Source organism: Uranotaenia lowii, chromosome 3, assembly GCF_029784155.1.
Source record: "Uranotaenia lowii strain MFRU-FL chromosome 3, ASM2978415v1, whole genome shotgun sequence".
NCBI lineage: Eukaryota > Metazoa > Arthropoda > Insecta > Diptera > Culicidae > Uranotaenia > Uranotaenia lowii.
The window spans coordinates 224,610,896-224,682,246 of NC_073693.1; the positions used below are offsets into that span (position 1 = coordinate 224,610,896).

General features: G+C 36.9%; 2 protein-coding genes and 1 long non-coding RNA gene across 3 annotated transcripts; 2 read left to right on the top strand and 1 right to left on the bottom strand.

Annotated features, from left to right (window-relative positions):
• Positions 1–1,979: 1,979 nt before the first annotated feature.
• LOC129753127 (uncharacterized) lies at positions 1,980–2,424 on the bottom strand. The gene is made up of 2 exons (XM_055748926.1): positions 2,320–2,424; positions 1,980–2,252 (listed from the first exon to the last, which is right to left on the bottom strand). Exons 1-2 carry the CDS (start codon positions 2,422–2,424, stop codon positions 2,049–2,051), a joined length of 309 nt encoding a protein of 102 aa, XP_055604901.1. The 3' UTR covers positions 1,980–2,048.
• Positions 2,425–11,962: 9,538 nt separating this feature from the next.
• Positions 11,963–35,174, top strand: LOC129751157 (uncharacterized). The gene is made up of 4 exons (XM_055746501.1): positions 11,963–12,047; positions 12,346–12,547; positions 30,196–34,156; positions 34,224–35,174. The coding sequence occupies exons 1-4, from the start codon at positions 12,000–12,002 to the stop codon at positions 34,816–34,818; spliced, it is 4,806 nt and encodes a 1,601-aa protein (XP_055602476.1). The 5' UTR covers positions 11,963–11,999; the 3' UTR covers positions 34,819–35,174.
• Positions 18,981–20,213, top strand: LOC129751160 (uncharacterized). The gene is made up of 3 exons (XR_008738624.1): positions 18,981–19,218; positions 19,289–19,776; positions 19,842–20,213. It is a non-coding gene; the product is annotated as an uncharacterized LOC129751160 (long non-coding RNA).
• Positions 35,175–71,351: the final 36,177 nt, after the last annotated feature.

Below are 71,351 nucleotides of genomic sequence, written 5' to 3' on the forward strand. Positions count from 1 at the left end.
AGGAGGAGATAAAGGCCTATAACTTCTACAGTTTTGCTTCAATTGACTTGAAAATTTGACACAACATTCTTGAAATGTTTTACAATAAGAAAATAAAAAAATAAAAAAATCGATTTTTTGAAAGTGTTAGACCCTACCCCCCCCTTAAGAGAAGGCAGAAAAGTTTTTGACTTGACAAATGTACGGTGTAGATTGTATGTATGTATGTATGTGTATTTAAGATACAACATCATACATGTGTAGATTGTACACATATTCGAAAACCGGCCTGCTTAGATTTCTGCTGACTCAACACGCGTCATCATCATCATCATCGTCATCATCAATAAAGCAATAGCATGGCTAAAAAAAAAAGATTTTGATGTATTCTAACATTGCTTTTAAAAATAAGAATTCAGTTGAAAACCAAAAGTCAGTTAATTGTGTCGTTTTCTGACACTAAATAAAGTTAATTTTGATGGTGAGGTTGAGTGAGCAACCTGCAAAATAAGTGATATGAATAAAAAAAAACAAAAAAAACCTTTTTTTGTTCTGCTCAATCAGAAGCTGAATCCACAGTGATCGCAAGCAATCAATCAATAATTTTATAATTGCTTTAAAACATATTTCCATATATTATTAAATAAAGTCAATGAATATATGCGAGTTGTATGTACACATGATTTTACTCATCATACTTCATACTACATTTCAGGATATATTTAAAACATTTTACTTTCTTGGGTGTGATTGATCGTAGTTTTACCTTTAATTCTAGTTACAAAAAAGGTCGATAAACGGGGTTGAGCGTTCAACTATAGGTAAAACTTGAGTTCAATGGAGTGGTAAGATTTTGATTATGGTATGGTTTGGTAAGATTATTTCACTATATATCGATTTTTGAATGTCTATATAAATATTAGAATGATCAATCAGGTGCCAGCTGGGCAGGTATATACACGTATGCGGAATACCTGTTGAATATTCATAACATGCTCAATGTTATGAATTTTAAAACGGCTGTGTAGGTGATTGACTCATTCTCTCAAATAACACTATCATACACACGAAATACATTCACGCCACAACAGTTCATACGAAGCCATGGTGTCGGGTATGCGGTGATTTGCATTAAAGATTTGCCGAAATTTTAATCTAAAGGATGCAATTTAGCGCATGCGTTGGCGAAACTGTGGTGAATCCGTGCACCCATGGTGGATTATCTACATACATACATACATACATACAGAAGGCAGAAAAGTTTTTGACTTTGGAAGATTTATATTTCCTGCAGCCGAATTCCAGTACTTGAAGAAAATCACCAAAAATCTCTCCTAGAAAAGAAATTCTAAAATCATCGTTCTCTTCATAAAAATGCCTTTCCTTCTTGGCTGATTGCGAAAAAGTAAAGAGAAATAAAAAAAAAAACAAAAGTAAGATAAGAAAAAAGTATAGTTCACCTATTCACCGCTAGACGTCTTTGACGTTTTTTCAACCATTTGAACTTCAAAATTAATTCATAGAATACTGATAATTAACAACATTTCTTCTTCTTCTTCTTCTTTCTGGTTTCAGCAGGGGTCACAACACAAGATGGTAGCCATGTGACAGGTGTTGAACAGTCATAATAGTCAAAAGATTTAGCTAAATAAAAACAAAATTATAGTATCGATGATTTAATAACTACCCGCATGAATCAGTATCATAAAACGACCGTAACTGTAATCTTTCTCCTGAGACACCCAAAAGATTACCCTAATGGTTATCAGATTATTCAAGTATGATTATATGAATCGTTTTGGGTATCGTTTGGACACACTTTACGATACAGTGAACGGGTTGTTAAGTAGAGTTACGATTCAACAACGATTCAAATGCAACGAACCGGTTGGATCATACATGTTATCTTTTGTTAATGATCTACCCATAAAATAAGGATGATACGATGTATCTTCAATTATTAATAATAAGATCAATAAAATAAATAAAAGTTCGTGGTACTCGAGTTTGTTTATTCAACATTTAATTACAATATTTTTTAAAAATCACACTACACCAAAAACGTGCACTTAATAAGCGGTTCTATTGAGGCAGTATGTTCCCGAGATGCTGAGATGGTGCCGAGGATATAGACCGGTAGGGTTGATGTTACCTATAGTGGCCACAGTGTTGCTACCGTTTCCATCATTATTTTTCTGCGCTTCGTTTATCGCAGCTCCGCAGCTTCGATTTTGCGCCCTCGTCTGAAGCTGCCAAAAATTGCCATACAGCTTCTGGAAGAAAAAATATTTTTAATAGGCATCTTTTTTTGGTTACAATTACTTTAAGTAAGGTACTCACCATTACCATCAGAGCAGGTGCCATCTCCGAACGTTCCGACGAGTCCCGAGGAGTCCCGGGAGATTTTTTCAAAACCCGGGCCAACTCAGCCACGTGTTTTGACATGACAGCAGAAAAATTGATGGCGTGTTGCAAAAAAACTCAATTTGTTTTCAGAACCATTTATTGAATCTTTCAAAAATAATTCGTTATCGTTTTATCGCGTTGCTAAAATTATCTTTTTGGGTTTTAGAATATCAATCGTATCTTTCGAAAATAATTTTTTTGCGTTCTAGCAAAGACGCATTGAGCCAAGATGCCATTTGACACGTTACTATTAATGTAATCAGAATGGAATAATACGGACGTTTAAGTGTATCTTACTTTACTATGCGGGTAATCACTTTGATTGAAATAAAAGAGTAAATGTCATTCCAAATTTTATGCTGATATGAAATATTCCTCCAGCAACCGATTTCGTACAATACAAACATTTGTATTTTGCGTTTCTCATTCATCTGAATCCTTAACTCCATATCCAAAAAGGTTTTGAATAATTACTCAAGGCCTCAAATTTCACATTTTTCCTAGGTGCAATGAATTTAAGAGAGAATTTTGAATAATATGGGTGCATTGCATTGCATTGGGACATTGGAGAAGAATGTAGAAGCCAAAGGACGTGCCTGGAAGTTATACAACAAGGTTCTGACGAAGTACGACGGATGCATCCTCATGGATGACGGAACGTACGTGAAGATGGATTTTGGGCGTCTTCCTGGCCAAAAAATTTACAAAGCCACTAGTCGGGGTGATATCCCCGCCAAGTTTAAATTCGTTTTTGCCGATAAGTTTGCAAGAAAGTGCTTGATCTGACCAGGTATTTGCAGCTGCGGACGAAAAACCCTGATTTTTGTGAAAAAACAAGACCATGGACTCCGAAATGTACAACGAGGAGTGCCTGAAAAACTTTCTCACAATGGACCAGTAAAGTTTCCGCTAGATTAGGCAAGCTGTCACAACAGCAAAGAAGTACTACAGTAGACTGGGTCGATTTGGGGTCATTTTTGAATTTTTCAAACCCTGGGGTCTTAAAAGCTTCATCTTGGTCCAAAACTCATCCATGATTTTTTGCAGAATTTTTAAGTAACGTTTACATGAGTAAATTTGAACTTTTAGGTTTGTATGGGAAAATTGAATATTTTGTACTGAAAAATCATCATCATTTTTGTATCTTCTGTGGAACCGAGCCAGCTGATGGTTTTTGTGCCAATTTATAAATTTCTTAAGGGAAATTTTCCGCTGAACAACTTTGTTGAAGACCGTAACTTCGTATCTTATTAGGAAAAAAAGTTATTAGCGGTTTAACAGGGGTATGTCTTTCCGCATTGATAAACAATAAAGTCAATTGACATCACTGCTGGGTACCTAGCGAGAATTGCATGACAACTTTTCCTGCAATACTTCACGGAGCTTAAGCAGTGATGTTAATTGAATTTCTTGTTTATCAATGCGGAAAGACATACCCCTGTTAAACAGCTAATAACTTTTTTTCCTAATAAGATACGAAGTTACGGTCTTCAACAAAGTTGTTCAGCGGAAAATTTCCCTTAAGAAATTTATAAATTGGCACAAAAACCATCAGCTGGCTCGGTTCCACAGAAGATACAAAAATGATGATGATTTTTCAGTACAAAATATTCAATTTTCCCATACAAACATAAAAGTTCAAATTTACTCATGTAAACGTTACTTAAAAATTCTGCAAAAAATCATGGATGAGTTTTGGACCAATATGAAGCTTTTAAGACCCCAGGGTTTGAGAAATTCAAAAATGACCCCAAATCGACTCAGTCTAGTACTACAGTGGTATCGGGTCAACGGGTAGATTTTGTCGAAAAGGACATCAACCCACCAAACTGCCCTCAATTCCACTCTATCGAAAAATTTTCTGCAATTGTCAAGCAGAAGATGAATAAGAATGGTAGGACGACTCGGGATGCAACAGAGATGAAGAGATTGTGGAACAAAATGGCCGCTGAGGTCAGCGAATAGGGTGTCCAAACTATGATGAATGGTACTCGACGAAAAGTTTGAAATTCCATCAAAACAACATCTGAATATTTTTTATTGTTTCCCTATAAAGTGCAATGAAAACCCTACATTTTGAGTAAAAAAACATTTTTATTTCGTTAACAGAGCTCCGATATAGACCCTTTTTAATGCTTCCAGATTTTGGGTGATCCATGCTTTATAACTTCCGGGCACATTCTTTGGCTACTACATTTTGCTTCAATGCCCGTTTTGGTTGCTTACTAGCCCGATAAGATTGAAAAAAAAAATTTTAAAAATTTAAAAAAAATTTCACAGTTTCCAAGAATTTCATTAAGAACAGTTGATTGAAAACTGGTAGAATATGAATTATTGGTATTACTTTCAATTAAACGTTGGTCAAACTTTCCTTTTAGCTGTTTGCTAAAAAGAAAAAAACCATACAAAGATATTGGTAGGCACACAAACACATTTGTTTATGCATAAATTTGTAGAAAAAAATCTGTTTTAGGATTTTAAAAACACCACACTCCCAACTCGCACCATTTATTGCGAAAAGAGTTCCGATTCAATGAGCACATCGGCTAACACCGACTGGCAGCCAAACAAAGGAGGAGCAGCAACGATAACACAGAATCGATCGGCAAAAATAGTTTTCAATGACCCTTTATGGGTAGGATCGTGTGAGTGGAGTGTACCTTACTATTTCCACGGGCAGACACAGACACGTTCGTTTTCGGATTCGGAAGAAAGGCTTTCGCCATGAATTAATTCCAATCCGAGGCATTTCTTATGACAATTCATAATTCTGTTCAACAGTGAACTGATCATTTTTGTTCAAGAACATCTATGATCTCTTTAAGGCTACCTGCACTTTGAGAAAATTTTGTTTTAAATAATATCAAAAATCTCCACCGGTGTATGGACCCCGCTGTGTAACAATAATCATTGATCAGCCCTCCCTTCATTTCGACTTTGTTGGAATCAGGTCTGTACGCAAACATCGGCCAACAAAAAGGTACAAACGGTTTTTTTTTGTTTGCCCAGCTGCATTTTGTATTGACGTCTGTAACTTTTGCTTAATTTGAAAACTACTTTCCATGGAAATTGAATGGCATGTTGCAGGTAGTTGGTCCTTTTTGAGTTACCGGTCAGTTTAACGCGACCGTACAGTTACTGTTATCATTACCGATGAGTTTGTTTAATTCATGTGCCGTGTGGATTGGGTAGAAAACGAAACCGAAGACAAATCTACCGCTAATGAGAAATTGTTTATTTGCTTGTAATTTGTTGAGAAGGTTTTTTTTAATACGTAATTTGTTGACGTGTTTCACGTAAGCAAGGTCATTACATCCCAATACTTGTTAATTTTAGCGGTATTTATGAGGATTTAAAAAAAAAATGTTGAACAATGTCTATAAACGACTAGTGAACTTCGTTTTACCATAACATTAACGAAATGTCGAGGTCCTTTATTTTTGCTTCGTTGCACAACCTTGAAAAATTATTTAATTTTAAAAAGTTTCAAAAAAGTCTCGTCACAACCCACTATCAACAGAAAACACCCCTGACTACGAGTATTCATAAACTCGTAGATATTGTTTATACGAAAGATTTTTTTTTCGTTTTGAATTTTCGGCGTTTGGTTTTAGATAATCTTGTAATGTCAAAATACATGGGAAATAAAGAAAAAATTTAAATGGTTCGAGTGGTATCGTCATTTAAATATTTGTTGTTCTTGTTCTTTTCGTCTATATCGAATCCTGGGTAAAACGGGCTAACCCTTTTCAGAAACCGTTTTGACACATTTCACGCACTCGAGTCCTGAGAAAGGTAATTAAAATACATGGTTATCTGACTTTTACAGTAAGTAGGCGAGGAGGCTGGCAAATGGTTGATAAAGTGCAACACGAGGCCCCATAGTGTTCATATCACCTCTCTTATTCACAACTCCTATCTCAACCTCCCCGTGGTACCGGCTGGGATGCGAGTAACCTAAGCATAGTACGGGTATATATCCAACCCCGGCATGCACACTAAGAAGGTGGCCGCACGCGTCTGTTCCCCAGGTCAGGGGCGGCGTGCAACAACAACCGAGCGTCTGTTCTCCGATTGGCTCCGATAATCAGGACTTTGAGCGCATCATGGGGCGCTATGGTCTAGGACAGATGAGCTAAAACGGAGTGCTGTTTGTAGAATTTTGTGGCAACAACAACATGGTGATCGGTTGATCGCTCTTCCCCTATCGACCAGCACATAAGGTCACTTGGGTAAATATCACGAGATGGCCGAACAGAAAATCAAATTGACCACATCTGCATCAGCCGAAAATGGAGAAGGAGCCTTCTTGATGTATTTACGCAACAAACGATGCACAGACATGGCGTCTGACTATTTAGGGCACGAACTGACGTATGGATGTATCGACAGATTCTCCCAGAGCAACGCGCTCAGTCATCACTTGGCATCCTAGGCGAGATATGACTGAGAGCTGCGCGTATCCAACGGCGCGAGGAGAAAGTCGGGTGTCGATACGACGTCCGCCAGTTAGAGAATCCAGAACGTTGAACAGCTTGAATCCCGAGCCTCGTAACTGCCGACAGACGGAACAGTCGAAGAACAGTGGTGTGGAATCAATAATGCCTTTATCACGACGAGCCATGGTACTCTCGGTAAAGTTTATGGAAGAAGAAGTGAATGGATGTCGGATAAAACTTGGAGGATGATCTATGATCAGAGAAAAGCGAAAGTCGGAATTGAGCAGGCATGTACCGGGTCAGCCAAAGCAGCCGCCTGCTTACGATATGCGGAGCTGGAAAAGGCAGTTAAACGAGCTTGTAGACGAGATCAGAGATCTTGGACAAACTCCCTAGCCGAAGAGGGAGAAACAGTCGCCGCCAATGGAGATATCCGGCTACATCACACACGTGCGAGAACGCAGCCTCAAAGCTTGCGCTGCCGAAAATGTTGTGCTTTAAGCTGTAGCGAACCCAACCGACAGTTCGGTTTTCATCCCTTCAGGCTTCCTGTTTCTAAAATAATTTCATCTAACTGTCGGCTGCAGCGCGTGACAGTTTGGGCAGGACTGTCACGGTTGACTGTCGTGCCCATACCGTACACATGCCCGGCTGTATGCGCTGCTGCTCGGTTCGAATAGATCGAACGAGCCATCGAGCAGGAGCATACGACCGAGGCGAAACGCGATGTGTGGTGCCGGTGCGGGTTCGGCGATATGATTACCTTCTATCCTATGGGATCCTATGAGGAGGGTGATCGGGGTGATCACCACCCCCCCCCCCCCCCTTAAGCGAGAAAGAAATTGATACCTACGCTCTTTCGAAATTAACTCGGCCCGAGCGTGGATGATAATTCCAAGCGAATCTCGGCTACAGTCGGACGGAGTAGGTAATACTGTCATGCGAAATTCAACGCATTGAAAACTGACACGAAGATTTCTCCAAAACTGTCACGAAGCTTAAAAAACTTTCATACCCACGAACAAACTTTCGCATGAGGTTAAACGAGGCCTCGCTGTACATCGCACGACCGCTCCTTTTAGAACTGTCGGGGAAGAAATATTCGGAAAGCTTTCATCAAGGTGCACGTGCGACGTTCTCAAGAATACTGTCGTTCGCCAGTACTTTTCGGAAGCCTGCTCCCGAGTCCCGAATAGCGATGGCCAAAAGAACTCGCGGCTCGGCTCGAAGCGCCAACAGTACCTAAGTCGCATTAAGGGCGTCAACTCGGAAACGCCCTCGCTGGAATAGAAGCGGCAATCAAAGACATGAAATCCAACAAAACACCTGGGATCGATTGCATCTCTGCTGAAATACTGAAAGCCGACCCTGCCCTGTCAGCACAAATGTTGCACCGTCTTTTCGCTGACGACTAGATGAAGGGTATCCTAGTAGAGGTCCCGAAGAAAGGAGACCTGGCAGAGTGCGGTAACTGGCGAGGCATAACGTTGATCTGTACAACTCAGCCACATCACAACACTACGAATCATACTGGATCAAATCAACGAATTCCAGGACTCTCTTCTGCTGGTGTTCGTTGATTTCTAAAAAACATTCAACCGACTTAACCTCGAAAACATCTGGGTGGCTCTAAGACTACGAAGAGTCTCAACTGGTCCATCTTATCGAAACACAGTACGAGGTATGTTTGGGAAAGGTCTTGTATGACGGTGTCTTGTCCGATCAAATCCCGGTAACTGCTAGAGTGATACAGGGGTGAATCTTATCACCGCTACTTTTTCTAATTGTAATGGGTGAGATTCTGACTGAATTGATCGACTGTGCACCGAATCGAGAATTGCCGTGGAATCCTTCTACAATGGAGCAACTGAACGACCTTGACCTGGCAGACGATATTGTTTTGCACGCCCAAAGACAACAAGGCATGCAGAGCAAACTCAACGACCTCACCGAAAGCTCCATGGCAGCAGGTCTCAAAGTCAATGTCGGAAAGACCAAGTCGATGGAAATCAACACAGTATCTTGGTAGCCAGATAACGCCTGATGGTGATACTAAGAAAGACATCGAATCCCGGATCAGAAAAGCCCGATTAGCAGTTGCGATTCTCCGGAACACCTGGCGCTCACCGTCAGATATCTCTACTAACGAAAATTCAAATCTTTAACTCAAATGTCAAATCTGTATTTCTGTACAGGTGCGAAACTTGGTGCACATATGCGGTAATTTGTAAACCACTGCCTGTGGAATATCATCCGCGCTTGGTGGCGTGGCAACTGGATCTTAAATGAGGAACTATATCGCCGGTGTTTTTAAAAGGGCGCTAGAGATCGAGATTCGGGAACGTAAGTGGAGATGGTTTGAGCACACGCTGCGAAAAGATGAGAACGAGATTTGCAGAGAGGCGCTTGAATGGAATCCAGAAGGACATCGAAGAAGAGGCAGACCCAGAAGCCTAGCCGCCGAAATACGAACTGTCGACGAAAGTCTTGACTGGGCGAGTGAAGACGCTGGCTCCGGATCGTCAAGGTAGAGGTTTTTTTACAACGGCCCTATGCACCGGAGAATCAAAATGAAATCTCGCGTGAGCTTTCATTACGTCGAATGAAACAAAATTTGAAAAACTGAGATATTCACTAAAAAGCTTCATTATAACATTATCTACCTATGTGATTGATAAAACAATCAACTTAAACCCTTTTAATATATAAAATTTAAGACTTCCAAAATGACGAATGAAACAAAATCTTGATTGCCAATTTCAATGTTGCTTACGTCCCTTCTTCCAAACGGTGAATGTGCAGAGGAAGAAAAACCTAGCACATTCGCTATGGATTCCATGAGCAAACAAGTGTATACAGGTAGAGGTTTTCAGAATATCAACCTGGCAATGAATATTATTTCAGATTCTTCTTTTCAAACGTTCTTAAATCGATTCTCAAGCAGGCTTTCGAACGCTGTAAAATAATGCAGCAAGGAAAAGAAACCGAACAGCAGCAGTAGCAGCAAACCTAACAACTAACTGCATCAGGCTGAGTGGCAGCAGCCTGCTGCTGTTAGTCACCCAATCACCCGATTCACACTTTTATTACGCATTCACTAATAAATTTACCGCTGCACTCGACAACTCAATAAGTTAACATTCACTATGCGAAGAAAATTGAAAATTTACCGGTAATTGCCTCAGAAACATTTGGGCGTAAGTGCAAGTTGAACGAATCAAAGGACGAATGAGACAAATTTCCCCTCCAGCTGATCGGCAACAGAAAGCTGATCAGCAGCAGCGAGCTGGTTTGACCAATGGCGCACCCGATTCACACATTTCATTATGCATTTACTCACCAATTTACCGCTACACTAGATATTTCACTTATTAAACAGCCACTACGCCGAGAAAATTGAAAACTTCCCATAGTATTTGCATCAGAAACATTTGGGCGTAAGTGCAAGTTGAACGAATCAAAGGACGAAAGAAAAGAGACGAATGAAGCAAATTTCCCCTCCAAACGACGAACGTGTTCAGACGTATGAACGATTTATGTTTGAATATGTCGTATGTTCCTATATGATTAAAAAATAGCTCTAAAAATTGCAAAAAATTAATTTCATAATGTGGAATATCTGACACAATTAGTTTCCATGAATATTGCGTATTTTTTTAAGGTTTATCGGCGAAGGAATGAAAATAGGATTTGAAATACACTCTTCAAATTTCAGACGCGTTTTTCTCGGTTCGGTGTTTCTGTTTCATTCGACGTAATGAAAGCTCACGCGAGAAATGATGTTGGTCAAAACAGATCGCTAAAATTATGAATTAAACTATGAACTATAGTTCGTCAAAATTATTACTTAGTTTGAAGTTTCGTGTATCGTATCTGTGTAGGAAGTATGTTTTAATTTGAGCTTCAGAACAACTAATTGCAAATCTTAAATATTCAAAAGAGCTTAAGCTCAGCAATCTGCTTTTCATGTTCTTTACTTTTTTTTGTTTCGATTATAGTCGTTTTACCATCTTTATGGCATTCGCGACTTTATCAACGTTACAGTTGGCGGATCGTTATTGAAAAACTAATCCGGTACAACTGTATTCGATGTTTACTCTTGGGCTCGAACTCGTGGACAATGTTCTTTACGAAAAACGCATATTGAAATCATTAGTCAAATGCAAGGTTCGTGTAATTATCTAGCAAGTCACAGACAAAAGACTTCGATAAAAAGCAACGAACCCGATTTTAGGAGTTCATCATTAAAATAAGGTAAATGGGGAAAGTTTTCCGACCATTTTTGTGATGTTTCTGCCAAATTCAGCTTATACAGCCCACTTTTGGCTTCAGAAGCTGTATTTAGTATACTTAAGCCAAACTCAATAAAAGAAAAAGGACATACAAGGTTTTTCTTACTATCAATTCTTAGCAGGGGGCATATTTTTTGAAAAATTCGCACGCTTATAAACTAACCAAAACTGCTCTCTTTCAAGCATTTTCCGAACGTAAATCAGTACTTCGTTTTTTTTTTTTTTCAATCACCTTTTTTATCAGCCGCGCTTATATGTATTCAATGAAGTGTTAACTCCAATTGTCGAAGAAATTTTAAAAAAAACTTTTTTCCAGGAAACTCTGAGATTTTCTAGAATCATCTATAAAGAATATTTTCGTAAATTGTTATGAATCTCAAAAATTTCCATTAAGATATAACCCTGTTTAATTCTGATTTTAAATTTCTCAATTGATGAGCTAAGTTTGTTTATTAATTTTTGCAATAATTCCGATTAGCAACCATCATGTGGGATGAAGTGCAAACATGTTCACATCGATGATCAGCACCCATTTTTATGATTTCATTGATTAGCCAGAGGAGTCGGCGTTAAGGCATGATAAAGAGAAAAAAAAACGCCCACAACTAAGCTCAAGTTCAATGTTATCGTTTTTCTTTAATATATTTTTTTCGGTTTGCTCTTCCAAAAGGCACGCTTTTCTCGACGATAAGAAAAGGGAGCCCCATCATAATCGTCGGCCTGGCTAGACACGCAGGGCCCCACGATTGCGATTCGAATCCGACAGCCGAACGGCGCCACACTTGACGGATTCCATTCGATAAGTCTATATATAAAAGCCGTCCCCGGCCAATCTTCCTACCAGTCCGTTTGAATCCGGTAGCCCGACTGGGTTTTTCGCACGATGAAATTCGTAGTCGCTGAGCGCGTCGTGCTATTGTTAAGCCTTACTGTAAGTGTGTGTGTGTCATCCTTATTCTAGAAAATGTTTAGAATGCGTCCTTTTTTCGTGATTGTGTGGGTTGAATGGGTTTTGTGAGAATCGATCCTAAAGACTGCTGAATACTAGAAGATTTTCATTTGGGACAACAAAAACTAGTGTTTTAAGGACTGTAATCAAAGGACTTTGTTGAGTGATGATCAAGTGCAAGTTTTTAGACTGTGTTTGTGTGATGATTTCTAATTGTGATTTTACGTTTGTTCTTTCCCTGTCTCCTGTATAAAAAAAAAAATCCCGCGTTCTCCTCTAGTACTTAGTGTGTGAAATTGCCGCCGAGAGCAGCGACAGCAAAAGTGGCCACCACAAACATCTCCATCATCAGCATCCGCAGCATAAAGGAAAAAGGCACGATGAGGAAAATCCAACAGAACAGGTTTACTATGTTGACCAAATAGCATCTGATTCTGAGATAACTCCCTGGACCTCGAATAGGATATTCGCCAAAACCACCGGTAAGTTTTTTTTCACGGACGGATGTTCTTTGTGGTCTCCGGAAGAAACAGTCACGCAATCTCGTGATGGGAATGGGAATGGGAAAAGCATTCTTTCGGGTACCTATACATAATTCGCAATCAACATGAACGATAAGTGACAATAAGTGTCTTTGTTTATTTTATGAACTAATTGAAAAACAGTGTTAAATTGTACACACGTAACATAGAAAACAAAGTATGAGTGTTTTTATGTGCTTTTCATAAATGAGTGAATTGAGATTAAAGACTGTTCTGAAAATTATTAAGACACTGTGTTTCTTAAATAAAAGAAACAATGTTTTTTAAATACTTTTATGCTCAAACTACTGCAAAACAGTGCTTTCTTTTAATCTGTAATTAATTCAGTATTAGTTTTTGTAGGGTAGGCGAGTTCTCTTACTTATCTCCTCACACTTCCCATCAGCTTCTACACAGTGCTTTCTCCGACTATTTATACCACTTTCGGTTAATCTTTCTTGAATTTTTCAAACACTGTCAACTTGTTTCATGTATTTCCTCAGATTTGATTTGATCAAAGCCTAACAATTTCGATTGGACGAATCTCTGGACAGTATGATGGGTTCATGTATTTCAATAAACAATTGACCTTTTTGACTTCATACCATTTTAATGCATCCTTAGAGTCGTAGCAGGAAGCGAGGTCAGACCAAAAGATTGTAGGATTGTTATGTTGTTTGATTAAGAGTAGCAACCTTGCATGCAGAAACATCCTTTCCCTTCGATGTGGTATAAAATTGTGGTTCAGGCAGAGTTTTATAGTTGAGTTTAATGTAGGTTTCATCAACCATGATAACACAGTCCGTTATCTTGGTCAGAAGTTTGTCGTAGAGTTTCCGAGCCCTGAGTTTCACGGATTTAGCCTGTTTGTTACTCCTTTTTGGCTGTTTTTGCTTCCGCCAATTCTCTCATTGGCACGCATAACGCAATTAGCGGCTTCCGCTTAGGTTCAAAATGCTTTAAATCACAGCAAATCCAATGAAAGCGTCACAATATGAGCTTCGGATGAAGAAGTAGAATTTGGTATTCCGACGCTATCTTGAAAAACAAGATGGCGGCTTCCACTGCACTTTAAAATGCCGTAAATCTCTGAAAATTGTATGAAACTCCCACAATATGGGTATTGGGTGAAAGGGCTAAACGGGAAGAAGATGAATTTTGCTTTCTGACGCCATCTTGAAATCAAAGATGGCAGTTCCCGCTTAACTTGAACATGCTGTAAATCACTAAAAATCGCATGAAATTTTAATGAGATTTTCAATCATTTACAGCATTTGAAAGATCAGTCACAATCTTGGGTGTCGTCAGATAGTGAAATTTGACTTCTACTAGTTTAGCCCTTTCACACAATACCTATACTGTGGAGGTTTCATGTGATTTTTAGTCGTTAACAGGATTTCAGAGTTAACACGTTCGTCGCCACGTCACCCATATTTGGCAGACGGGTGTATTTCCTGGGGGGCCCCGTCACATCAAAAAGCAGGTGACGCTATCTTACTGGAGTTTACCGCTCAGCTCCGCCACACGTTTCAAATATGGGAGTTCTCCCTCTTTGATTTCTCTCTCTGAAAATTTCTTTGGGCCCGGCTAGCAAAACTACCAAAATGAGCGTGGCGACGAACGTGTTAATTGGGAGCTGCCATCTTGGATTTCATGATAGCGTCAGAAAGTGACATTCGACTTCTAGTTTAGCCCTTTCACCCAATAACCATGTGGGAGTTTAATGTGATTTTCAGTGATAAACAGCGTTTTAAACTTAAGCGGAAGCTGCTTTTTGGATTTGAAGATTCCAAAATTCGACATCTTCTCTCGAGCCCTTTCACCTACTGACAATATTGTAAAAGTTTCATATGGTTTTCAGTCATTTACAACATTTTGAAATTCAGTAGAAGCCGCCATCTTGGATTTCAAGAAGTCGCGAAATTCGACTTCTTCTAGTTTAGCCCTTTTATCCACTATCCATATTGAACTGGTTTCATAAGATTTTCAGTGGTTAACAGCATTTCAAACTTAAGCGGAAGGCACCATCTTGGATTTCAAGATGACGGCAGAAAGGGAAGCTCGACATATTCTAGTTTATCCCTTGCTTTCACCTAATATCCATATTTTGAGGATTTCATACGATTTTTATCCATTTACAGCAGTTTAAAGTTCAGCGGAGGCTTCCATCTTGGAAATAAATAAGGGATTGGACTTTCACATCTAATCCCTTTTTTATTTCATTTGAAAAGTCTGTCCTCATTTACTGTTCTAATTATGGCTTGCGAGAGAAACGTCAAATTTTAAGCAATCGAAAGATTCCTTTTAATTCAACCACGGTAAATGAAAAATTAAATGAATTAAAAGGAATCTTTCGATTGCTTTGATTCAGTTGAATCATTCAACCAAGTAGGCTCATACCACAACAGAGTCAAATTTTAGCTAATTATCCGTTAGAAAACTAACGCCATGATGGTTGCAAAATTGAAGGGCACAAAATAACGCCAAGTTAATGGATCACAATGTCAAGTATTTGAAAGTATTTTTTCATTCCTATTTTCAATTAATTCTTCTTAATGCCATGTTTTATAAAAGCTTTGGTGATAAAAATTTTACAGCATAATGATTCTGTTGAAGATTCTATACTTCACTAGAACTCTAATAAAGCTAAAATCTGGGTAATTGACTAACATGATGACGTTTCTAGAACAGGGCCAATTAGCCAGACTTTAGCTTTATTAGAGTTCTGGTGAAGTATAGAATGCGCTTTAGCTTTTTATGAAGAATAATGCTATAGCTCTAACGAAGTTGTATCGACCATAATAAAACTAAAGTTGTTACTTGAGGAGTAAGTTGATTCTTCACTTTTTAAATGACGGTTATTTTATTGTGAATTTATAATTTTCGGAACAGTTTTTCACTTTTTCTCATAAGGCAGTAAAATTAACATTGCTAGTTTTTCCAACTTTTTAGTAATCCATGAAGGATTTAATAAATGATTTACTATTGTTTAATGTGTTAATCTGTCTTTCAGTTATCACAGAAATCTGTTTCATTTTTCAAAATGATGTTTTAAAGGAAATAAAGGATTCGATAAATATGTTTATTAAAAGCCTGCCGTTCCAAGCACTGTCCCAGATTGGAAAACGTATCATCAAGAAAAATGTATCATCAAGAAAAATGTTAATGAAATCTCGAGCAGACTTTCACGGTAAAATTTTCCATCATTTTGCCCAAATAAAGGCGATACGAAGCCAAAACTTGGGTCTCACTTTTCATATATGGATACCACATTCATGCTAAGTGTTGGTTTCAGTGAAGCCTTAATTATTACAAGTTCAGCCACCCTTTAAAAAGTTGTTTAAGAGCATAACGATGCCACTTTTTTGTCACTCTAATACATCCAAAATCTGATATCATTTTACTCTCAAAAGTATTTTGTAAAAACTATCTAAATAACCGCAATTCCAAACGCATAGAAAAAAGATCGTTTAAAATGTCGTCTGAAGTCAGTTTAGATCGGATATGATAGAAAGTCCGCCATGTTTGTAAATTTTGAAATGATTTTTGCTCTCGCGCGAGCTTCAAGTGAGAAAATCATCGTCATGTTCTCTCCATCTATGCATCCAGATCAGCAATGCCACAGAAAGAGAAGCAATTAACAATTAATGTGAATTAATAGTTATAATTGACTGTTTTTTATATGGAACTTTTGAAAAAATAGCGAACTTTGAATATTCTTTCAAAAACTTTGTTTAAAGCTTCGAAAAAAATCGGTATTTATACCGATTTTTGAAATTGTATACCGAATACCGATTTTTTCGAGCTTGAAAATACCGTTTTAATGTGGCATCGCTGATCCAGATGGCTTAAAATCAGTTGGGAATTGAGTGATATTGACCAATAAGAGAATTGGAAAATATTATTGCTGACTACGTCTGACTCTATGAGAGCAAAATCTTGCGCTCTCTTAAATTCTTCCGATAGGTACGAATAATGTGTCGGATAGCGATAGCGGCCAATTGGTGTAGTTTTCGTCGTTTTAGAAAGAAATGAAATTTAATACAACTTTGGTAGATAAATGCCGTGTCTTTTTAACTTTCATACGATTATTCTATAATGTAAACTGAGCGAAATAAGAATAGTACCACTTTGTGTTTTGCTTGTTAAAATATGATTGACTGAAAATCACGAGAATTTTCTTCTACAGTTTGATCTGAATTGTTTAACGGATGAATCAAGCATACGTTTTTTGGACGTAGCAATTTGCGTTGAGGACCAAAATGCATTTTTTGATCGTTCCACTCTTTATAAAATTTGCAAAAATCACTGCTTCGGCTTTAACTTGAGTTATTGAAGGCCATTTGATAAAAGTCTCCTTTAAATGCTCTGTAAATCACAAGTTGCTATGCTACCAAAAAAGTAATAAGGTGCTAAAATGAGATTTCAAAAGGGAAATTTTTAACTAAATTTTTAGAACAATCGGTTTCCAATTGTTCAAGATAGATAAGATAGAAACAGTATTTTCGCAGATTTGCTAGAACAAGTACAGGTCAACCGACCTCTTGAAGCCTCTTGACCAATTAAACTTAAACTTTGTTAGAGACCTTGAGGCCAAAACAACTCCATAACCTTTTTGCCTTTCTTACAGAAAGGTATAGTTATCGGTCGATTTGGGAAATCCTTAATTATGGGTCTTAGATATACCTTTATAGGTACCTATCGAATCAGCTCGACGAGTTCAGACGATGTCAGTGTATTTGTATGTATTGGTGTGATTTTTTTATAAACTTTGTCACTACGTTTTTGCGAAACTGGGAAGTACAATAAAAATGATTTTTGTCTTAAAAAATTTGATTTTTTTCCCTCTTCAATGTATAAAAGAAAGAAAAAAAAACAAAATAGTTTGAAAAATAAATTTTCATAGTAATTATCATCAAATCATCACTCCAAAAAACGTGTCAATTCGGCTTGCTAGCCACAACCAGCAATCACTAAAATCAAGATTATCGTATATATGACGTCAAATTATACGTGACGTCATAGATACGCGCTTGCTATCTAAAAGTATGAACCTGTCGATGTGTGGAAGGGAGAACAGACAGGCTTCGCTCCCACTCAGGTTTGATGTCATCGTGACAGAAACCGTGTGGGAGAAAGACGACAGTTCAAAATTTCCCGGCCAAAGGTTGTATATAATTTTTTCATTTAAATGGTTCAGTTTGAAACCGAACCATTTCAAAAAATTTCGGAACCGAAGCTCCGAAATATTTAACATAAAAATGGTTTTCACCAAGGGGTACGACCCCAAAATTAATGAAGTCGTTGATGAGTACGTCGTGCCCACACTGCATGGTACGAATGTGATTGATACTTCAGGTTGCTCTGTGAAGGACAAAACGACGAAGGGGCGCGTGTGGGAGAACGAAGCACACCATATTAATTTCTTCACACGCTCATTTTCATTAACCATTTTATATGGTTACTTAATTAATTTTTTAATATTGTTGCTTTTGAATGAATTTTTGGAAAAACTGCAATCATGATGGTAGTTCTCATGTAAAAAATATTAAAAGGTTAAAAAAGTTGACATTGAGATATTTTTCCATTCGTTGCCATTTTCAAAGTGAAGAGCACGCACGTTGCCATTTTGAAGAAGCACGCATTTTATCGAGGAGTGAAAAAACATCGTTTTCGAAGCTCATTGAAGAGAAAACATTTTAACCAAGTTGGGCCATAGTGGTCTTAGGCATAAGTCGTGTCGTGTAATATATGCACGCTCCTTTATTTTAACTCAAAATTAAGTACGACCGATGTTCAAAACATTGTTCGATTTTATGAACTTAAAGTTAAGCACTCTTTTTCCTCCTTGTGATGGTTTAAAACGGAATTCGAACTGCGAATTCAAAATTCATCCTTTTTTTTCCTTCGGCGAGGGAGCAAAGCTGAGTTCGACCTTATGAACTAAAAATTGAACTCTCTTTGTTGGACTGAAAACACTTAGCGAGTTCAGTTTGAACCGGAACAGAAACCAACGAACACGTCGCAAAATTTTGTCGTTCCGGAACAATTACCGGAAGACTATGAAGGAACTTCATAACGGAATGCATGCTCACCGTGTCAGCGTAAAATTCTGTCCGTCATTGTTATCATACGGTGAGCGGCTTGGAATGTCCGGAAACTTCCGGATGTTGTGTACTTCCCGTAGGAAGTAACATCCGGAAGTTTTCTTTGACCGGGAGTGTCAAAACTTTTCACCGCTCCGTAATTGTACCGGATGCAATGCAATGTACCGGAACAGCAACATCTGGGTACAATAAATTTTTTTCATCCTTTAATTCCCTGAAAAAAAAGCTACCCTCGAAAAAAAGGATAAATTCGAGTGAGGCTGCCGAACTTAGTATTGAGTATGCCTATCAGAACTTAGTTTTGCTATTGCCCAGTTGAACTCAAAGTTGAGGGCTGCCACCGAAGTGCTGTTTTGAACCAAAACTACTTAATTTTGAGTTTAAAAAAAGGAGCGTGAGTGCAAACAAAATAAAAATAACACTTTCTACGACAATACGACGGGTCGAATCCTTCAGGCATCTGGATGAAAAACATCATTTTCGGCAATCTAGTCTGCTGTCTGGATGTCTTCACCGAAATCGAACGTAAGTACATCAAATATTTATTAATGGTTCACATTCATGGTTTACAACACATTCCTTTTTCTATTTGTAGGATTATCTTGTTCGCTTTCAGCCAAGAAACAATCATTATCAGCTGCAAGCCTCTCCGGCACAGTCTAGTGAAGCCTCCCTGAAAGAGGCTCGATCTACCTTCATTCAACATCGCTCGCAGGCTTCCGAACAGGCACAGGACAAGAAATGCAGACTGGGTTGCAACATACAACACGGTGGCGAAGTGGTGCTAGAATTTATCGATTACAAGGCCCACTAGCGAGAGGATTGTGTTCGTTAGGTTCCATCCGAATGATGGGGAAAAGCTGTACCAGTAAAGGACGAATCACTCGATCTACTCCCGGGCGAAGCGGACAGTATCTTCAGCTACGAAAGCCTGCCGAAGAAGCACTAGTAAAAGTACATGTACGCAGCTCGATTTGTACAGATAGTCCGGGTGATGACCCCGAACGACTACAGCGATCGGGCCAAGTTCCAGCTGATGGAAGCACACAAAAATTCGAAGCATGTTTTCGTAGTGGTAAAAATGTATTGAAAAATTAAATGAAAATTTAATTCTAAATTAATTTGATTTTTGATTTTGATTTTTACAGGGACAAAAATTGTAATATCCAATCATGAAAGAACGAACAGATAGCAACGGATCTACATTGAAATCTCCGGAATGAGCTCTGCTTGCGAACGGCCGTACCAGTGACGTGCTGTATTCAAAATAATCATGACAGCGCCAATTTTCTCGACATTCAGTTCTCTTTTAGTGGCTCCGGAGGATCAGCCTTTGAAGTTGAACCGGTTCTTGATATTGTATTCGTTATTTTATATTCGCCTTGATAATTGATTCTGACCATTACACCTATGCGTGTAGACCAGGCCGACATTTCATTTACTAAACTAAAAATTGTAAAAATGAACATAGATACAAATTTAAAAATATATTTAACCGATCATTGGACTCTATGTTAGAATCATTGATACTCTATTCTCGCTGTCTTTACTTCATAGGTTACCAAGAGCAATCGTTGAATTATTTGAAACATATGGTTGGGAACCTATTTTTATATAGTAATCATTAATTATAAATTCATGTTCTCAATTGATTTTGAAAATATATTTAACCCATCTTTGGACTCTATACTGGAATCGTTGATACTCTATTCTCGCCGTCTTCACTCAATAGGTTACCCAGAGCAATCGTTGAATTTTTGAAACATATGTTTGGGGACCTTTTTTTATATTGTAATTTTTAATTATAAATTCATGTTCCTAATTGATTTTGAAAATATATTTTACTGGTCATTGGACTGTTCCCAGAGTAAACGTTGAGTTATTTGAAAGAATGGTTGGGGACCTTTTTTTTATATTGTAATCTTTAATTTTGATTTTGAAAATATATTTTACCCATCATTGGACTCTATGTTAGAATCATTGATATTCTCGCTGTCTGCAATCCATTGGTTACCAAGAGCAATCGTTGAATTATTTGAAACATATGGTTGGGGACCTTTTTTTTTATATAGTAATCTTTAATTATAAATTCATATTCCTAATTGATTTTGAAAATATATTTAACCCATCTTTGGACTCTTTTTTTATATTGTAATCTTTAATTTTGATTTTGAAAATATATTTTACCCATCATTGGACTCTATGTTAGAATCATTGATATTCTCGCTGTCTGCAATCCATTGGTTACCAAGAGCAATCGTTGAATTATTTGAAACATATGGTTGGGGACCTTTTTTTTTATATAGTAATCTTTAATTATAAATTCATATTCCTAATTGATTTTGAAAATATATTTAACCCATCTTTGGACTCTATATTGGAATCGTTGATACTCTATTCTCGCCGTCTTCACTCAATAGGTTACCCAGAGCAATCGTTGAATTTTTGAAACATATAGTTGGGGACCTTTTTTTATTTTATATTGTAATTTTTAATTATAAATTCATGTTCCTAATTGATTTTGAAAATATATTTTACTGGTCATTGGACTGTTCCCAGAGTAAACGTTGAGTTTTTTGAAAGAATGGTTGGGGACCTTTTTTTTGCCTTTCTTACAGAAAGGTATAGTTATCGGTCGATTTGGGAGATCCTTAATTATGGGTCTTAGATATACCTTTATAGGTACCTATCGAATCAGCTCGACGAGTTCAGACGATGTCAGTGTATTTGTGTGTGCTGGTGTGATTTTTTGTTAACATTGTCCACACGTTTTTGCGAAACTGGGAAGTACAATAAAAATGATTTTTGTCTTAAAAAATTTGATTTTTTTCCCTCTTCAATGTATAAAAGAAAGAAAAAAAAACAAAATAGTTTGAAAAAAAAAATTTCATAGCAATTATCATCAAATCATCACTCCAAAAACGTGTCAATTTGGCTGGCTAGCCACAACCAGCAATCACTAAAATCAAGATTATCGTATATATGACGTCATATTTTACATGACGTCATTTACACGATGGGCGCGCTCACTACCTTACCCAATCGATGCGTTCAAGTGAGGAACGACACCTTTCACTCCCACTCAGAATTGCTACCTTCAAAATAACCTTGTAGAAGGAAGAAACCCTTTAGGAAGTCATTTTATTTTATATATAGTTTCTGGTTCAGCTTTACGCCGAACCATTTCAAAACATTTGAAGTCAAGCTCCAAATAATTATATTTGTCTATGGTTTTACCAAGGGGTACAATCCCGAATTAATAAGAATCAGTCATGAGTACTTCTGGCCAACATCGCATGGTACGAAAGCGATTGTTGGCCATCGATGTTTCGCTCAACGCTATATTCGCAAGCAAAGGTTGCTCTGTGAAGAAGATAACGACGAAGGGACGCGTGCGGGCGGACGAAGCAAACCATCTCAATTTCTCTCACACGCTTATTTTTTATTAACCATTTTATATGCTTTTTTAATTTATAATCTAAAATGTTTTGATATGGTTACTTTTGAACGATTTTTTCTCGTATAAATTTCAACCATGATGGTAATTCTCATGTTAAAATTTAAAAAAAAAGTTTAATATTGTATTCTTTTAATTTATATTCATGTTCTGATTGATTTTGGTCGGTATGTTTTTTTAAAGATCAATAATTAAGAAAGTGTACAGACCAGCCAGATATACCACCACAACATAGTATTGGGTAGGAAGAGTGAAATTCACTGCATCAATTTTACATCAAATTTATTACCTTTCCGCAGAAAACAGCCATTTTTGAAAATAATTGTAACCTTTTAAATAAAAACTTTCAAGAATAAATTTCATGTAACTATATAGTCAGTTTATTAGAAGATAAATTTAAGTTTTCTAAGTTAGTGGCACCATATTGAAAAGCATAAGCTTGGTTACCTTATGCCAGTCCACCAATATTTGTAAAAATAACGTCTTGAATTATATAAAAATGTAATTCCATGAGAACTATAACATATTTGATTCTGTCATTTTGACTATTTGAAAGTTTCCAACTAGTTCCACATGTAGGGTGAATTGGTGAACGATGGCTCTTTAGAGGTTACACAAAGCAAACGTTGAATTATTATTAACACATTGTTGGAGACCTTTGAGATATTCAAGCTTTGTTTCACGCGCAAAAATGCATTGTAATTATAACCAAATTTTGACCAACAACAAACCAAATTTTGGCTTATGAAAGACAACAAAATGTTTGGATGATTTGCACAAGTATTATTTTTATTTTCACATATCGGTTTAGTTAATCAAATTAAGTTAATTCATCAAACACCCATTTTTAAATGAATCGTAGTTGTTAGAATTTGGGTAAGATTAAATTATCAAAATTTGGTTCAAAATAAGAAAATGATTGTGGTTATAACGAGTTTGTAATGATATGATGGGTAATGATATATATGCCTTGAACGTCAGTATGATAGTGAATACCAGAAAGACCAACAGATTGATCCACATTTCAAACTGCGTTATTCAGATCTATCTGACCACAACGACCAGCTTGAAGGAGGTCTTAATTTCTTCATTATCGGACATTTTGCGTCTGCTGTTAGCCAACTTGTTAGCCCCCTCAATCGGGCTACTGCTACTGGTCACTTCATTTTAAAGGCCTTCCTGCTCGATGATCGTATCCGACATCCGTTCATTTGCTTCCGTTTTCCTAAAGTCTTCGACATCTTTGGTTGGAGATCGTCTGGAAAAGGGGTATCAAATGTTTTTCGACTAATTTCAAGCAAAAAAGTTTCAAACTTCTTACCGCTAACTGTTATGGTAAAAGTGTTTCGAATTCTAACGCACCCAGGTATTCCGCCTCTACCATGGTCGTCTGTTAACATCGTCGTCTGTCATTTTGTCGCTCAGAGAAAAAATGAACCTCTGTGACTTGCAAGTACATCTGGAAAGTCACTTCAGGTTTGGCTCCCACCTGTCATGCTGGGATTTCTTTCCGGTACAATATTCAAACTTTAGTAGTATCAAAAACTTAAGAAATTCTTGCTGAAAAAATAATTATCATACATGGTGCTGGTTGTGGATGAAATAGCCTACCAACATTTTTCTACCGGATTCAAATCAGTCGTCCCCGTTTGGTAATCTGCATTGGGCTGTTTTGTATATTCTGCCAACTGCTTAATAGGTTTTAGTTTTTACTTGGCTTTTGACGATACTTTTCTAGCCACAGAAATAAGCTCTTTGCTTTTTTTATTTGCGTGCTCACAAATTTGCGTTGTTGCCAAAAAATTTTATACTGCCAATCGTGTTACTCGTTCATTGTTAACTTTTTTTGATCGTGCATATTCGAGAGTAACGTTTAGCATTAATTTGTTTATTTTTAATGTTCACTTGGCTGAGCGTGCATATTCGAGAGTAACGCATGTAACGTGTTTACGTTTTGAAGAAAACATCAAAGTCCTGCATCACTAAACAGATTCATCTTTCGTCAAAATTGTCCGCGTTTGCCACAACAACCAGCAACCGGGAGAGCCACAGGAACAACTGAACTGAATGCCGACAAGATACTTGAAACTTTTGGGACAACGATCAATCAGAAGGCCCCCAACGAGCCCTGCAAAGCACTCACCGATCTATGGTTCCAGCAGCTCAGCAACTTCTGCCGTTAACGATCCAGTGGTCCTTCCCCTTGTGGGCGCAATAACAATCAACCGTGCATCACACTGGACTGCCGCTCCTCGCTCACACAGCACCTCAGGCATGTCACACACAGCGCGGAGTATGTCCAGTTTCTCCACAAAATCAGCAGACCTCTGTTCATCTGTACGCCAAACAACCACAAGGCGGCTGCACCGCACCTGTGCGAAGTATGACCAGGAAACTGAACTCAGCTGCACCACAATGTTTTTCCAATACGCAACCACTGTCGGTTCGTTCAGTATCCACATATTGGCATGCCCCAATCCAACAAAAAAACTTAACGGTCCCTGTAGTAAATTCCCAAGCACTCAACCCTCCAAGTTTACAACATCATTCCGTGCAGCACTGGATCACAAGGAGGCATGATAAACCAAGGTTCCCCCTGCTATTCCTGAATCGAAAAGGAATGCTCAATTCTGCGCTCGAAGGACTCGGCTGTAACAACTCTTCGAACTGCGCCATTCCGTGATGACAAGTGTAACAAACCCAGTTCTGCTATACACTTAACCTTCAACAGAACCAGATCAAGCTGCACTTGACTCCCAGTCATACCATGAAATTACAATGACATTTTTGGACAAAAGATACCACTGGTCAAATGATGAGCTCGAACTATCTATTCTTGAGTTAATTAATTGATGTTTTTATATTGTAATCTTTAATTTTATACTCATGTTCCTAATTGATTTTTAAAATATATTTTACTGATCATTGGACTCTATGCTAGAATTATTGATACTCTATTCTCGCTGTCTTCACTCCAACGTTTGTTCCCAGAGCAAACGTAAAATTATTTGAAACACATGGTTGGAGACCTTTTTTATACTGTAATCTTTAATTTTATATTCATGTTCTTAATCGATTTGAAAATATATTTGATCGATTTTTGTACTCTGTTAAAATCATTGATACTCTATTCTCGCTGTCTTCACTCCAAAGAGAAATCGTTTAATTATTTGAAACATATGGTTTGGGACCTTTTTTATACTGTAATCTTTAATAAAAAATTCATGTTTCTAATTGATTTTGAAAATATACAATATACGGCTGGGGCTGAGTAAATGGCCTGAGCTTTGTACAAACAGCACCATACACCATGCCGCAGAGGGTGGTTTGCACAAAATATTTCGATCTGGACGATTTTACTCAAACCGTTTGCGCGCTCATTCAAGCAGTGCCATACCTCCTGCTAGTCAGTTAATGGTCCTAGTAAATCATTTGCAGTGTTTCATGGTAAATTTATTTGTTCAAAAACGTTTTTGAGTATGTTGACACTAATCACCAAGCAACGAGTAATTTCAAGTAAACATATTTAGTTTCAATTACTCATACCAATACATTCGATTACCATTCGAATTTTGATTTCTCCAATTGTTCGCTTAATTTAACATTGTGAAACGAATTCAAATCCATACGCAGAATACAAATTCAATTTACATTTTATAATTCATAATTTGGATTCAAAAACCAGCATCTAAATAGAATTCAAATTTGAATGCAGACTCACAATTCAGAATCACAGTTCAATTTAAAAAAATCATCATTCAGTTCAAAATAATATTAATATAATAATATCAGATTCAAATCTGTTTTTGGAATTGTAATTCACAGTTGTGAATTCAAGTTCTGGTTTAGGATTCAAATTGTACATATTTCTGATAACAAATAGAATAATTGAGGCCCTCAGGATCAGAGGGGTGCAAGTGCCAAAAAAATCAGTTTTGAGTTGAGTATACCTAACGATTCCTTATGTTGCAATGTCCATCCGGTGCAAAACTCAGATTTTTTATAATTTTTTTAACACTTGTTTGATTGAATTAAAACTGCTCGAATTCGAAAAATATATGAAAACTCGAGCAACTTCACAACTTTGAAGCGCGTTTTCTCGAAACTTTCATTTAGGCACTTGTACCCCTCTGATCCCAAGCGCCTTAATTTGAATTTAGAATTTACCTCTACATATTATAATATCATGGGGCTAATTCATGAGATTTTATGATTTTATATTAAAATGAACGGGTTTCAAATTACATTTTCTGTTTTTAGAATTATATATTTGATTCCTATCTTTTCATGTTGTAGCTGCAGAAACAGATTCAAATGATTTTTAAATTGTGTAATCTAATCGAATCCGTTGATAATTTCAAAAGATCACTTGTTTTAATTTTGTGTCAATATCAGTTGCCCGACCTATAACGGGTTTCGACGAACGGAGCTTTAAGCTCGCGAGAATAAAGAGGCTACTTTGTACGTCCCGCAAGTCCAAATCAAGCTTTTCAGTCCGGATTTATAATGTTTCGGACAGATATCACATACTCGCGTATGTCGGCAAAGTTGCGGGCAGTAAACTGACACTGTACAGCTATCACTTATGCAACATGTTGTCATATTGTCTGTACATCTGTAAATCTCATGTCTCGTCGGGGTGAATGATGCTCGTTTGCCCCTGGTCCGCTGTATGGCCGTAAATTGCCACTGCTACCCCTTTCCCTGGTCAATATTTACTAGGCTTCGGGTGGCTGGTGGCAATGGTAGTTACAGTTGAGGCTCATTTTTGGTGCGGCTGACGACTGCGCAGTCAGAACAGGTGTGTCTGACTGTGTTGTTGTGGCTTGCTAATAACTCCTAACGGAGGCAAAATTAGAAAGAATTAGAATATTGTAACTGAATGAAGTTCTGGTGAATGCTCAATGGTGCCGTGAAGACGATTGATGGGTGATCACGTTGCCAGGGATCCTCAGGTTAATGAAAGTTCAGGATGCCGCGTCACGATTTGGCGTGGCTAGGCTGTCTGCTGGCAGTAAAGAAACGACTACATCTCTGATGAAATGCTGGACGACCAGTGTGTGGCGGGAGTTTGATATCATATCATGAGAGAATTATTCTCTAACATTATTACAACAAAAACAACTTTCTAAAAGCGCAATTTCAATTCAAAGTAACATTTCCATTAGTCGTTGAAATCGTATGTTTTTATAAACTGTTTTATATTTACATATACTTTAAAAATTTCTGTGTAGATTTCATACATCATAGAATTGGAAATTCAAAACCGTTTTGTTTATATAACCTTTCGAATTTTTTTCTGCGTGAACATAATTTTTTATCGGCAGTATGATAAGAGGGTTTGTAATCAGGAACAAAGATTCAGGTTCAAAATTTAAATTCAGATAACAGATTCAGGATTCAGATTTAGAATTCATGTTCAGAATCTAGATTCAGAATAAAATCGAACTTGGTTCCTGCAACTGTTTGCTTCTTACTCTGTTAAAGAATTTAATTCATATTTACAATTTAGAATCGGGATACAAAATTCAGAATTACCATTAGATGCAGACGCATAATTCAGAGTCACAGTCAAAATTCAAAAATCATCATCAATCCCGAATTTATATAAAAATGCATGAATTGAAATCCAAATGCATTTTAGTCATTTAGCATCAAAACTAAAATTTCGATTATCCAAATTTCCCCCCTATGGTAATATTTAAAATTTTAAAGTCGATTTTTGACAAAAACAGTTTTCGAAACAACATCACTTTGGTTGAATTTCATGAGCAAAAAGTGGTTTCTCGTATTTCTCGTTTCGAATCAACTACTAGATTTGCCATTTGGAAATGTTACGCGAGATTTGCAAACATATCAATCGCCCACTCTTTCAAGCAAAAGCATGAATACACGCTAGAGCGAAAGCTATTTTATTTGGGAAGCAAGAAGGAGAGAACACCGAAACAAACCAAGTTATAGAAAATCGTATCGACTTTGAGAAAACGAAGTCTGGCGTGCGGAAAGGAAAATAAAAACAACGAAACAAATCTGGTTAAGTTGGCAGCTTCACCTGCATAACCTAATTAAACAGTTGGTATTTTCTAGCCGTGCTCCACCGATTGGCCACCAGCAACGAGCTGTTCGAAATTGGAAAAAACATCAAAAAAGGGGTTGAAACCGTGAGTATTTATTGGAACCAAATTTATATTTATTCCTGAACGGAAACTCTTTCTCTGACAGGACCCCTTCTTTTGATCGGTCTATTTTGAGCTCTCGAGATTCACCTTGTGCACTTTCGGTTCCGATATCCAAGAGGGCAACTCGCCACTTCCCTGTTGACTGAAAGCACATTCAGACGCCGCTACCAAGGAAAGCAAGTTTCGGCGCCCTCTTCCGGAGCACCCATAGATCGGAACGCCAGCAGGACCCTGGTGCTTACATGTTTGTGCCGATCTAAAGGAGTGAGCCATTCGAAAACCTTCCAAGTCACCGGCCACCGCCTTTCATTCGCTGAGGGCACAACTGCCGGTTTTTTCGTATCTACTGGTGGTGGAACACGTTTTTTGAAGTCCCGTTTGTGGGATTAGCAAACTGCAGGAGGACAGTTTCGTTTCCCTAGGATCGATGCGGTGGTTCGAAGTACGAGAAGGGGTCACCGGTGCGGAAATACCCTCTCAATCGCTTGGCCAACAGATGACAAGGGAATGGAACACCAGAGATAGTCCACAGAATGGACAGGAACATCGAACGTCCTTCGGGCGCGCTGAAGTGCGCGGTATTGCAGCTGTTGTCAGCTGTATCACGCGTGCTAAAAGTGAATTGTGGTGTCCAATGTCAATGCCTGAAAGCAGTGTGGAGGACTGGATAGATCTGTCGTACTCAACGGCGGAAGTAACAGCCCACCCGATGTGGGGAGATGATACGGTGCGGCGAAGGGATTGGGCGAGACTCAAACAAGGTCTGCCAGCGCCTAATAAACGCCTGGAAGGTATGCAACCGGAGAACCGAAGCATCTAAGCAGAACCAACCGTAAGTCGTCGTAACTTTTATCAATATTTGGGGAAGAAATGAATGGGTTTGTTTCGCAGTTCGGAACCTATCGATTGAAGTTAATCAACACTTCTGCTCGCAAAAGTTTGTAGATATTTTTCTGTGGCACCGACCAAACCAACCGTTGTTACACATCATTTCTAATTTTTTCAACGTGAACATATATTTATGTCAGCAGTAAAATAAGATGATTTAAAATCGGAAGAAAAACATGAACTTAACATTTCATGTAATATTTAATTTGATGTAACACTCGGTATGATACATTGTAAAAGAATTTAGATTTGGGTTGTTAATAACATGAAACCATTTAACATTACATTACCATAACATCTTACCATAATGGCTTAAAATGGGTAATCACAAGAATTGTACACCGCATTCAATTTATTATTTATAAAAACAAAAATGTTCTGAATCTGTAAGAAAGGCTCTAATCCACTGTTAAGTGTATTAAATCGGGTTTTTTTGAGTGACTTGGAAAATTAAGGAACGTAGGGTGAAGCATCCTAGAACTCCAATATGTGCGATATCTCCAACAATTGCTATTCTAGTTCAGAGAAAAGTTTTCATATTATTTATAGAATTTTTACTTAAGCAAAGCATTCATAAACAGTTATTGTTTTATTCCAAGCAAAAATATTGAATTTCTTAGCGATATGCGAATTTCAATTCACAAATGGCCAGTGATAAATTTAAACTTCCAAGGTCCTGATTACGAAATATATTAGTTCTTATCGGACTAATGAATGTGCAGGTTGTGTTAATAAAGTTTCAATTCTTCTGAGAAAGGGAATCAACGTTTGAATTCAAAAAAAAATCATCACGTTAGGAATTAAGAATTATTCAGCATTTGATTGTTGTCTTTGGTTAAAATTTTTCTCATACACTCATCAAACATATTTCGCACACATGTCTGTGACTGATATCCAATGCAAACAACATTGCCTGTAATAACGTAATATTTTTAATACTAACTTTTATAACTCCCTGTAACATCTCACGAATACCAGAAAATGGTAGACCATCCCACTACATTATCAATGTCTCTCCGGATGACGAGGTCATCATCCATGAGACAGGTGCAACGGCTCGTAAATCCGATCACGAGCCGGAACGAGATCAATCACCGCAGGACTTCGTACAGCAAGCGCTGCGCCTTCGTGAACAGTATATCAAGGGAAATAACGCAAAATCTTCCGCCAACCTTCCGGCAAGTTCGTTCGTCGAGTATACAACCGTAAAGTACGATCACGGACCAAGCAGAACACCCACGTCCGCTGCACCTGCTCATCATGGCAAACCTGTTCAGTCCAAAGTCTCCCATCTTCCGCCGCAGGCAGCGGCAGCTCACCAGATTGCTCCTGTTACTCACAGGCCGAAGCATATAAAAGCGAAGCCGACGAGACTTCCCGGCCACTCCGTTACACCTTACAGTGAAATCGAGCTGCCTGAGGCGGAAACCACCAGTGCCTATCGGAAGGAAGGGCCCAAGGAAGCATCGAAATCACCGAAACACACCATTATCAAACAGCAAGATACCTCCGCATCATCACTCTACATTCAAAAGGTTAAAGGACCAGTAGATCCAGTTTTCTCCAGCTACAACACTCACCACGATACGGGAAGCAGTTTTAAGGAATACCAGCAACTTCCAGTCAACGATAACGCCGAGTCTAGTTCTGTGTTGAATGTTCACAAAGTTAAAGCCCCAACAGATGTGTTTAACAAACACAAACACGCCGTTCATTTCGAAGATGTGGACGAATACTTCGAAAAGAAACACAAGAAACATTCACCACAAGGGGAAACTCGTCACAGACCGAAGCATATAAAAATGCACCATGATCGACCAAAGGCTGAGCAAAACGAAAATTATCCGGAAAAGATTCGGCATACTGTTGAACGTCCTCATCCCTTCGATCGTCAGCCAACTCCAGAGTCATTCCACAAGCATTATCACCCGAAGTCACATGAAACGAAGCCCGAATCAACGTTAGAACCTTATGGCAGGCACCAACATCCAAAACCTCATGAACCGAACAAAGGATCGTTTATTTATGAGTCTCAACCCAGTCCATCGATTGAAACGTACCATTACCAGCCTCCTAAAAGTTATCCACCCGAAGAAGCTATCAAATACAAAGCCCCAAAATATACAACTACTACTCCAGAACCCTACCAGCCATACCAACACATCAAAACAATAACCGGTGACAAATCTAAGCTAACGGATCCCATATTCAAAGATGATCCTTTCCGTCATACTCCGTTACAAAAACCTCATCATATAGAATACACCAGTGAAAAATCTATCGAATACAATCCAGAGCAATTCAAAGATTCTCGTCACATACCATCGAAGTTACACAACGTCGAGATGTTCAAAACCACCAGCCAATCATTTGTTGATTTCGGTGATGCTCATGATTTCTTCAAAGCCGGCCCAACTCGACCGCCCAAATATTACGAAGAACCTTCGAAAGCTCCCAGCTATGCAAAGGTGACAACGTATCCAACCCAAGGCTCTTCCAATTTGCACTCAATGAGTCCTACCGTTGACCCTTACAAAATAAAACCAAGCCCACATCCAGAAATATCAATCAACAGCCATGGCTTCACGAAACCGTTTTCCGCCAGCTTCCCTAAGTTCATCCCAACCAAGATGCCTGAACTCGATGAACCTTCCATGAGTTTCAACAGCATGTTCCCTTCATCGGACCCGATATCCAACTATGTCCCTTCATCCACGCAAGAATCATTCAGTGCTTCTCCTGAGTATCCCAAGTTGTTCTCATTTCCTCCAACCACCTATACTCCGAAGTACGCATCAACTGCTGAACCATTCGAGTTCCAACACATGAACGAATCACCCAAGACGTTTATCAAGTTCAGTGACCCCACACCAACTTCCAAGGTGTACGGATCCATCAACCCTTCGGAGGAAACCTTCAAAACACTCAGCACGAAGATCATCATGAAGCCATCGCCCACTGAATACTCTTTCCCGTCCTACAAAGAAATTACGCCCAAGCCAATGCAAAATCTTTCAACGAGCATCATCTTCAAACCATCCCCGAGTGAAGAACCAAAATCGGAATACTACACCAATCCAGAGCATACCACCTATTACGTGTTTGCTAATGGAACAGAAATCAAGCTAGGAAATGACCCATCAAAGATTCCTCCAGAGTTCCGGATTACAAATAACGATGCCTTGTTCTTGAGCACCAACTATTCCACCAAGCTCGCCGAAGACTTTGCCATGAAATACAATTGGGATCCAATTTCTTCAACAAGCACCAAAGATTCTCCACGGATAGTCAGCCCAGATTCCATTGCAAAAGATACTAAACATCGTCCACACCCCGAATACATCCTCCGAGAGAAGAAAAAGGGAAAACATGTTCTACTGGCTAAGCCAATCAAACCAATCAAAACGGTTACCATCTACCGAAATACCCACCGATCAGCCGATGATACCGATCTAGAGGGAGGCTTTGAACCATCGGACCACTTCAACAAGGAACAGTTTACCAAAGAGCAATTTGGCAAAGATGGGCTTCCACAGATTAGCAACAAGAAGGGAGAAGTCGCTGATGATGATGAAGACTTTTTCTTTGCAAACGGAGAAGTTATTCTGGAGGATGATCCTAGTAAGGCGTCCAAGAAAAATTCGTTCTACATCCCACCGGAAATCAATAACCTTGCTGCCATGAAGCGTCCTGGTCAAATCATGCTTAAAATGGCACCACCAGCGCAACATGGCCACGAACATTTAGGAGATTTGGACATGAGTGCAGAACCTTCTAAGAAACACCAATACTTTATCCTTTACCATATTGAAGATGACAAGAAGAAACACAAACCAACACCACCGACAACCACTACTGCTGCACCGACTCCGCCACCAGTTAAGCAAGAAATCCACTACCATTACAACGAGAAGGAAGACGAAGACGATGCGGTTCATGAGCACTACAACTACCACCACGAGGAAACTATTGAAGATATGCCCGATAACATCCAACATCTATATGTCAACAAAAACTTCGGAAAGCAAAGTTTCCGTCCTAGTGTAGCTCATCCACCGTTCAAATACAAGGACGCTCTTGGTTCTGGAAGTGAAACTTCAGTACGGGTCGTTGAACCGGACCATAAACCAAGCCATGCGGTGGAACTGTCTAAACAGGAGTATATGCGTCAGGTTCAGAGTGCTGTACTCAAATACATGAAAGAACTACAGGATCAAGGCCGCTTACCAGCTTTCGGTTCCCAAGATTCTGACGAAACCTCCAAGAATTTCGAGGAGTTGGACATTTCTGCTCTCATCAATGGCAACAACCTTAAACAAAAGTTCCAAATCGCGGGTCCTACTAAAGTGAGCCTACCAATCAATCCTAGTCATTACAAACCCATGAAGTCAGTGCCAAGTTCTTCCACGTACAAGACTGTAGCCAACATGAAACTGCCTAAAAATACCTACACAGCCGGAAAACCACTGAAAGCTGCTATCGAAAGCCTTCAAGAACAGATGGCTCACAGTGTCGATTTGACGGTAAAAGGAACGAAATCCCCTGTGAAACCCGATCTATCTGCCATCGATGTTGGACAATCGTACCTGCACGGACCAAGCTATGATCCCCCCGCTAAAGCTTCCAACTTTAACAATCCAACCGTCTTGCAGCTGCAACAGACACCAAAAACTAAATTACATTTTAACCAGCAAACGTACCATGACATCAACTCGCTTACTAACGTGAAGGATGCCCAATCTTTGAAGGGAACCCATCACTTCGCTCCGGTCAAGGGCGGTACGGCGAACGTGGGTGCCTCGATTAACTTCGCGGTGTCCAAGGGTGGTGCCCAGGAGGAAGGTTCCAAGCTGGGACCGGAAGCGCTGGATGCCCCCATTCAGATCATCAACGGTATCCCGATCACAAACCCCTATAACATCGATATCAACACGTTAAGGTGAAATTTCGTGAATTTTTTTAAAATTAATAAATTTAAATGTCAATTTAAATTTTATATTCCCCAGGTACATGCTTGGCGGTCTAGCCCAGGCCCAAGCCGAAACGCAACCCCAGCTGAAACAACCGGAGCCAACGTTGAAGTTGAAGGGTTCCAACTGGATGTCCCTGCCAACGCTGGCCAGCCCTTCGCAGGTATTCTCTCCGAATCTGCAATCGTTCCAGCATGGGCCTTCCGAGGCTAGCAACTACAAGTACAACGTCAACTTCGACAGCAACAATTTCAAAATTAAAATTCCCAAAGGTCTGAAAGACGTGAAACCGAAACCGGTGAATGTGGATTCAATCGGTAGTGCTTCGATGAACTACGCAGCCTGGGGTGAACCTCTAAGGCAGAACAGACAGGTCAGTTCCCAGCACCCACATCCACATCACCACCATCCTCAGCAGTCTCCACAGCCGCAGCAGCAGCAACAACAGCAGCAGCTCCGACCAACACGTGAGTTCAACCCTGAATTATTCCTCAACCCTCACTATCCGAACTCGATAATGAAGAAAAAGAACGGTCCCTTGGACCGAAAAGCTCCCGTCAATAGCAAACCTGTGGCCGTTACCAAAGCTAAGAGTAATCTAGACACAAGTCTCCGGCCTCCACCCAGATGAAGGCCCCAGTGTATCAGGGCTTCCCAGTGCCTCTAATACGCTTGAACTCTCACAGCTTTGTTCGTATGAAAGGGTTTGTGTGGCAGTAAGTGATCTTTTGTAGATAGGAACTTTAGAAATATTCGTTAGTATTTAATTGTCTCTACCGTGTAATGTAAGCGTTTATCGACGATTCTATCGCATATTAGAAAATTATTTATTTTAAATTGAATTTTTAATTTATTGGAATCTTTAACAAAAAAAAAAACTCGAAGACTGCTATCGAAGAAAAATTTGCTGTAGAAACAGATGATGCCTGCTTTCGGCGTATCACTCACACACACATACATGTATGATTCTACGAAATAAAAAAAACTTTTAAAAGTATTACCAACAGAAGCCGATCCTGGCGGTGTTTTTAATGTCTGGTGGATGCTACCTTTGTAGATTCAGCTGGTGAAACCTACAAAAAATGAAAATACGGTGAGACATCCTAGTTTATTCCTGGTGTCAACAGTTGGAGAAAGCTGGTATCTGCTCTGGAAGAAGACCCAACAGCACAAATCTTTAGGTAAGTTGCTTTTACTACAATAACGTCAAACAAAGAAATCATTACAATTTTCCAGTTTAATTTGAGCACCCTTAGAATCATCTTGTTTTGTCATTCAATTACCCGTGAGGGAACTTCTTTTTATGATTTACAGTCCGAGGCACGGCGATTCTGGTTTCATGGGTAGATTATGACCACTCAATACTCCACGTGTACCCCCTACTTCCTTAGCTCCACATGGGTCCTCTAACCTTGGGTCCCACCCCGAAATGCGGTTAAATTATATTTTAAAGATGAGAAATCATACTCGTGCTTATGCTCTTCACGGCATACTCATTGACTTATAACGAGTTTTTTTTTCACCTGGTGGCTAACCAGTTGCAACCTAGGTTCGCTCTAATCGCTGTCATCGTGCTCATTTATTGCTCTAGAGGCAAACTAGTTGCGCTAGAAAAACGGACGGAGTCGCCCTGAGAAGAAAGTCAGTTTTGGGAGAAGTTCACCAATACTCTCAATGTTGTTGTCAAAACAATAAACAGCTGTTTGTGGTAAAACAGTTGAAATAATGAACGGAAAAATTATTATTGTCGCGATTTTGAACCTCTCAGCCAAGCAAAATCGTACCTACTATATGCTGTCCAGTGCAATCCGGACACGAAAAAAGGCAATCCGGATTTGAAGAATCGAGTGAAGAAAATCCAGAAGGGAAAACAACATGACAGCTTCATGTATACATTGCGCTCGTTCTCACGCACACCTACGTATGGAATAACTCGAAAATAGTTTTTTTTAATTCGGGCGGATCCAGAAGCAAATCCAGAATTTAAAAAAAAACACTATAGGTCCCATTCAGCAAACATCTCTCTTTACAACTCAAAGCCTGTGATATATCCTCTAACGACTCGAGAGCCGATCTCCTCTTCTAATGACTCAATTGTAACGCACTCAGCTCTCTTATTGACAATTCGAGGCCTGGTCTGTCCTCTGACGACTATCCTTGTTATGGAACAGAAAGCAAATAGATACGTTTTATAGAGTAATCGTGTCCAAATGCATACTCCTGTTTGGCCTTAACATTTGTGGATGATAACTTGTATGTGGATGATTTTCTAGTATTATGTAGAACTGATCAAAACCCGGTACACAAACCACTCAGTTCGATACTCGGACGGGTCACTAGCATCAGGGAGAATTCAAATAACTACATCGGAACCAGGCCGTATCACTTGTTATCGCTGTCTTCAAAGGTTCGACCAGTGTGGTTCCCGCACAAATACTAGGTACATTACTGGAAACTCTATCGAATCAAAACCGCTTATCAAAAAAGCTAATTATCTCGCGAAATCAGGTCGACTTTAAGCACTTTACACTAATATTTTTTTCCAGCCATAAATACAATCAGATGATTGCAGGTTCATGTCCTGTCAAGGTCGCCATAAATACAAAGCCATGGGTACCCAGGGTTTTAATCGGCAAATGGGCAGATAATTAAGTATAATAGAGAGATAGAAACATGTGTCAGTAATTTGCTTGTCCAACGCATTAAGTGTTTTACCTTTGAAAAATACTAAGTTTACCACTTCCAAGTGTTCAAAAGTGAAGGTGAACAGTTTTTCATCAGATCTATACCAAGGGTTTAATCAGGACTAACGAGTTTTCCTTGAAAAATAAGACTTTTAAAAACTTGGTTTGGTGAGGTTTAGCCATTGAAACAATAAGTTATTGTTCGTGCTGATATAGTTTGCTTGTATTGACAACATGAGTGACGAGGAAACTTTGCGGTCACTCAGGGGTACAACTACAAATCCCTCTAAACGTCAAAAAAGTGAAATGAGTGTTAGTGAGCTGGCAAACTTGATGAAATCCCAATTGGAAATGTTCCAACGCAGCACCCGGGACGACATCAAAAAGCTTGGTGACAAGCTCACTTCACAAATGGATCGTCTTCGCTCCGAAATCACATCAGATATGCAAAAAATGCGCGAAGAGAATGAGATATTTGTGGACACAATTACTAAATCAGTTGGAGCGGTTAAAAGAGACAACAACATAGCTATCGAGCGGATGGAACGTCGCAATGACCTGATATTAAGTGGAGTTCCGTACGTTCAAAAGGAAGATCTTCTTTCGCATTACAACACCATTTGTTGTAACTTGGGTTATGCCGAAAATTCGATCCCCCTTGTTGACATTCGCCGATTGTTCAACGGAAAAATTGAGAGTGGAGCTTCCCCAGTTATCCTCATCCAATTTGCGATCAACATACAACGAAACGAGTTCTACTCCAAGTACCTTCGCTCGCTGAAGACACACTCACTCTCCCTGAGTGATCTAGGATTCGCCACTAAGAAAAGGATTTACATCAACGAAAACCTGTCTCTCGAAACCAGAACAGTGCGGTCAAAAGCTCTACAATATAAAAAATCCGGGAAGCTAACCGGAGTCTTCTCTCGAGATGGTATTATCGTCGTGAAACAAAAAGCTGCTGATGACGATAGAGAGATCTCTACTGCTGTTCCAACTGTAAGCTGCCTTGAACGTGTGATCTTTGCTGAACCCTCTCCTAAATAGCTACTCTGTTCCTTCCAATCCGCTCCTTACTATCCCGTGATTCCCCTCCTGAAAGTAAAACCAAATCAAACCCCTCTCCACATTAGCTACTCTCTTCCTTCCAATCCGTTCCCTGTATTCCTTTTGATTCCCCTCCTGAAAGTCAAAACAAACTTAAACCCTTTCCAATCAGGACGCTGTATTCTACGAACCTGGAAACTGATGACGTCGTCGTGCCGTTGCCGTTATGCCGAATTTTCCTTCAAGTGGTATTATTATTGCTATAAAATGCGTTGTTCAATAACTAATAGTGTTGATAAATATGAATATTAGTAAGGTAAATGTGCTCAAATCAATTGAATTTTTAAAAACTGCATATTTTGTTTTTGACTATGCCTGAAGTGCCCAATACGAACACCTCTACAAATCTTAACATTCCCGGAATAGTTATTAATTCTGCTCTTAAAACAGAAAAACTTTCTATAAGCTGTGTAAATAGTCAAAGTATATGCGCTCAAAACTTAACCAAGTTAGATGAAATCAGAAATCTGCTTCACTTTACGAAAATGGATGTGCTTTGCATAAGCGAAACTTGGTTGACAGATAATGTGAATGATGATTTGCTAGCAATTGCGGGATATAATTTATTCAGAAATGATCGAGTTGGTAGAATGGGAGGAGGTGTAGCTATTTTCATTAGAAACCATATTCATTCTTCGGTGGTGTTAAAATCGGATCATGACTGTCGCACTGAGTTTATTTTATTAGAAATGTTGATAGAAAATACGAAAATATTGATTGGTGAGTTTTATAATCCCCCAGATAATGATTGTAGTGAAATTTTGGATGGTTTGTTAAGAAATTACACTCTTCGATATGGTTTCGTTTGTTTTCTTGGTGATTCCAATACAAATCTCCTCGATATCAATTCTGTTAAAACAAAACGATTTTTATCAATGATGTCAACAAACAGTATACATAGTATAGGTTTTGAGCCAACATTTTTTCATCGCTCTGGGCAGTCACAACTAGATCTAATCTTAACGAACGATGTTACTAAAACGCTCAAATCCAAATAGAGTTTCCAGCGCTTTCGAATCATGATTTGATTTTTGCTTCCTTAGATTTCAACACGATTCGTACAAATCAAACTTACTCTTATCGCGACTACAATAGAATAAATCAAGCCATGTTGATTCAAGAGTTTAATACAGTCGATTGGAATCTAATTTATAGTATGGATGATCCTGATATCTTGTTTGACTTTTTCAACTTAAATATTCGCAATACTTTTGAGAAATGCGTACCAATACGTCATGGTAAAACCAAACCGAAAAATAGCCCTTGGTTTAATTCAAATGTAGAACGAGCAATCGTAGATAGAAACTTAGCATACAAACAATGGAAAATCACACGTGAAATAGATCATCTTGCCTCTTATAGAAGACTTCGAAATCGTGTCAATCTTCTCGTTTATAATGCAAAAAGAAATTACTTCAATAGTTATTTTGATTTTAAACTACCATCAAAATCGTTATGGAAAAGATTAAAAAATACCGGAATTGTCAAAACATGCTCCCAACCGTCAAATGATTTTCATGCCGAAGAAATAAATCAAGCTTTTTCCAAAGTATTCACTCGCAAAAACATGCAAAATACAAATATTTTCTTATCAACATGGGGTTCTTTTTCTTTTCATGAAGTTCAAGAGTATGAAGTATTAAACTACATTTTCGATATCCAATCTGACGCAATTGGGTTGGATGAAATTCTGACTTCTGGCAGACATTTTAAAACCTATTACCTATATTTTTAATAAAATTTTAAGTTCTGGAAAATATCCTCAAATATGGAAACATTCTAAAATAATCCCAATCAAAAAGAAACCCAACTTAAGCTCGTTGGACAATCTTCGTCCTATAAGTATTCTTTGTGCGTTATCTAAAGTTTTCGAAAAAATCCTAAAAATCCCAAATTTGTGATTATGTATCTCAAAACGAACTAATTAGTACCTACCAATCTGGCTATCGACAAAAGCATAGCACAAAAACAGCTATGATAAAAGTATTAGACGACATAGGTTTAGTCATCGACAAGTCTCAATCTGTTGTTATGGTTCTTCTTGATTTCTCAAAAGCATTCGACACGATTAATCACGCTGTCCTTTGTAGGAAACTGTCAGAAAATTTTGGTTTCGGATTTCAAGCAATTTCGTTGATAAATTCGTATTTAACTAATCGTTTTCAAACTGTTCTTAATAACGCTCAATATTCAACGCTGCTTCCAATCACATCTGGAGTTCCTCAGGGATCTATTCTAGGACCCATTCTTTTTACACTATACATAAACGATCTCCCAAACATTCTTAAATACTTTCAAATACATATTTTCGCAGATGATGTTCAGCTTTATTTAGACTGTACAAACTTGTCAGAACAGTGCATTAACGTTCGTATCAATGATGATCTCCAGAGAGTACATGCTTGGTCAATAAGAAATGCTTTATCGTTAAATGTTAATAAATCACATGCAGTCCTTCTGAATAAAAATAATACGATGCAAATAGTTCCGAAAATCGGCAATATTCCTGTGACTATTGTCTCGGATGCCGTAAGTTTAGGTTTTAAAATACAAAGTAATTTCAAATGGGATTCGTATATACTCCAACAGTGTGGGAAAATATACTATTCTCTAAGAACCCTTCGTCATCACAAAATCTTTATGAACACTGACTTGAAGATACAACTTTTCAAGGCATTGATATTTCTCCATTTTATCGCCTGCGACTTTTTACTGTTTCAAGTTTCCCAAGCGGTTCTTAACAAACTTCGTGTTGCTCTTAATTCTTGCGTGAGATTTGCTTTCAACCTAAACCGAATGGACCATGTTTCGCATTTGCAAACTCGTTTAATTGGATGTTCCTTTGAAAATTTTCCAAAAATCCGATGTTGCCTATTTATTTTCAATTTGTTCCATAGTAAGAAGCCTACTTATCTTTACATTAAATTATCTCAACTAAGAAGTTCTAGAGCATTAAAATTTGTCATTCCTCGTCACAGATCAGAGCTTTACAGCAATTCGTTTTTTGTTAGAGGTGTGAGCTATTGGAATGCACTTCCCAATTCTTTAACGTTAGAAAATTCGTTTGCAGTTTTTAAGAAAAAATTGATTGAGCACTTAACAAATTTAGTTTGAGTTTTTTTTATTATTGTTTGAATTATTTACTTATCTTGAAATCGGATCTAAAGCACATGGATTTCTATCAACGCACAAAATGTAACATTAAAAAAGATGTAATATCTTACGTTACTAAATAAAGAATTAATAATAATAATAATAATAATTGGTACTGTGCTAGTCTAGCAGTAATCAGGAAGTTCATCTTTCGTGAAATTAAAAGAGCGATAACTAGTTGGGATGACCCTAAAATACACGAGGGTTAACGAAAAATCATCTCTGTTCGTCTTCTTTTCTGATCCGCATCAGATCACTCATGATCTGCGAGATTTGGTTGGTTGGAACGGAACAATCTGGACAGACACATGCGGCGAGTTAAACTACTGGTTGGTTCTCCAAATCTTGGAATATGCGCATTAGACCGCTGCAAAAAATGACTTTTTGCTCCCATATGTTTTTTCGATGCCTTTTGGGTCACCAAGCATCAGTGCAAAATTTGAGATGATTTGGTTGATTCCTGAGTTAGCGCAACGCGTTTCAATTTTGTATGGAAATTTGTATGGAAGAAGAAATTTTTGCACATTAAATCATCCTGAAAATTCAAATAAGCTTGAAATGAAGTCGGTCTTTAATTTTTAGTTTTGACTATTCTTAAGCTTCATTTTTGCTTACATGACAAGCAGCTAAGAATTTCATGAAAAAAGTTATAACCATTTCAAAATAAAAAATCTGAATCCATTGAAAAGTATTCAAAAACGGCAGACTTTACTTGCTAGAGCTGTTAATAATTGCATGAAATATTTTTGCAAAGGCTTTATATGTTAATAAATTCTCTGGCAATGCAAAGCAGTTTTTTGAGATTTTTTATTTCCATCCTACTGTTATACAGCTTTCAACAAAGCAGTCAAAAACGGTATGATTAAAAAAATGAATTTTGAAAACAAAAATTTTATAAAACATTGAATATCTTTCCTGGGGTACAATTTAGGTTTGTGCTTTGTTCACATGAAATGTACTGCAAGAATCAAGGAACATTTTTCATCCAAAGTTTTATTTTTTGGAACTTTCAGAACATCTCTGGCGATTTTTGAATGGAAAATTTTGTTTTCCCATACAAATTTCCATACAAAATTAAAACTCGTTGCGCTAATTCAGGACTAGATGGATCGCTTCCAAAAATTTTATTGCTATTTCTGGCAGCAAAAACAACCAAAAAAAGTTATGGGAGGTGTAAAAATTTAAGAATTTGAAATTTCCATACAAAGCTTGCAGCGGTCTAATGCGCATCATAGTCAATGGCTCATTGTATCCATAAGATGTCCTTTGAACTTGACTCGATATCAACGAATAGGACCGTAAAGTTCTCGATGCGGCGCTAAATAAAGTCGATCGTCCTGATTAAGTTTGGTAACTGTACTTATCCATACAATATCTTGGCGACGAATGCGGCTTGTTGGATCTTTCGGCGTCGTTTAAGGGTATCTAATCCCGATCTTCAGTGTATTATAATGAAAGTGTTGCAAATTCCCCAGACATGTGTTGCAACTTGTTTGCAGAACATTTTCGATCGATCTTTTTGGACACCATTTCATCTGAAAGCGAGTGCAATGAAGCAACTCTTCACGTTCCGGTTGGTGCGATTGACTTTAACACGTTTAATCGAGAAACTATTGAATCTGCGGCAAGGAAACTCAAAACGTCGTGGGCCCGATGGAATTCCTTCTGTTGTTTACTGTCGTTGCATCGAAGCTGTGTCATTGCCCCTAGTTCTAATCTTCAATCAGTCGTTTTAGCAACGTAAGTTTCCTGATATATTGAAAAATTCGTTCATGTTTCCGGTCTTTCACAATATTGTGGCATTACCAGTTTGTCAGCAGAATCAAAATTATTTGAAATAATTGTAAGTGATGCCCTTTTATGCGCCTCATCGCAGTACCTATACAGCCATTGAACAGCACGGGTTCATGCCAGGCAGATCAGTTTCTTCGAATCTTTTGGAATACACATCTTTTTTTTTTTGAACCAGTTGGAAAATAAAAAAAAAATCAAGTTGACGCGGTATACACCGACATCAAAGCTGCATTCGATACAATTGATCATGGAATTCTACTACCTAAGATGGTTAAGCTAAGAATCCATAACAACGTGATTGTTTGGCTGAATTCATTTCTTACTGCGCGATGAATAAGAATAAAGCTTGGCAATAGCATATCTTTTACCTTCACGAATCAATCTGGCGTTCCTCAAGGAAGTAACTTGGGACATCTATTGTTTGCGCTATTCTTTAATGATCTAATTCTCAGCTTGAACGACGGAACCAAAATTGGATGATGATTTAAAAATATTTGTACCCGTTGAAACTTCTGCTGATTGCGTTCGCCTTCAAGTGCTGTTGCATCGTTTCGGAGATTGATGTAAACTAAACAAACTGTCCGTTAGTGTTTCGAAATGCACTACCATAACATTCCATCGAGGTAAAACGCCACTTCTTTACGATTATAGCAGCGGCAACCAGATTTTGAAACGAGTTTCTGAGGTAAATGACCTTGGAGTAATACTTGATTCGCAACTCACGTTCAACAGTCAACGCTCTTCAGTCATCAATAAAGCTAATCGTCAACTTGGATTCATCACCAAAGTTTCACGTGACTTCACAGATCCTCTATGCTTGAAGTCTCTCTACTGTGCCCTCGTCAGGTCAGTGATTGAACATGCTTCTATTGTCTGGGTTTCTTACCAGTTAAGTTGGATTCTGCGAATAGAGCGTGTTAAGAGGCGGTTTATCGGATTCGCCCTGAGACACCTGCCCTGGCGCCATCCTGAAGATCTTCCTGTTTATCCAGACCGATGTCAGCTCTTGGGTCTTGATACTCTTGGATGCTGCCAAAAGACTCAACAGGCCAATTGCCAAAATAATGAACGGAGAAGTGCAATCGCCTAAGCTGCTAAGTTTGATCAACTTCAGTGCCCCATCGAGGAATCTACGATCTAATTCGTTACTCGCAAGTCAAATTCATCGATCTTCATACGGCTTCAACGAGCCACTAAGTGCAATGATGCGTTTGTTCCGAGATACTGAACATCTATACCAGTTTGGAGAACCTACTAGTCGTTTTGTTCGTCGTATACGCCAGTCCCGATTTTTTAAATTCAGTTTGACCGTGTTTTTACTATTCGTTTAAACTTTATGTTCGATGAATTAAACATAACGGATCTGTGAATTCTAGCGCCATTCTACAGATAAAGCCTAGTTGACGATTTGCTCTATTTATCACGAAGGACCGTTGGCTGTTGAACGTTAGCTGCGAATCAAGGATAACTCCAAGATCGTTAACTTCAGAAACTCTGTTTAGCAACTGATTTCCGATGTTATAATCGTAAATAATTGGTGTTTTTTTTGCAATGGAAAGTTATAACAGAACATTTTGGAACACTAACCGATAGTTTTTTTTATCTACACCTTACCATAAAGTGATCTATCAACAATTGAAGACGAACACCAAAAGTAAAACCAAATTGTAATTTGAAAATAGAGATGATATGAAAAAAAACACAATCAGCAACGCATTCCACTGCATGAATATTTTGAGATCATCCGCATATCCAATGCAGGTTCCTTCATCTAAGATAATCATAAGGTTATTAAAAAATAGAACAAACAGCAACGAGCCTCAATTGCTTCCTTGGGGCACGCCAGATCGGTTTGTAAAAGGAAAGGATATGCTTTCACCAAACTTAATTCTTATAGAGCGTTCTGTTAGAAATTATCTCAGCCAATCAATCATGTAGCCATGCACACCAAGCTTGGCAAGCTTAGCAAGTATAACTCCATGATAGTAGCCATATAGTAGCACTTGTCAATTTCAATTTTGCTATTGATAAGTTGTGCTTTCCGATTCAAATGTATCGTATCTTTTTAAGTTAAAGATAAGTTTTAGCTCAAGGACAGGAAAAAATTCCTCACTGTTTTACATGAAGCTGAGGGCGCGGAGCAGGGTTGCCATTTTTTTTTCAATAATCAGGGACTGGTGAAATAAAAATCAGGATGCGTCAAAGTAACGGAAATTTCGATCAAAGTGATGAACTTTTTTTGGTCGCCGCTCCACATTATTACTTCACCAATGGTATCTGATGCAGTTCCTCACCACCCATCTTTCATCGCATTCGCAAAAATCAGGCTAATTTTCAACTATCAGTTAAATCCAGTGGCTTATCAGGTTATCAGGCTGAGCGTCGAAAAATAAGGCACATTGGCATCTCTGCCGCGGAGTGTCAAAATGGACGTAAATAGCTAGCAAAAACGCAATCTGTGGGTTTGTTCTCTTGATAATATTCTCAAAACTAGAACGGAATCTTGATCGTCGTAAGTGTTACACAAGTGATAAAGATAAACCAATCATCAATATCAGTTCTGCTGTGCCTGTGCTCCACAGCAAAAATTATTTCCTGTAAAATTACGCCAATGTCCTGTAACAAAAAGGAGCAGGACATTTACCGTAATTTTACAGGTCGAAAAACAAATTACGTGACATTTAATTTTCAGTGTACAACTTTTTTACATGACATTTGCTGTAAAGGGTGATACGATCAAAATTTGGTCAAGAGAAAACGCGTGTAAATCGGTAAAATCGTATGTTTAAAAATTCAAATTAAATTTCTTTTTCAAGTTTATTTAGTGTAAAATTCAGGAAAAATATTCAGTTAGGCTTCCGCTTTTCCAAATCCGAATTGCCGGGCCTTACGCTTAACCCCTGCCATCAGAATTTGTACAGCCAACTTGCCCACCTTCTTCGCCGCAGAAAGCCAGTTTGCCTTGAACTGCTGCTCGTCCTTACCAGTTTTTTTTTGTCTTCTTTAGGTTCCGCTTGACAATAGCCCAGTATTTCCCAATTGGGCGGAGCTCTGGCGTGTTGGGAGGGTTCTTGTCCTTGGGAACCACCTGCGCGTTGTTGGCGACGTACCACTCCATGGCCTTTTTACCGTAATGGGAAGATGCCAAATCCGACCAAAATAGTACGCAACAACCGTGTTTCTTCAGGAAAGGCAGCAGACGTTTATTCAAACACTCTTTCACGTAATTTGTTGGTTGACAGTCCCGGAAGCTATGAAAATGCTACTTTTCAAGCCACAGGTACAGATGGCTTGCCAAACCAGATATTTCTTCGCGAACTTTGACAGTTTCATGTGCTTGAAAATATCTGCTAGCTTTCCCCTTCCTTTTGCCGTATAAAACTCCTGTCCCGGAAGCTGCTTATAGTCGGCTTTGACGTAGGTTTCGTCGTCCGCGCTTTGGCCGTCGCATTTTGTTTATTATCGCGATCTGGAGTCACTACCTTCTTGTCAGTCGATAGTCCGGGTCGTTTTTTGGCTCGATGCACGGTTGTAGACGATACACCCAGCTTATTTGCGGCATCTCGGAGAGAGAGTTTAGGGTTTCGCTTGAAACTACCGGCAACTCTCTTTGTCGTCTCAGCGGCTTCCGATTTTCGATTTCCCCCCGACCCAGACTTCCTGGCTGTCGCCAAACGTTCCCCAAACACTTTAATTACATTTGTAACGGTCGATTTGGCAACTTTTAGCGATTTTGCCAGCTTTGCGTGCGAGTAGCTTGGATTTTCGCGAAACGCGAGCAAAATTTTGATACGCTTGACGGCATTTTGACTACTGAAGTGTGAGTTCGGAAATCAAAATAGGAGCTACATTCTACACACACACACACACACACACACACACACACACACACACACACACACACACACACACACACACACACACACACACACACACACACACACACACACACACACACACACACACACACACACACACACACACACACACACACACACACACACACACACACACACACACACACACACACACACACACACACACACACACACACACACACACACACACACACACACACACACACACACACACACACACACACACACACACACACACACACACACACACACACACACACACACACACACACACACACACACACACACACACACACACACACACACACACACACACACACACACACACACACATACACATACACATACACATACACACACATACACACACACACACACACACACACACACACACACACACACACACACACACACACACACACACACACACACACACACACACACACACACACACACACACACACACACACACACACACACACACACACACACACACACACACACACACACACACACACACACACACACACACACACACACACACACACACACACACACACACACACACACACACACACACACACACACACACACACACACACACACACACACACACACACACACACACACACACACCGTCAAAGCGAGAGGTGTTCAGGTTTTTTAAATGCAAAATTGAAAGAAATACGTCAAGTTGATATTGACCAAATTTTGACCGTATCACCCTTTAATAATAAATTAATCTTCGTAAACTTTCAAGGAAAACAATTTAAAATTACAGGTTTTATTAATTACAGGTTGATTTATTCTAAAGATTGCAGTTTCAGTGACACGTAATAGTCTTAAAAATTTTCTGTGTAGAACTTGAACCTGGGGTAAAAAAACTAAATATTACATGTTGAAGCAGCTAAACACAACTCCGTATTCTCTTAAGTGGACACGCTCCAAAGTAAAGTTTCGGAAGGGATAATAAACAACAATTAATATTTTTTCCAGTCTAGCTGGGATAATAGCATAATGGCTTCATACGAATATCTCTAATGTTCCGATCATTGGCTTAATTTCCCGACTCATGTCAAATCATTATCAGCTTGCCGCATACTCGACCTCACTCTGGTGTAGTACAAGGAGCTTTACAAAGCAAGAGCTGTTAGAAAAGTGCGCAAGGCCCAACAAGCAGCGTCTATGCTCAAGTGTCAAGAGCAATGGGATGCATCGAATAACCCAAGATTGACGCATAAGCTTATTCTACGACTTTCAGTCTGGGTAAATCGGAAGTATGGAGAGGTCACCTTCTATCTGACGAATTTCCTACGATACGTAGGAATCGGCAGAACGTTCTATCTTTCTGAGACGTGTCGCGACGAACACCCGTAGCCTACTATAGAATTCTTGCAGATCATGTGCGATCTGTGATACAGATCAGGAAAGAGGATGAGCTGAGAGAAAGAGATAGTCAAATAAACTTGACTAACTAAAGGAAGGTCTTGGGCATCGAATGACACTACAATTCAAAAGTAACGCGTTCTTTGCGCACCCTAATCTGGACTCAAACGTGTGGTGAGGCTTAAATGGTCCACGTACCCAGCTACGATCTTTCCTACAGCAACAGGTCGTGACATGTTTCGAGCTTGGTAGTTTTCCAATCGACCATACCTTGGTGGTTAGAAATTCTACGGGAGTGGTTGCTATGACGGACGTGAGTAACTTTGAAAGAGTTACCTAATCGGTACAGGTCTCAAATGTTGTATCCAGTCGTTTCTGAGATATAGAATGCCAAATTTTGGTGTTTACGGGCTTAGATTTCTTCGCGGTCATTAATGTGTTAAAAACAGGCAACTAGAAAGTACTTCAGTACTTCCACAACTTTCATAGCTCACATGATTGTCCAGTTGACTGGAAGACCCTTCTGGATACTTCTCAATTAACTCCATAGCTACCGTTTATCAAACTATCCACAAAATCAAGGATAAATAAAGACAGCTTTCCTCTAAAGACTGTGATTATTACCATCATTCTTCAGTGAAGAATTTTCACACATGTCACTCGGAACCAGGTTGACCTTTTGAAGGACCCAGTCTTAGAATCATACCGGCACGAAAACAAAGTGTTACAACATTTATAATCCATTTTTTTAGACGTAGAGGAATAATTCGTTTGAAAATTTTCCAAATGAATAACGAAACTGATCTTGCCCTCCCTTATCCAACAGCCGTAAATGATATATACTACTCCACCTCTCTGAGGCACACGATAAAAGATCGCAATCCCATCCAAAAATCAGGTCGAGATTTTTTTTTTAAATCCAGGTGTCTTTCATTTATTGTTAGTTTGTTGAGGAGCAAGCTATCTTATTGTAGCAATATATAATATTTCAACTATTCTTCATAAAATGTTAAACTTCTCTTGAAAATTCACCCTGCAATGTTTATCGAGGAAAAATGGTTTGGAGTTTGCACTTTCAATCTCTGCTGCACATACCCCACACTTGAAGGATAGCAGCAATGCGTTGTTGTATCGGTAACCATATTCAAAAAACACCACATATTATCTATTAAGGGAAAATTAAAACGTCGAAAAAAGTAAACATTAATGAAGGTGTGTTTGAACATCGTCTTCTGGAGATCATTGGCTCCCGCTGGCAGTCTGGCCGGTGATGTGATGATCGTGATTTATTGTGTATCGCGTTCGTTGAAATAGAAATTCGGCATTTCGCCTAGGCAAGATAGCTGCACGCGATCGCCACCGGCAAGTTATCGACACATGCTACTTGATGTGGGGGAGTCCGTAGCAAATTCCACCCTACCTAAATCATGGTGCAACTGAAGCTCGCCTCTTATACATATTTGATAGGTTTGCAGTATTTATCTAAGAAGAATTGCTGCTCAACGGGGCCTAACGAAGCGTCGTCGTCGTCGATCGCAGTACAAAGACGCCACCCACTCACCCATCCGTTGTTGTTGCTGTTGTGGGCTGATGGAATGGAAGCATTTCACTTTCCTTTCGGGGTGTTTTTGTTGATTTGTTGCCGTTGTTGTTGTTGATGTCGTCCGGGCAGATTCGCGCCCTACCGTTGGACGGCACATGGAAAACTCCGGTTCGATGTCCGCATTGCCCCGGATTAGTCGGAAAATTTTGTTTTTCGAGTTTTTTAATGCCTAATCGCGTTTTGTGAAGAGCTTCCGTGGTGCTTGCTGCGATCTTTTGGTCGCATGCAAAGAAGCATTTTTAAAAAAAAACCCAAAAAAAAATTACTCAAGTGGAATTTATCACAATAAAGCACTATCCATTAGATAAACGATCCTTAAGATCAGTCATTGAAACCTACATAAATTTCACTTGTATTAGGGCAGAGAATAAAGGTTGCGTCATAGTATTCATGAAATTCCATATAAAGATTCATAAAAACTAAAAAAATATAGATTTTAGATAGGTACAGAAATTTGGATTTTAATACGATTTATATCAGTTATCGATCAGTTAGCATCACTATAACGTTTATCATGTGATTTTTTTTAAATTTTAGTCAAAATCGAATATTATCGATAATTTGTATAATGTTTACCTATATAAACTTCTATAAATTATTTAATTACAAAATAAATAAGATCCTTTCTTTATTAGCTTCATATCTTTAAGAGAAGTTTTCAAATTTCACCAACTTCAACAGTGTTTAAAAGAATGAAATGTCCAGTAGCGATGCTCATAAAATTAGAAAGGCAGTGTTTTTGGTGATGGACTAGAAGCATTTTCGTGGAGCCTAAACACAGACACTAGACCTTCAATGAAGTTAACCTTCCTTTGCGGTATATGACCCGAACTGTACTTTCACGAAGCGATTTGTCAGGAACGGTTAAAGCTAGATACATGACATTTTCTGACTTTTCCTATAATGAAAAGCTCTAAGGCTATGATCATTTAGTATCCGGGCAGTTACAAACGTGTGTATTTTAAAAACTATTCATTTGATCGAAAAACTTTCTATGGAGGAAATGAAGGTGTTAATATGACATTTAAACTAAAAATATAAAAAAAATATTTATCAATGATTTCAAGAAATACTCTAACTTTTTCATAAAATCTCTTTTTTATCTTTGCACACTTTTTTCAGCCATGTTTTGATTTATTTTTTTTACCACAGAACCAAAACCTTTGCAAAATCATGATATTTTACACAAACTTACCTGGAAAAAGCAATTGGAATCTGGTTGGAACCTTTTCATGAGTTGGTATCTCGAAGAAATTGATCTCTTAAATCCGGTTTTAACATAATTTTTTTTGTCCATCAGAACACATCTGTCATATTGCGTAAAAACCGGATGCACAGATTGCGATCTTTGGATCTGATCATTATTAGTTATTTACTTGGTGTCTACTAGTCAGGCAAAACTTTTTGCCTCTGCCGGAAATGGATTTTTTGCATTATGTAGGGAGTCTTCATTCAGTTATCCCAAATAACCATAGACTTTTCACCATATTTAAGATCAAGAGTTGCACTCCGATAATTGATTTGAACTTCGTGTGGATCCTAGAGTGGCTCCTTATACTTAATAATCATTTGGTACGAAAAAAAAATCAGAAAAAATCAACAGTTCATGAGCTTTCGAGTCAACAATGAAGAATTTTCGAGGCACAAAATGCGCAAAAGGAGCAAATTTGTGCAAAATTATTTTTATCGTGTCTTTTTGCATAGTAAATATCTCATACACACGTAAACTTAAAAATCTATCAAAAATAGGCAAGATAGTCCTTTTCATAACCAACACAACGCTACTAAAGTTTTGCATATCCGAGCTCTGTTAACGCAGCTATCACCAAAATAAAGTGCCCGGATACTAAATGATCATAGCCTTATAATTTCAGATTTTTAGATTTTTTAATAGAGTCACCCAGCAATAAGAAAGACAATTAGCTGGACTTTTTTTTTCATTTACCATTCATGATCGATGCATTTTGCACTAAACGGTGAGTAGTAGATCCATAAAAAAAGCATTAACAAAATAATGTCTTTTTATAGAATACAAACAAGTCACACACAAACTCATAAATTTTTTTTTGTTTTATCTATGAAACTTTACCACCTTGTGGCATTCGTGTCTAACTCATACATTATGTTTCTGGTGCTTTGTTTGCCGGATTATGCTACTAGCCGCATAATGCAACAATCAAAATAATCGATCATGAATGGTAAATTAAAAAAAATTACCTCAACCAAGAATCCAACTCAAGTCTTCTGATTACCTCTCTGACACCTTACCATTAGGCTAAACCGTCAGATGTGAAATAGTCGAGCTGTAGCTCTATAATTCAGTTGACTTCTTCGAGTAGAATAAGTTGAAAACAGAAATCGCTCATCGTGCCCCGATCAATGATGCTTTGTTCGTCCTGAGTCAACAAGTTAAATTAAAAACGCGTTTTAAAATTGTTTATAGTGAACCATCCAAAGTTCAATGATGGTGAAAATTGAGGAAGAATGATTTAACGATCATATGAGCTTATTTTCCGGTGCTGCAAAATTATAAGTTTTTCGTCACTTGAGAACCTAATTAGTTGTTTCAATTATTTCGGTAAAGATGATAAAGAGATTTTTTTTAGCTGAAAAATTAATACTCTGGGAGGTACGGAATTAATCCTCATGATAAATTTTATGAAAATACGTACTTTTGTAGAAAAGGGGAGTGCTTACTATGCCCCGGGTGTTCGTTATTCATTATCTGCCCTGTACCGAATTATACTTTACGCTCCAAGTAACACTGATTGTTTTAAAAGGCTCTCCAGGCCTCTTATGAAACCTAAACTTGTTGTGGTAACCTGTTAAAAAACTTTAAATGTTGCTTGGTGTTTTTGTTATCCTGAGCACAACTTCTCTGAAATACAAGGCCGTATTAAGGGGCTCCGCCGAGGAAAATAAATATTTAAAAATTACTTTAATCATTCTGCTTTAAGTTCTAGAAAACTAAGAAAGAACATGAAAATGTGATTTAAAATGTTCAATATAACAGATAAGGGGGCTCCCTTGAAATAATATCTCGAAAAGTTTCACTCTACCATAAGTTAAGAGGCCCCCAAGATAAAGCATTAGAGTTTTTATCCCAAAAATTTTTGGCTGAACAAATTTTCACAATACCTGTCAATATCTGGGCATTTGATCTCGAATTTTCCAACATGATATCCTGACAAATCTCAGAAGAATTCGATGATATTCGAAAAAATCTATAGGAAGGTGACTAAAAAATTTTCTTTTTTTCTATCGAAACAGTTCAGCAGCGTTCAAATCACTTTCCAAACTCCCAAAAAAAAACAATTTTTATAAAACAAGAAAAGAGAAATTAAGTCTTATTTAGACCTTAATTTCCTTTATTTGTCCACTTTACTTTGAAAACCCGGGATGTCCGAATAAATCCGGGAAATCTGGAATGCAAACTCAACAATAAATAAATATCCCTTTCTCTTATTTATTGAAGAAAGAAAATACACCAGGAGTGTGCAGCGAATAAAGCATTATTTTATGATACGTACATAAGTATTTTCTCCTCATTTAAAAAAATTAACGACTTTAACGGGGGATAGATTCACTTTTGCTAAGATTCGTCAAAATTGAAAATATATATATATATATATATATATATATATATATATATATATATATATATATATATATATATATATATATATATAAGTTTTTGAAAATAAAATGCAGAAATTTCAAAAAATGAAGAAAACCATATAGAATCCTTTCAAATCGTAATTTATCTCGGACTTTGTTGGAAAAAAATCAATAAAAACAGGAAATCTGGAATGCTTATTTCGTGGGCATAAGTATAAGTATGAATAACGCAAAATTAATCTTTGTTTTTCGATGATTATTTAAATTTACGTTGATTCTTACACTCTACACTCATTTTAATTCTGAAAAAAGGTAACTGTAGTTGACTAGTTAGGATCAATCGTCAAGACTGAGTTCCGCTATTGAATTTTTATTTCAATTTGAGTCTAAATTTGAAATTCTAATTGAAACTTTTCCTATTGGTTAAGCCCAAATTTCATCCATTTTTTTGTACATTTTTTTTAAATTATCCTCCACTATTTAAAGGAAATACCCTGAATTCAGCATATCATTCTCTTAATGACCATTCTCAAATTATTATCATCAAAAAACGCTATCATAAAGCATGGATCACGATGAATCTGGGCGCCTTAAAACGGGTCTATCTCGAAGCTATGTAAACAAAATAAAAATGTTTTGTACTTAAAATGTAGGGTTATTATTGCACTTTAAAGAAAAAATAATTATTCCGATAGTGTTTTGATGAATTTTCGAACTTTTCGTCGAAAACCATTCATCATAGTTTGGACACCCTATTCGCTGACCTCAGCGGCCATTTTGTTCCACAATCTCTTCATCTCTGTTGCATCCCGAGTCGTCCTACCATTCTTCTTCATTTTGCTTGACAATTGCCCAAAAATTTTCGATAGGGCGGAATTGAGGGCAGTTAAGTGAGTTGATGTCCTTTTCGACAAAATCCCCCCGGGGCTGCTAAAGGTGCTGCGCAAAGTTTTAAAAAAAGCGGTCAGTATGCGATCTGGACCAGAACCTTTAGTTGGGTCAAGCAAGGACAATTGTTCGTAGATATCCTGCTCAGTGAAGCACGGTAAAGGTAAGTTGATATCGTGAGATTGAATAGGGGCGATGTAGTTGCTGTCTGAGTCGGTACTAGCTGGACAATATACACTTTGGAAGAAATCAGCGAACAAATTAGCCAATTCAGTCGAGTTAGAGCAGTGACTTCGTTAATTCTCATATCTGCAGGAATAGATGCGTTCCGTTTTCTTCGATTAAAGTGTTTTAAGAATGACGAGAGATGACGTTTGAGGTTTTGTTGCAGATACGAAATGTGTTGGCGGAAGAACAGATCGTTCAGGTTTTTGAGTTCATTCTCTAGGGATCTCAAATGGCATCTTCGATTTTCACAACGTTTCTTGTTGAAACTTTTACGTACCTTTCGTAACTGATTTCGTAGCCGTAGGAATAGCTTATTTTTGAAAGAACACACATGGTCGGATTAGAAGCTATATACGTTGCACACAAGGATGTAATTACACCACTTTGTATGAAATTGGCTTTCTGGTGAACACAAACTAAATTATTCATTTGAATACTAAAAGTTGTCAAGTTGCGTCCTCCAATACACAAACTTATAAAAGAGAAAACAACTATGCATAGTAGCTGGTTAACATGCTCTGGTACAAAATGCTCAGACTAGTCAAATGGTGTGCTGCTACCGATGTTTTGTAATATTTTTTTCGTTCGTTTGAATTTCGGAGCCTCAACTCTTTGTTGAATCTGATGCAAACATTTGTTTCAGGAACTGTTTACAGGATACCGTTGGTTGAGCATCGATTATTTGAAAGTGAAATTCCTTTGGGCTGATCGAAGAGCTGGGCAGTTGCAGTTGGAGCATTAACATGGCAGTCAGTTGTTAGCCCTTTCGGTGGTTTTATTGTGGGCTGCACATAATTCGATTTCAACATTCCTTCTTTAATTTGTTGCCGTTTTTTTCGGTAGGTTCGGGAAGTTAATCTTATTATCATCTTATCATCATCATCATCAACGAGAAACGATTTCAACAAATTAGAAGTGCGAAGACATTCTGAAAGTTCAAAGTTCAGAATTGGTTTCAGATTTCATCAAGGAATGTTCAGTAAGTGCTGATCCCGTACAAGATCTGCGTTAAGATGCGTGAAGATGCCTTGTAAAAAACTACTTAGTTTCCTAAAATTTTGACACCACTTCACGTACAAAAATGAAGCAGTTATTAAAAAGTCACAGTAAAAATTGCAAAACAAGTTTTATTTCAATGAATATCCGAAACGATCCTTGATTGAACATAGACCAAATGATGACACTTCAGGAATGAATTGTACGAATTACCAATGACCTATTTAATCTAAGTCTACATTTTTTTCAATGGAAATAGTGGTTGAATATGATGCAATCATGCATTCATCACGCAAGAAATATTTTTATTTCACACAGCCGTTTTATTCGTCTGCAAACGATTATTACCGTCAAACGGGGCAACATGCAAAAGCAGGGTTAGATGCAACATTTGGATACCATAACACTCATTCAATTTTTATTTCAATATACTGTAATAAAGTTACTATTTGATGATAACAAATTGATGATGACATAGTTTTTAACATCGTGAAACAGTTTTTTGAAGTTTTTGATTCTTATAAAAATTTTAAAAAATCGAGCAATAATGTACAATTTTTTTACATTTTTCGATGCCGTAAAAAACTTTACCCAGTATGGCGGATTGGCTTAATGATACAACCTACAAACTTTATATTGCTTTCATTATCCTAAAATAACACTGTAGGTGTATAAATATTATTCGGACAATCATCAAATTTTTTTAAATAAATATTTTTATAATTCAGTTAGCTGTCTGGGGCAAAATGCAACAAAATGCAAATCAGAACTAAATCTCATAAATCGCGTTTCCATATGCAGGGATATGATTGTTTTGAATTATGCGTTTGTTAACATTAAAATTTTATCCATTCTAAGATTTATTTTCATGATTTAAGCTAATAGAATAATTTTTAGTATTTTTTTACCCCTAAATGTATGCAGTAGATTAACACTTTTTTCTTAAAAACATTTTTGACAAAAAAAAATTCAAAATTTATTTTGAACAAAACCAAAAATTACTGCAATTGGTGCTTTATACGTTGTGACATCACAAACGTATCAAAAACTATAAATTTTCAAACGTTTTCATTTGGTTTTTCATTAATTACAGAGTTTGTTGCAACTTACCCCTTTTTATTAGTTGGGTGAAAATCGCATGTTTTTGAAAGTTTAAAAATAACTGGTATAACCAATAATTTTTCTGACTACGTCAGTGTGGTCTCCCATCAACCTCAAAACTTTTGATGTATAAGAGGTATGATTATCTGTAAGCATTAAGATTTTAGAAGCCATTAAAGTTGAAAAGTGTTGCATGATGCCCCAGTTGACGGTACTCATTAAGTCGCAAGGCAGTTGAAAATAATGTTTGTATGGAAACACGTAAAACAAATCAAATATATGCTTGTTGTGTTCAAATATAAGCGCGTTTAGACAAATGACAACAACACCAATTTGTTGCACTTAGTTCAAGCTTCAAGGTGGTTTATTAGTTTTAAAAATCCACTTGCACGTTTTTGCAATAAACGCTCGTGAAGTTGAGTAAAAATAAAACTTAAAGTTGCAATAAGTTGGCTAGGAAATGTAGCAGAATGTTGAAATCTTGTGCAAAGGGTGTGTGATTTGAATGCCCCAGCAAATGGTCAGAACATCTTATTCATGTAAATCCTCATCTAACTTAACTATAGGTTTAACAAACTAACTATTAAATAACTTTCAATATAAAACCTTTATAACTCTGCTCAGAAAAGAGATATAGTTTTGATGAATTCAACAAAGTTACATATTTTCACGTATTCTACTATTTTGTAGTATAAAGAGCTCTATCTATTGAAAGAAAAAAGTTGAGATTTTCAATTTTTTATAGTGGACTTTGACTAACTTTTGATGCTTTCAAGTTATGAAGCATGTTTGAAGAAGCAAATGTTCTGAAGATACTTAAGAGATAAGTTGAAAGACAAAGGCGCTACGAAAAAAGTTCCACTTTAGCCCTTTCGGACCACTGTGCATCGGCTTTTGACAGTTTTTAGTAACATAGCACGCCAAAATACAATTTACGGATAATTATCTAACCACCAGTGATGAACTGATATAAACTGGCATCATGACTTAGTGACTTAGCTAACAAAAATTTCCGAATGTTTCAAAACACGCAGAAAATTAATTTAAAGATTTCATTTACAGAGTACAGTTTCAGCCTACTTGAACTTTTCTGCTTGTAATCATGCATGTTTCTATGGAGCAAGGGAACTGGGGATATAATGCCCAGTGTGGGCAAAACGCCCCACTGCGATATCTAGCACTTATATTAGAAATTCTGTACGTTATTCCCTTCTAATTAACAAAAGAAACCTTTTGTACTAATTCCTAAATTGATAATAGATTTTATAAACTATTCACAAGAATTTCAGTATATCTGTCAACACTGCGCGTAGCAATACATTTTCCCATCTATGAATTAGAATAGAAGTGTTTTTACCTGGCAAACACATTCGGAGGCATTTGAATCAATAAACACTATTAAACGTTAAGCTGTGCGTTTGGGTACACACATATGCGCATTTTGCCCCAAACGAAGTGGAAATCCTACTTTTGAAAGCCTTTAAAAATTCAACGATTTAGACGTATATAATCGGTATAAGTGTACCTGTTTATATATTTCTGTTGAAGAAAAGTCCCCTTCTCAAAACTATTGTCGAATTTAAAGTCTGTTTCACATAGAATCTGGTCGGATAAAATAGATCATTTCTCCGCAAAGAAATAACGTACAACAAAAGTAAAAATGTCATTTTGTAGGGTTTTTATTGCACTTTAAGGGAAAAAAATACATCAAAATCATTCGTCAGCTTTTCGGATGAATTTTCGAACTTTTTTTGTGATACCACCCATCATTTTCTGCACAGTACTACTAGTAACCTCATTCGCCATCTTGTTCCACCACTTTTCCATTTGAGCGGGTTTTTTCATAATTCTGCCACATTTCTTCAGTTTGCTCTTAACTATTGCCCAATATTTCTTGATGGGACGAAAATCCGGACAGTTTGGTGGATTGATACTTTTTTCAACAAAATCGATCTTGTTCTTCTATACCACTTAACGACATCCCGGCTGTAGTGGCAGCTTGCCAGGTCCGGCCAGAGCTTCACCGGACCTTTGTGGGACCGAATGAATGGCAAAACCCTCTTCTGGAGACATTCTTCTTTGTAAACATTTCCATTCATTGTGTCCCCAGTGATGAAAATCTTAGTCTTCTTTCCACAACTACAGATCCCTTGCTAAATCACCAATTTACGAGCAAATTTATCTGCGAAAACAAACTTTAATCTATGAATTCTCGTACAACTTCCTTGCCCTGGTTTTGGCAACCAGGTTTTGTTTCAGCTTCCTGTTGGGGTGTTTGCTTGCATGATACGACCGCAAGCCTTTTCGCTAACAAATTTGTCGAGCTGTACTTTGGTTCGTCTTGAACTTTTTCGCCAAATCACGCAAGGAGATTCCAGAATTATTGTGAACTGATCGAATTACCTTTGCTCGCAGCTTCCGGTCATATGTTCCACTTTTACGCCTGGTTTGTTTTACTCGATCCACCGTAAGGGTCTCCCGGTAACGTTGCAGCACCGAATTTACAGAAGATTTAGGATATTTCAGGAATTTCGCGATCTTTACCCCTGACCACGTCGGTTCACCACTAAGTAAACAAACCATCCGGATCAAAACACTGTCAATAGATTCGTGATGTGACAACTAGAGGCGCTGCTGTAAATGAAAAGATGCAACCAGATTCTATGTTTTGTTTTGTTTTCTCTTGATAAAATAAATACCTAATTGTTCAAATATGCTAAAAGAACTCTGACTTGATAATTATAATTACGAAAAAAAAAATTAAAATTTTGTCTCATTCCAAAAATGTAAAATTATTGAAAACGTGGAAAAATAAAAAGAAATTCAACGATCAAGCGTTGTAGGGTTAAGTAGGGTTAAAGGTTTTCTCAAAACTGAACTGCAAATTAAGGCTATGATCGTTTAGAATCCCGGCAATTACAAACGAGTTTATTTTAAAAACTCTTCATTTGTTCGAAAAACTTTCTATATAGGATATGAAGGTGTTAATATGATAAATTAATGTAAAAATATTGAAAAAATAATTTTTCGTTGATTAAAAGATATATTCCAACTTTAATAAAAGAAAATGCCTTTTTTATCTTTCACCCTTTTTCAGTCATGTATTGACCTATTATTTTTACCACAGATGCAAAACCTTTGCAAAATCATGATATTTTACACAAATTTACCTGGAAAAGAACCTGTTTGGAGCCATTTCACGAGTGAGCATCTGGGAGAATTTGACCTCTTAAATTTGGTTTTAACATAAATTTCTTTGTTGATCAGAACACATATGTCACATTGCGTAGAAACCGGTTTCACAGATTGCGATCTGTGAAACTGCCCATTATTAGTTATTCACTTGGTGTATACTAGTCAGGCAACACTTTTTGCCTGCCGGAAACGGATTTACTGCATAATTAAGGGGTCTACGTTAAGTTATTCTCAATAACAATATAGTCTTTTTATCCATATTTCAGATCAAGGGTCCCACTACGATGCTTGGTTTGAACTTCGTGAGCATCCTAGAGTGGCTCCTTATACTTCTTAACCATTTGGGCCAAAAAAATTCAGATAAACACAACAGTTCAAGAGTTGTCCAGTCGACAATGAAGAATTTCCGAGGCGATTGGGCAACATTATTTTTACCATGTATTTTTGCATCGTAAATATCTCAAATACACGTCAATTTAAAATCAGAAAAAAAATAGGCAAGATAGTCCTTTTCGTAACCAACACAAGGCTTTAAAATTGTATATATCCGAGCTCTAGTAACGTAGCTATCACCGAAATGAAATGCTCGGATACTAAATGATCATAGCTTTATTCGCAGCTCATTGAGTAAATGAACTTTAGTGTTTTGTAGAACCATTCCAAACAATAAGCTTATTTACGGTTTTTTCTGGGCATTTAAAAAGAAAAATCTCTGAAAATTTGTCACAGTATACAGGAGGCTCTCGCCTATACAAAACACTTTTCAGAGAAAAATCGAACGAGGTGTCCAGAATAGGGATACCATACGTACTCTTTTAAGAGTACATGTACTCTTTTTCGATCGAGAAATGGGCGTGCTCTTCTTTTTATGAAATTTTACCAAATGAACTCTTTTTTGTTGAAGATATTTCTTTGAAAAACCAACCTTTTCCATTTTATGAGGTTGTTTCACATCTTATGCGAAAACTACAAAAGGAAATCAGCTAACAACAAAAAAACTTTAACATCTTTTTTTCATGAACATGCATTTTTAGTAAGGGAGTGCGGGGTATTATGGGCCACTTTTTTTTGCTTCATAACTTCTTTATCATAAAAGATAAAAATATAAAAATAAATGGAAAGGTTTTCTACATTTTTAAGGTATCATTCAACTTTTTTTTTTATTTTTTAAATAAAATAATTTCCACGAGTTCTGTCTGTTTAAAAAAAAGTAATTATTTTTTGATTTTGTGGGGAATCGTGGGCCACCAAATCCAAATTGACTAGATAACATGTTAAGTTTACGAGTTGACCCAAAACTGAAATTTCATAATTCATTTACTTATTTTAAAGCAATTTCAGATGAGAAAATAAAAAAAAAGTTGTGAATGATCGAATATTTCCTAAAACCTGGCTCGCAAATGTTTAGACAAAATGGATGTAGGATGGATAACATATTTTTCATAACTCTTCATTTGGCATAAGAAAACTTTACAAATACGAGGACGAATGACAGCTGCTGTTAAAATCCTCTCTGAATAAATCAAATTAGAATTAGAACTTTACAAATAGGAAAAACATATTTTGAGTTCAAGTGTATATAACCTAAAAATATAGGCGACCCAAGATACTCCACAAAATATGGCCAACGATTCCCCACAAGCTATGATTTGCAAATTGATTACGTTTGTGTGACTTATTAATGTTTAGCTTAGCTTGGGTTAGCTTGATTGACTACTCATATCCACCTCAAATCATTGAACTCGAAATGCACCATAAAATGTTCTATGTTCAAAATTAATCATTCTTATCAGCTCATCAGCTTATAACTTCGTAGGGTTTTTTTGATTTTCTTTTTTATGATCGGAATCGTTACTATAAAAAACACATTTCGAATTCCATGATCGAAGGCGTGGCTCAGTAGAACGAATTCCACATCACCAATGGTTGCTACTCCGTGATTGACCGAGGCCATCAATTTTGCCCAGAGGTCAAAAGAATGGTGTCTGGGATTGACAACACATTCACAATGAACAAAACTGATGCTCTCTCTTTATACATCAATAGCGGCGCCGGCCACGTCCTAGTAATCAATAGATAGAGAGGAAAATAAGAGAAAGGGATGATAGAATGTAAAATTATGCTTTAGGACCAAGGTCACCTCTGCATCCTAGCAAACAAATTTTTGTAGGGATGGGGGAAAAGGGATATGATCAGGAGACACCTTTGACAAGTGTATAGATCTTAGTAACCCTATTTTCCGGTGCTTTCATTGTTCCTAACAAAATGTTTTTTTAACTCTACACAACAAAACAAAAAATCAAGAGACATGTACATTAGTTAACGGAAAAATCATAAAACTTATTGTGAATAACATGTATCGGCCCACTAGCGTAACAATCTCTCTTTAAAAACAATGTAGATAAAATAAATATAAAAATTATTTAATTTAAAATTTTTCTTTGGTTGATATTTGTAAGCTACTTGGTAAGCGATTGACCACTTTAAACAAAAACTCCTAAGCTTCTGAACTTCGTAGGTTTCCTAATCAAACTTCTGAACAATCATAAAAACACAATGAATAGAGACACGAAAGCCACAACCGTGGTAAAATGTCTATAATAAATATAAAAAAAACATTTATTGAATAATAATGAAGAGAGTGTATGCTTGGCAGAATTTTCAAATGATTTCTTTCAATTATGATACATTTGAATTTTACATATTTGAAGGCCTCAGCCTATCCTCAAAATATGATAGATCAGAATCGATTTTCGAAAAGGGCGCAACTAAAATGCACCATTTCAGGAATAATATCGACATAATCTTCCTTTTAATAAGCGACACACGAATGTTTAAGCTATGTTTTTTGCGAAGTTCAGTCGTGCCTTGTTTTTTGAAAGTTATCATGTTTTTAATGAATACTTTTAATGATTTTTAAATTTTTTTGTATTCGTTTAGTATAGTATAGTTTTATAAATTTTCCGATTTAGTTCTATTCAAGTCTGAAATTGTACACGAAATAAAATTAAAATTTAACGGATCACATAACTAAATCTAAGAGATTTTATGTAAAAAACGTTTGAAGCATATTTGTACATGATACTTTACAAAGTCAGCATTAACGGCGTACTGCTTAAAATCGATAACTTTATAACGACTATATTTTACTCCTACACTTTGAATACCTGACACAAAATAATACCAAAAGATTATAAAATAATATCATATGTCATTATGTTGTTTGCTATTTAAATCAAAATATGAAAATGATGTTTGTTGCCCAAAAAGCATTTTTGAGCCAGTTCAGTAAAGAAATTAGTATTTAGTTGAATTCGATCCAAATAACTTTTTAAATTCTCAACTTTAATACATTTTGAAGTATCCACAGTTAATTATCTAATATATAAAGATGAGTTGGACTATATATGTTTGTATGCACCTTATACAAATCCACACCGCTTAACCGATCAGCCTGAAATTTGGTACAGTTATGTGTTTGGACCATGGGAAGGTTTTAGTAATAGTTTCGAGCCCCTCCCACCTGAGAAAAGGGACCCTCCCATACAACTTTCGTTTTTTTCCCACAAACCAAAAGTCATGGCACCCATTTTTCAGAACCAATTTTTTCCCTTTGGCGGGGTTGTTTTCACCATCACCATGGGCCGGGCATTAGAAACGACCATCAAGAGTTCACGTGGACTGGAAAGCAAATCAAAGCTTGCTGAGCATCAAAGATTTGAAAGGTAAAATTTTGGCGGGTGTTTTTCCTTCTACTGTGCAAAACACGTGGTACGGGTACGAGATATTTGGATGCAATAATGATCCTACATTTTGTATTGAAAAATACAACTATCCTGTAAAGAATATATTGGGGCTTTGAGAGTTTACAAGGATATACAGTGAACTGAACAGTCAACAGTGAATTGGCTTCTTCAGCTGAATAACTATTTGGATTGAATGCTGAAAAACTAATGAACTAATGAATTTTCATAAACTCCAGCTTTTATCCAACCATTTTCAAATTTTTAGGATTCCTTATAGAGAAAGAAAAAATCATTAGATTCAGAGTTGCATATATGTTGAAGGCTGCAATTTCAACGCTTTGATAGCCGCTGGGGAATCTAAATGCGGGATTAGAAAATTGATTAGATAATACAATCTGAGGTTTTTAGTGTTATACCATCCTATTTCATTGGCCAATTTATTTGTACTTTTTGATTTATTTTTGGTCATCAATGTGTTCAATTCTACCATCCAATTTTGAAAAAAAAACCGTTTGGTACTGCGAGTTCAAACAAATGATTTTAAAGAATTTTAACATTGATCACTCTTCAAAATAATTAATGGAACTCAAATAAGACCATTTCCATAACATTTTAATGGTTATTTCGGTTCAGAGATGATTTCTTTTCGATAACTCCAAGAAACTTTTAGTGCAACTTTCAACATTTAAGAATAATAGTGTTAAATTAAAAAAAGCGAAAAAAGCAAACATACAATAGAAAACATGCCAAATGAGTCTTAAACATGGTTCAACAAGGTTCGGAAGTGTTTTTAGAAATTTTTAATTAAATAAAACTTAAATAAACCATTGTACAGGGAGATCATCCATCTTGAAAAGTGGGAAAGTCTTCAAAAGAGATTAAAGTTTTTTTGTGATAGAGAAGAAGGAAATTATTTTGAAATTCAATTCATAATCCTTAAAACTATAAGCTTCTTCTAAAAAAATGAAATCGATAAACACAGTGAATAATCTCAATCAAAACTTTCAAAAGACTTACAATACTTACGTGGCCAAACATGGGCCCAATTTCTTAAAATGATGAATATAAAGCTTCCAATATTTCGAAAAATCAAACGACTTATTTTGATTAATATCTTTTGTGAGCCCGAGCAAGGCCGGGTAAAATCAGCTAGTTTAAGATAAAAAGGCAAATAACATCTTAGATAAAATTGAAGTCAAACACTATAAAAGAAAAGTTTCAAATTGATTCTTGTATGAAATTTATAACTTTAAGAATATTTTGTGATTTTTGAACAAATAAATATTATGTTTAAAAATGGATGGGTCTTACCAATTGCTGCCATAGATTTTGTAATTCTTTTGCTTCTTATTTCATTTGATGTCTCTTGAAAGGCACTTCAGTTGATTCAGATAAAACATTTTGATCAAATGATACACATAGTTAAAATTAAAAACTTGCTAAGTTTCCTGCTTTGAGTTCTGCAATAAAATATATTAGAAATTATTTAAAAAGTGTTCATAAAAAAATACGTCTATTTACGAGGGAAAAAATAATGACACCCAAGAAAAAACATGATAATTTGAATAAAAAACTGTTAATGAATGATTTTGATGGAAGTTAAAACAAATAATGAAATAATGATACTTAGCTTTTGATATGACTGTAAAGTTTAGATCTGCTTCGCAGAGAACTTAGGAATACAGATTCCATTTCTACGCAAAACCACGAGCTCACATCCTTGTCGGAGACCTTGGATCTGTCCGTCTCTTAAAGATCCGTCCACAATTGCCAAGCCCGAAAGGATCGAAATATCCATTCATCAATATTCTTCAACACCATTGAAACAAATTAACAAATTCTCGAAAAAAATGAGGATCTTGAAAACTGTGCGTCATTTCTTGGCGATGATTACTTTGATCTCTCAGTTAAAAAAAGGAGAGATTTTATGATAAAGAAGAAGTATTTCTTAAAAATCAACGGTAAATTATTTTTTTATATTTTTACATTAAATATCATATTTACACCCTCATTTCCTCCATAGAAAGATTTTCGAACAAATGATTTGTTTTTAAAGTACACACGTTTTCAACTACCCGGATTCTAAATGATCGTAAGGCTGTCAACTTTTCATAACTATTTTTGTTAATATGCAAGCATTCTATGTACATAAGCTGCAAAAACGATTTTTGCCTTTTATGGTCACCAAGCATCAGTATTTGAGATAATTTGATTGATTCCTAAATTAGCGCAACGCGTTTCAATTATGTATGGAAATTTGTATGGAGGAAGAAATTTGATCACATTAAATCATCCAGAAAACTTACATAAGATTGAAATGAAGTTGTTCTTTGATTTTTGGTTTTGACTATTCTTAAGCTTCATTTTTTGCTAACATGACAAGCAGCTAAGCAATCATGAAAAAAGTTATAATCATTTCAAAATAAAAAAAATCTGAATCCATTGAAAGTATTTCAAAATGACAGACTTCGCTTGCTAGAGCTTTCTATAATTTCATGAAATGTTTTTGCAAAGGTTGTATAAATAAAAAATCTCTGGCTATGCAAAACAGTGTTTTAAGATTTTTTATTCTACGGTTACACAGCTTTGAAATAAGCAGTTACAATTAAAAAAATATTATATAAAAAAAATGTACAACGTCGAATATTTTTTCTGGGGTACAGGTAAGGTTTGCGCTTTGTTTACATGGATTATACTGAAAATATCAAGGAATATTTTTCATCAAAATTTTATTTTTAGGAACTTTCAGTTCATCTCTGGCGGTTTTTGGATGACAAATTTTGTTTTCCCATACAAATTTCTATACAAAATTAAAACTCGTTGCATCCCTTTCAAAATTTTAATTGCTTTTTCTGGCAGCAAAACATCCAAAAAAAGTTATGGAAGATGTAAAAAATTAAGAATTTGAAATTCCCATACAAAGCTTACAGCGGTCTAGTGTACATACAAGAAATTTTCAAGTGAAGTTAAGCCGTTAAGCGCAATGGCCTACTTTTTATTTATTTTCCATAAACTATGGGCTTTCGTCACCTATATAAAGTACAGTTATGACTATGACGTCTATATCATCGATCAAACAATTCAATTAATTTCGAGCTTCTGAAGCTTAAGAAAGAAAATCTTAGCAAACAAAAGAACATCCCTAGCTTTGTTCTGTATCGGATTTTCGGAAAAAAGTTTGTAGGGATAACTCGATAAACAATATTTTAATATTGTTATTGCGTAGGGTAACGGACCAATTTTGGACCGCTTTGGGAAGTGGCTAGGCTATTTTCTGAAATAAAAAAGTACATGTTACAATTTTTAACTGCTTTATCCGTTCATTACAAAGATCAAGGCTTTTTCTATCGAAACATATCGTTGTTTGTTGCAATGTAACAAGATTTAAGCACAAAAACTCGTTTCTTCGATAATTACTGTGGTCGGTATTTTGGACCACCAGGTTTCTATTTTGGACCACCCTTTGGACCTATTTTGGACCACCCTTAAACTAAATAAGATTTTTTTCTAAATTTTTTTCTAAATCACGCTAGTGGTTGATGCGCAATTATACGAATAATTCAGTTAATCTTTTTCTTTCTTACTCTTGTAGTCAAGTTTTTTTTTGTTCATGTTAATTCATTCCTGAACTATCTTTCTTAAATTTTCCCCAGCCCCTATTTAGGTACACTTGTTTGAATATTTCCTACTCCAACAATCTATATTTTTCTAGAACTTCTTCTGCTTTAAAAAAGTAATTTATCGATAAGAATAGAGTAAAAACAGAAAAACTCTGCCGTGATATAGTGTGTTTTAAATGTTTTGAAAATTTCGACCGCACACTGCAATCTCAACGAAATTTTTTCTGTAGTGTTAAATACTGGCCAGTAAGCTAATCTTAAAGATCAATTCTTAGAAAGCAAATCTTCTTCCGACGATCCAATGAAAAGTTGAGAAAGTCTGACATCTTCAACTTCGCGACATCAATTGATGCATTTTGACTTCCAGAACCTTAGTGGATTTGATTTAGCTTTAGTTCTGTAGAATACATAGATTCAAAAAAGATAAAAATGTGCGAGAATTATGCAATCTTTTAAACCATCTAAAAGCCAGTTTTTTTTTCGCTGAAAATTTCACAAAAGTTCAGTTTTATCTTCGAAACAACTTTTGTTATACGAAAAAAATTATCGTGATCGTAATTTCTTCAACAATAATATTTTCCAAAATTGCATAACCACAGGGGCTGAAAAACAAGATTTTTAGTACTTTTCGATTGAAATATTTACACATTTAAACCATTTTTTCCTAACGTTTGAATCATGTTTAATCTATCTCATAGCTATAATTGAATATATTATCTGTTAAAATTGTTCTAATATTAACTGAGGTATTTCAACTCTTACAAATATTAAACTTAATTAGGTCCACATTTATTTTCCGATTTGTTGTCGTTTTTTCACAACCCCTACTTTAGAAGGGGTTTATGTTTCGTCTCGTATACCTAACCAAGTTTTTATTTTCTCGAAAATCAACCCTGTATGGTTGTAACTTTTAGACAAAACTTGCAATAATGTTTCATGAAGCATCACAAATATTGAATTAATAAAAATTGGAGAATTTCCAGTTTTTTTCATGTTTTAAAGCTTCTTTAAGCTGTAGCTTTTCAAAACTGCCTATCTATCAAACAGTTGCCATTAATGTAGATTGTAAGATTAACGTAAGTTAAAACAATGATTGGCTTGGTTTTATGCCGATTGAAGTGAACTTCGTCTAAAGGCGGGTTTGGACTTTAGCGAGTTGAATGAATAAAATAATGCCAAAATCTCAAAAATTTATTTATTATAAGCGGTTGAAATAGTGTGCGTTATTTTTTTTCATATAATGTACAACGTACAACGTTTTATTACGTTCATGAACATTTAACAGCCGGTTTAATACTCAGGTTATGTTGGGTGGTCCAAAATAAGTCCTTGAGGAATTAAGTAGGACCTATTTTCGACATGGGTCAAATTACTACGAAAACAAGTTTTTTTGGTCCTTCGAGCTTGCAAACTTGTTTTCAAGTGTTTTATCATAACTGTGAACATGATTGATGTTGTTAAATTCATCACAGATAGGCAGAAAACTTCTTGGAAGTTGACTTTAATAATGGCACGTCCTCCTGAAATGGACTTGATTTGGAACAACAACGAAAAATCAAAACTTTATTTTCAATTTTCTATCCCTTATCAGCATATTTAAATGGAATCTTAGATATGATTGGAATCATTAGAAGTAGCTTCAACTATATTTGTTCAAAAGTTTCATGTTTAACATGATTTATGAGAGTAAAATTGGAAAAAAGCTGCAAGGTGGTCCAAAATATGTACCTGGTCCAAAATAAGTCCGTTACCCTAGTATTATTTTTATTAAAAATAAGTTTTGAATTTTAATCCTTCGTTTTTAATGATCGATTATTTTTAACCTCGCTAGTTAAAAACTTTATAATTAGGTAGCATACCTTCCAGTTAGTAATACCTTGTGTTATGCACCAACGAAGCTTTTATGCGGAGCCTAAAGCTCTTTTTCAGCTTTCTACATCGCCACATGGTACACGAAGAAAGCTACATATGGATAAAGTTTCAATATGAGCTTGCAATGAACACTGCTCGAATGAAATTCTACAAGTTTAAATGAATGAAGGAATTCAATATGCGTATGCTATGTATATTAACTTCAACTTGAAATCAGAATTATCTATGGACATTGGACATCAACGAATAAAATGGAATGTACAACTTCCAAATTTTGATAATCAAGAAAATTTTCAAGCATTATTGGAATTGGTAGCAATGTGTGCAATTTCTAATATAGAATTTCCGCATCCATATCTTTAGCTTTAGGTTTCAGATTTGTTAGCTTTGTTTGAAATTTCATATTGTTTTGTTTTTATTTTTGGTTTCTTATTTCCCATTCATGTTCGGTATCTAATCTTCTCTTCCGATTTGTAACACATTGTTATATCAGATTTTTTTTAAATTAATATTTCAATAAAATCCTTGCCTTCTTCTTTAAAAACTAAAAGATCAAGTCCAGATTCGTACTGAACTTGACATTACCCAGATGGAAAACATGATCTTGTCTCAGACCTATATCAATATCAGGTATGTTCGGTTTGGCGTCATCCGTCTGCTCTCAAGGTGCGCACCGATAACGCGCCCGGACGTCAGTCGTCATGCGCCGGCGTTTTTCCATTCACCGACGCGCGACGCCACCGTCACGCCGCCGTTCAAATGCATGCCGGTCAGGTTCTCCCGCGTATCTGCTCCTATAACTACGACGCGCCAATTGCACCGTAACCGTAATCGGTAATGAAGTAATGACCGTTGCATCAATGCGCAGGAAAAGTGGGGTCTGGCTTAGCTTGGTTTGGCGTAAGCAAATTTCCTTTTCCTCGTTTTACGTGAATGTAGCCAGCGCCAAAGACTTCACTCTTCACGAAGCCTGACCGAGTTAATTCCAGAGTAGTGTTTACATTTTATTGTTGTGCTGTTTATTTGCGTGAAAAAAAAGTTCGATTGTGATCAGTTTTAGATGTGATTTATATTGGCTAGCAAAATCGGCTTATTACCATACCATGTGTCTCCATTCATAGCATTGTGATCACTGTTGATATTATTCAAGTGGAACTTCAAGAAAGATTCACTTAACAGGTATGTATTTAAAGAATTTGAAGGATAAGAAATACAAACTGTTAAAATTGTCAAAAAAAACATAAAAACTTATCAATAGGAATGAGCAAATATAATTCGAACTGACACATGACAATTCAAGAATGATCAAAAGGAACTAAACATGAGAAATGAAAAATGAGAACTGAGAAATGAGAAATGAGATGCTCCATTTCTAAACAAGAAATGAGATACTCCATTTCCAAATGAGAAATGAGGAATAAGAAATGAGAAATGAGGAATAGGAAATGAGAAATGAGGAATGAGAAATGTGAAATGAGAAATGAGAAATGAGAAATGAGCAATGAGAAATGAGAAATGAGAAATGAGAAATGAGAAATGAGAAATGAGAAATGAGAAATGAGAAATGAGAAATGAGAAATGAGAAATGAGAAATGAGAAATGAGAAATGAGAAATGAGAAATTAGAAATGAGAAATGAGAAATGAGAAATGAGAAATGAGAAATGAGAAATGAGAAATGAGAAATAAGAAATGAGAAATGAGAAATGAGAAATGAGAAATGAGAAATGAGAAATGAGAAATGAGAAATGAGAAATGAGAAATGAGAAATGAGAAATGAGAAATGAGAAATGAGAAATGAGAAATGAGAAATGAGAAATGAAAAATGAGAAATGAGAAATGAGAAATGAGAAATGAGAAATGAGAAATGAGAAATGAGAAATGAGAAATGAGAAATGAGAAATGAGAAATGAGAAATGAGAAATGAGAAATGAGAAATGAGAAATGAGAAATGAGAAATGAGAAATGAGAAATGAGAAATGAGAAATGAGAAATGAGAAATGAGAAATGAGAAATGAGAAATGAGAAATGAGAAATGAGAAATAAGAAATGAGAAATGAGAAATGAGAAATGAGAAATGAGAAATGAGAAATGAGAAATGAGAAATGAGAAATGGGAAATGAGAAATGAGAAATGAGAAATGAGGGAAAAGAAAAAAGATAAATGAGTCATGAGACATGAGGAATGAGATTTGGAAAAGGAGAAATAAAAAACTGTGAAGTAAAAATGAGGAATGATTTTTAATAGAGCTCAATACTGCAGAACTGCATACAAAATCTGTTGAATGAGACATGTGC

What these genes read in the sequence shown, in the direction of transcription:
- LOC129753127 (XM_055748926.1), bottom strand. Translation starts at nt 2,424, where the DNA reads ATGTCAAAACACGTGGCTGAGTTGGCCCGGGTTTTGAAAAAATCTCCC. An exon ending in CACCTGCTCTGATGGTAATG is followed by an intron (nt 2,253 to 2,319) that starts GTGAGTACCTTA and finishes TTTTTCTTCCAG; the next exon opens with AAGCTGTATGGCAATTTTTG.
- LOC129751157 (XM_055746501.1), top strand. Translation starts at nt 12,000, where the DNA reads ATGAAATTCGTAGTCGCTGAGCGCGTCGTGCTATTGTTAAGCCTTACT. An exon ending in TGCTATTGTTAAGCCTTACT is followed by an intron (nt 12,048 to 12,345) that starts GTAAGTGTGTGT and finishes GTTCTCCTCTAG; the next exon opens with TACTTAGTGTGTGAAATTGC. An exon ending in GATATTCGCCAAAACCACCG is followed by an intron (nt 12,548 to 30,195) that starts GTAAGTTTTTTT and finishes CACGAATACCAG; the next exon opens with AAAATGGTAGACCATCCCAC.